The sequence below is a fragment of the Peromyscus maniculatus genome, chromosome 15 (genome assembly GCF_049852395.1).
Source record: "Peromyscus maniculatus bairdii isolate BWxNUB_F1_BW_parent chromosome 15, HU_Pman_BW_mat_3.1, whole genome shotgun sequence".
In the NCBI taxonomy this organism is placed as follows: domain Eukaryota; kingdom Metazoa; phylum Chordata; class Mammalia; order Rodentia; family Cricetidae; genus Peromyscus; species Peromyscus maniculatus.
Genome location: NC_134866.1, coordinates 4,792,013 through 4,863,775, shown reverse-complemented (window position 1 = coordinate 4,863,775; position 71,763 = coordinate 4,792,013). Strand labels below are relative to the sequence as shown.

At 48.3% G+C, this 71,763-nt stretch overlaps 1 protein-coding gene across 1 annotated transcript; it reads right to left on the bottom strand.

Annotated features, from left to right (window-relative positions):
- Positions 1-28,907: 28,907 nt before the first annotated feature.
- Ube2ql1 (ubiquitin conjugating enzyme E2 QL1) lies at positions 28,908-68,973 on the bottom strand. The gene is made up of 2 exons (XM_042261347.2): positions 67,723-68,973; positions 28,908-30,281 (listed from the first exon to the last, which is right to left on the bottom strand). The coding sequence occupies exons 1-2, from the start codon at positions 68,518-68,520 to the stop codon at positions 30,150-30,152; spliced, it is 930 nt and encodes a 309-aa protein (XP_042117281.2). The 5' UTR covers positions 68,521-68,973; the 3' UTR covers positions 28,908-30,149.
- Positions 68,974-71,763: the final 2,790 nt, after the last annotated feature.

Genomic DNA, 71,763 nt, shown 5'->3' with positions numbered 1-71,763 from the left:
GGATCTCTTCTTGGGTCTCAGGCATGGAGGTCAGAGAGAAGAAATTGAGCTTTGACTGCCCAGGGAGGATGAGGGAAGCATCAGATACCTAGTTATGTCCTAATAAAATGGGCCAGAGAAAACTGGTGTCCTTGGGGCCCAAATCCACAAGAGGCTGGAACGGTGGTGTGCCCCTTGGCCTGGCAGCGGGGAGGGAGGAGCCAGGGCCTGGTGCAGCTGCCATCTCCTGCAGGGAGTGGAAGGAGGGGAAAGAACAGGCCCAAGGCTTGCTGGTGGTGGCACTGAGTGCCAGGAATGAGGCTGAGGGCTCTGGCCCCTGAGTCCCCTAGGTTCTTTTGCTCTTTACCTCACTCTCGGGGGCTGCCAAGTGGTCCAGCAGACAGAGCCTTTCCATCAGCAGACGGCCCACCCTCGATGTGGGGAGCACGCTCTAATCTTCCCAGTGTTCTGGACAGAACAAAAAGAGAAAAAATGTGGAGGTCCTGTCTCTCTCTTAGAGCCTGGACACCCCTCTCATGCCCCAAGACACCAGGATGCCAGGCTCGATGGCTTCTGAGACTTGTTCCCAGGCTTGTTGGTTCTTCTTCTTCTTCCTGGTTCTACTGCTTTGGGTCTTGAACCAAACCACACTCCCAGCACCCCAAGGAATCCACCTTGCAGATGGCCTCTCCTAGCTCTTTAGCCTCCGTATAACACAAACCAATTCAATTAATAAACCCTCTCTCAACCAGCTATCTGGATATCTATGTGTGTGTCTAGTATCTATGTATGTAACTATGAATCCATATCTGTGTATCTGTATATTAATATAGCTATTTAAAATATGTATCTTCCTATATATCCACTCCATTGGTTCTCTCTCTGACCAATACAGACCCTGTTTCCAAATATCACACTAGGTTTTACAGCTTCAATATATGACTCACAGGGACATAAATATCCAGTTCAAAACAGGGGCCACTTGAGGGAAATCCGGGGCCTTGCAGCTCTAACCCTCTCTGTCCTTTCTTATAAATGATGCACTGCCTTTGGGAAGACTTAAGCACTGAACAAGCAAAGAACACCATGGACAGCAGAGAGCAGGTGCCCTGGGCCAGGAGTCTGCCAAGGACATTAGAATTTCTGGGCCTGAGATGGGACGACTCACTCTTGTCAGGCTTTGGTTACAGTGACGAGAAAAGTGACAGATAAAACAGAAACGAACAAGATAAAAACCCCAGAAGAAATATGAGCAAAGGCCGCAAAGAGGCAATTTACAGAAGAGAGAGACTTCAAGAGCTTGGAAGCCTTGGGAAGTTAAAAAATTACAGATTTTAAAGTAATTGCTTTACGCTCACCTGTGGTAATCTGAATGTCATTGGCCCCCATAAGCTCATTGGAAGTGGCACTGTTAGGAGGTGTGGCTTTGTTGGAGTAGGTGTGGCCTTCTTGGAGGAAGTGTGTCACTGTGGGGGTGGGCTTTGAGGTCTCACATGCTCTAGATATGCCAAGTATGTCAGACCACTTCCTGTTGCCTCTGGTTCAAGATGTAGGACTCTCAGCTACTTCTCCAGCACCATGTCTGCCTGCATGCTGCCATGTCCCATCATAATGATAATGGACTGAACCTGTGAACTGTAGGGTACCCAGTTAAATGTTTTCCTTTTTAAGAGTTGCCATGGTCATGGTGTTTCTTCATAGCAATAGAAACCTTAACTAAAACAACATCTAAACTCTTACATGACACCCATGGGACTTGCAAATACTTGAAGAGGGTGATGCCACTTGCTGAGGAATAGAAGTTCTCAGTCCCTAAGGTGAGGAATGTTAACTGCCTTCTTTCTTCCTAGCAAGTCATCCACATTGATGGAAATTCACTTCCTCTCACCAAGGCAGGCAAGTCCTCAGAATTCAGCTACCTGAGGACCTTACTCAGCTTGAGCTATACACTCCTTTTCCAGCAGTCTGCTTAGCAACCTGAGACCTCCACCTGCATGGGAAGAGAAGGGGCTACCTTTTCTATGGAGCCCAGATGAAACCATTATGAGTCATTGTTGTGGGATCATTTTCCTGTATGTTGTTAATATGTGTTGCTCTCATTGGTTGATAAATAAAGCTGCTTTGGCAAGGCAGGATAGAGCCAGGTGGGAAATTGAAGCAAAGATACAGGAGAAGAAGGGTGGAGCCTGGGAGAGGCCAGCCAGTCACTCAAGGAGCAAGATGCCAGCATCCTGGTAACATCATGGCCATGTGGCAATACATACATAAATAGAAATGGGTTAATTTAAGTTATAAGAGCTAGTTAGTAATAAGCCTGAGTTACTGGCCAAATGGTTTATAGTTAATATTAAGTCTTTGAGTGATTATTTTTAAAAGCAACTGTGGGACTGGGTGAGACAGAGAAACCCCCATTTACAAGTTATAGATTCTGAACACGGAGCTTCAGGATTTGGTGTTTCCCCTGATGAGTTTTGGTCTTGCTTTGGTCTCATCTTTTCTTGTTATGCCATCCATTCTGTGTTTGGAATGAGGATGTTTAATCTGTGTCACTTAAAAGTACTTAACTTGTTTTTTGATTGTACAGGTGCTCACGGTTAAGAGATTGCCTTTAGTCTCAGAAGAGACTTTAGACTTTGAAATGGTGCTGAAATATTAAAGTCGATGGGGACGTTTGAAGTTAGATGAAATGCCTTTTGCCTAATGAGATGTCCATGAACCTGTGTGTGTGGGGGGGGGGACAAGGGGTGAAAGGTATGGCTTAAAGTGACATGTTTAGGTATTACGTTGACAAGGGGTGGAGATACATGATTAATGCTGTCAGCCTGAAAGGATCTAGCGCCACTTAGAAGACAAAGCTCTGGGAACCTCCAAGAGGGCGTTTCACTTAGGTTAACAGAAGGTGGCACCATCCTCTGGGCTGGTGTCTCAGATTGAACAAAAAGGAGGAAGCGAGCCGAACACAAACATTCATCAGTGTTTGCTCCATCTTCGGATGCGGGTGATAGGCTTGCTCGAGTTCCTGCTACCACAGCTTCCCTTCCATGATGAAATGTGCTCTGAAACCACCCTTCTCTTACTTGATTTTGTTAGAGCAGTGGGATAAGTGATTAATGTACTAACTCTTTCTCTCCCTTCCCATTGTATGCCCTTCTGGTACCCCTACCTCCTGCTGACTGCTGAGTGGGTACCCTGGTTCTTGCCAGTCAAGGGCTGAAATTTGTTACTCCCCAGAACTCCTGTATCTGTGCTTGCTCAGGATGCTAGAGATGCCCCAACTTCTCAGCATGGCTGTCATGGTTTGCTGTCATCTAAGGCTGATGCAATCTCTCTGCTCCTGTCTATGGTCGCTTGCAGATCCAAATACTACTCCAAGGATGCCTGTGACATCTACATCCATCTGAGCACAAATCCCCTCATTCTTCCGCAACTGAGGCTGGGTCCTTTGAGTGTCCCCACTGTAAGTGAGGTGTGGGACTGTGAGATGACTCTATGAGTTAGGGCACTTGCTTCTAAGCCTGATCTGAGTTCCATCCTCAGGACTTCATGGCGGAAGAAGATGACTGACTCATGCAAGTTCTACTCTGGCCTCTACACATGCACTACAGAACACCGTGCACGCACGCACACACACACTGAATGTAATAATTTTTTTTACAAGAGTATATCTTCTGTCCCTGCAGGTTTTCTACACATGAGCAACTCTAGGGTCCAGGGATCCCCTAAGGTCTTAGCTAGCCTCTGTCCTCATGGCCTTCTCTGGAGTCAGGGTCTATCCTTCCTTCTTTCTGTGAGGATTGCTTTACTTGCTTGTGAGTCATGGATGGTGTATTTGCACACCTAGACAGTAGATGCCCTCTTCAGCCTCTGTTGGTGTTTTGAAGTAGAAGGGTTTTCAGAACTCTGCAGTTGCTGTCAATCAAGGATCTGGTCCTTGGAGCAGATGCCAGCAGGCTGGAGCACTGATCGCATGGGCATGATCACGGTGGATACCTGCCTGGGCTCGGTGGGCACGCCACTGCTGACCATCAGAGCTGCAGCTTCCATGAGTGACAGGAAGGGCCATGCAGCCAGCGTTTGTCCCGTCACCTTCAGGAGCTCGTGTACATGAGGTTCGGCTCAGCTGGCTTGTTGTGGCCTCCTGAATTTGGACCCTGAGTCTTCCTTCTTTTGCATGCCATATTGTCACTCTCTCTAAACACCGACTGTCTGAAATCCTCACAAGGAGCCCTTCTAGATATCACCCTGGCCACCAGCCAAGGCATGGTCTCATGTAATGTTTACCATATTCTAAGCACATAAGTTCCATCTACCCACCTCCACATCCAGGCTCATTCTGTCTCAAGAAAACAGAGAGCACTGTGAATGGAATAGGACTCTGAGTCCCATGGACACTTGAGGCTGAGCTCAGATGAGTGATCGATCTTTGGGATTTGGCTACAGTGCTTTTGAACTCACACTGGGTAGTGCTGTGGCCTAGTCTGTATCTCACAATCCTCCCACACGGACACCACGGGAGGTGGTGGTGAGTGGTATCCCAGGAACCAGGGTGCACTATGCCAGCCTCTGACCTACCATGGGATGCACCTGCCAATCACAGGAGAGGTTATTTTACCTTGACCTGTTGTTAGACAGCCACAGAGCTGTCTTTGGCACCCTATTGTACATGGTCAGAGTCAGGCTTCTTAGCTTGTTCTGGAGTTATGAGGCTTCCATTTCTGGGACTTACCTATTTTTGGAGATTGAGTCAATCTCTCCCCATTTCTCATTTTCTGCTACAGCTTCTCAGTTGCTCTGAATTTTGGGAAATTCTCAAGGGTGACTCTGAGCCAATTTGGGTGCTTTTTAGGAGTCCTCATCTCTGGGCATCTCTGCCATTAGTACACTCTTCTGGGAAGGTAAGAGGCATCATAAAGCTTAGGGAAGACTTCTGGGGATTAGGGGCATATACAGGCCTGGGGAGACTTTGGGGTTCACATTTGCTTGAGAAGGAAGCTCCGTTTCCAGTTCCCTATTCACCTCTGCTCGGCTACAGATGTAGCAGGTGGCTCTGTGTGTTGATAGGTCATAGCTCACCTCTCCTTGTGCTTCCCTGAGGTTATCTTTCCATACTTCTGGGCTGATGCCCGCCACTGCCTACCCCTGACTGGCCATGCTTCTGTCCCTCTGGCAGATGTCTCCCTTCTGAGTGCTTCTCAGCCCTGAGGTGCCCTTCCATACCTCCACACCTGCTAAGCCAACTCTGAAGCTGGGGAACGCTGATGATCGAAGCCGAGTCTCCCCTCCTGCTTTGCTCTCTACCCTCATCTGCCAGCTCTCTCCCTCATCGTGAGGTCTCTGCTCCCATCAGGCCAACCCAGCGCTGGGCATATAGGGGTTTTGTTTATTGTGTCTGCAGAGATCAGAAGGAGTTTGCACATTCACATAAGGCTCATTGCCTTCTCTATTACCTGTAGATTTGGGGGAACATCATCCTTCAGCCTCCTGATTCAGAGTGTTCTTGGGAACCATTGACCCTGAACTGCTGTTGTCAAAATCTTACCAATTTTTTTTTTAAACTGTCACCTATTTCCTGACTGCCCTGCTGGATGCCAGCAACTCATGATGATCCCAGGCACAGCCCGGACCAGAGAGCAGCTGGATGTTTGTGACTGTCTAGGCCTTTCAACAGGTGGTCCTAGGAACCCGAACATGGGTTTCACCTACTCACGCAGGGGCAGATATGTTGGTTTTCTGTAGCAACACATAGAACATGAACATGGTAGTATAGAGAAGCCCACGTTTTTCATCACATAGGGCTGGAGATCAGAATCCTGAGGTCTGGGGTGAACAGAGCCTTCCGCAGGCTCCAGGAACCCATCTGTTCTCTGCTGGTTCCGGCCCACATGCTGCCTGCATGATTGTTTCTGGCTTTTCGCTGTCTTCACATCTTCCTTGGTTCTACTCTCCATCTTCTTATGACCCTGAGATGATAATAAAACGGTACAGCATAAGACACTCTCTCAAAGTCCCAGATTTCACCAAACCCATAAACTTCCTTCACCAGCAAGGTGGGATGGCATCTAGTAGGACACCCTCAGGAACACCAGACAGGTATGTAAGTCTTCAGGCCTTCACGTTGACCGTCACACGTGACAACCACAGTGTACAGGTCTGGCCCACTCATTGCCACTGGTCTCAAGTAGAGTTGGTAAGATATCCTTTTGGATTGGTTCCCACCACTGAGTAATCTGGTCCCTGGTCCTCTGGAAGTGATACCTCTTCCTAAAATCCCTCATGGGTAAAGAGAGCCCCTGGCTGGCAGTCCCCAATTGGGTCCTGAGTCACTGGTGTGAGATCTCCAGCAGATTCCTCCATACCTCACATCTCACACTTGCGGGCCCCTCAGCCCATCCTGGAGGTGCATGCTTCATCCTTTAGTGAAGACCAGCCCTGGGGAAAGCAGGTCATTCCATCCCCCCAGTTCTTTATTCTCTGGAAGCACCAGCTCCTCGGGTATTTTAAGCCTCCCTGCCCCCGGGGCACTCGACCACCTCTCTCCTCTTCATTTCTGTTTCTCTTTGTCCCTTCACCCTTCTCTTTTTATGAAAAAAAATTACAGAGAATATGCTGCTCTCCCCCCTACTGGAGTAGGAAAAAAGAACCCACACAAATAAGAGGTTAGGGAGCTCTCAAGTGGGCAATTTGGGTCCATTTAGTATGAAGTCACTTGTTTCTGGGTCCACACAGCCCACTCCCTGCCAGGGCTTCTTTATTTCCGAGGTCCCTGCTGGGCCCCACGTGAAATGCAGATACAGACCGAGTGACCCCAAAGTGGGATCAAACATCTTTTATTGACGCATCCCCTATTTCAGCCCACTGCTCACAAGGACTAGAAAGAAAAGGAGCTTGGGAAAGACATAAAGAAACAAGAAAGGAAATAAATCGTGATCTGGGTCCTAGATGGATATTTTTACCCGGGTCTTGCTTGTGTGGTTAATGTGAGTTTTGTTTGCGGTTGAGAATCCTGGGTCTTCCGTTTGGGCCCAGGGCTGGAAGGCACCAGCCGGTTTGTCTGGCCGTGAAGCCTTGGCACCCAGTGACAAATCAAATGTCACCTCACCTGGATCCCCAAGCAGGGGTTCTCCAGCGGAAGTGCCGGGGATCTTCTGTCACAGGAGAGAATTGGCAATGCAGTGTTTGATTGTTTCACAGTTGACCCTGGTGTCTCTTTTGCCTTGGCCTGTAGGAAACCGACTAATTACCCTGGTCCATCAACAGCCCCAAGAATGCTTAGGCAGCCAGAGGCTGATGACCACAAGGGGGCGGTGTCTGGCTTCTCAGATCTGCCTCCTGGGTGACTGTTGGCAGCTTCCTCCAGGTCAATTGTCCCCATGCCTTTCTGCCTAAAGGCTTCAACAAGCCTTACTGAACCAGTCAATCACTCAAAAGATGCAGCAGAGCTGTGTGCCTGCTCGATTCCGGCAGGTAGGTGGGGAAGCAATGAACCCAGAGCTGCTCAGCCTCCGGCAAACCCTGTGTGTGTCTTGGGCAGTGGTGATTTGTGCGGGGAATCTTTTTCCTCCCAGACTTTCAGAGGGTCAGTGTGTAAGTCCCAGAGCCAGGGTGCAGCAACTGGGAGGCGTGGCCCTCCAAACACAGCACCACCCCTCAGGGTTTGGGTACATGTTCCTGTGATCATTTCCCTTATGAAGAACATTGATCTTTTTAAGCCCCAACTAGTTTTATTTTTTGTTCCTTTTCTTCCGATGTTGTAATTATAACAAGATGATGCTCCCAGCCAGGAGGGAACTGGACACACAATAGGCGGATGCGTCAGGGCTCAGGAGAATCTTCAGCACTGAGTGGCAGGCTTGAGGTCATCAGCCGGTGACTTGGCAAACATTTAATTACTTAGAGCAAACGAGATGGAGGAAAAACCAATCGACAGAGAAAAATGCGCTTTTGCAGCTGGGAACCAACTCCCCAAAGAGTCACCTGGTTTCCTAGAGAAATGCCGGATGTGTGTGGAGTGCCCCAGACCAACAGATGTCCTAGTGGTCCTGCTTGCTCTTCTTCCTCCCATCAACAAGGCATCCTGTTGCTGGGCTTCACTCTTGGGAAACTGACCGGCTAACACCTCCCAGCACTGCCATGTCTGAGGGCTGGCCATGGATGCTGTCAAAGGGGTTGCTTCTTATAACATGAATCTTAAAAGGTCTTATAAAAACCCCAGAGCCAGATGTTGGGGTGAACGCTGAAAGATCAGAGAAACAGAACAAGCCACAGGCAGCCTCACCTCGACAACTCCTCAGCCAATCCTGTTTCCATGAGTCCTCAGACTGAAAGCCTCTGAGTCCTCACCCCTGAGGGTCTCAGATTGAACTGCTGCTTAGTTCCTGTCTCCTCACGCCTTATATACCATTCTCCATCCAGGCATGTCACTTCCTGGGGTTAAAGATGTGTATGCTTTCCAAGCAAAGGCATGAGATCTCAAGTGCTGGGATTAAAGGCATGAGCCACCACATCTGGCTCTGTTCCCAGTGTGGCCTTGAACTCACAGATGAATCTCTGCCTCCCAAATGCTAGGATTAAAGGTGTGTGCTACCACTACCTGACCTCTATGTTTAATGCAGTGTCTGGCTTTGTCCTCGAATACCCAGATAAGTTATTAAGGTACAGAATATTTTGGGGTACACAATATATCACCACAGCCTCCAGCATCCTACCTCTCCGAGCACAGGCCTGTTTGGAGGATGGCGCCTGATGGGCTCTTGGAGTGCAGGTGAGAGAGAGGCTGGCTGGTGGAGCACTAAGAGTGGACAGTACTCTGGTGAAATGGTGATCTGCCCATCTCAGAGCGGGGAGGGGCTTTGCTCTGCAGGTGGAGACAGGATGCGGGCACAGGAGCAGATTTCCATGCTGACAGCAACGCCTGGCGTGGGCTGACGGACCCGGGAAGGTGGGAGGAGAAGCCGTGTGAAGACGCGGCAGGTGTGGAAGTGATGCAGCCACAAGTGTGTTCCACTTTCACTTCTGTTGTTGTGACAGACATCAACACAGGGAGGAAAACATTTGCCTTTAATTCCAAGTCACAGTCTACTGTTGCAGGAATCAAGCGAGGTCCTCAAGCAGCTGGCCACGTCACACCCTCCGCTGAGAGCAAAGAGGGAGCAAATGCACCCTCACCCGTTCTCAGCCTGCTTTCTCTCCTCTTACACTGTTCGGAACTCTGCTTAGGGAATGGTGCTGCCCACAGTGGGCCGAGTCCTCTACATCAGTTAGCAATCAAGACAGTCCCCCCACAGACTAACCTGATGGAGAGGATTCCCCTCAACACTGGGTGTCTACTTCTACTAATCCCCATCTCGTTTTCTGAGACAGGGTCTCTACTTAAACCTGGAGCTCACCCCTCTGATTGGACTGGCTGGCCAGCCAGCCCTCAGCATCCTCCTCGTCCCTCCTCCATTCCAGTGGTGGAGTTTCAGGTGCATTGGCACAGCTGGCCTTTTACGTGGTGCTGGGGATCCAAACGGGTGTCTTTATCCTATGGCAGCAGACACATTACCTACCATGCCACCTCCCCAGCCCTTAAGTGTCTGGGTTTTTGTTGTTGTTGTTGTTTGTTTTTGTTAAGAGGGGTAAGGGGCATGTGGAGGATTCAGTTCAGGTCTCATCTGTACTAGGCAGAGTTTGCCCTACTGATCCATGTTCCAAGCCAGTGTCTGTCATTGGCGTTCATTCAGTGGCATTCGTTCGTTAGGGCATCCTCAGCAAACGAGCACGACACCGAGGCCACAGCGGTAACTATGGCCAAAGGATGGGACAAGGACCCATATTTCCCCATTGCTGTCATTGCTTCTTGGTGAAGTGGGCCCCTTGGTGCCCTCTGAGGTTAGCACCTAGGCCTGCTATGGGAGCTGACATTATCCGACAAGATCCTGGTAGCAGTGCAGTAAGATTCAGATGGAATTCCTCCAGGACAGAAGAAATTCTCTTCCTTTTCCTTCTCCTCTTCTCCCTCCCCTTCCTTCCCTCTTCTCTCCCTTCTCACTGAGGCACTTTTCACCATGTAAGGACTACAGTCACACACTAATATGGTCTTCCTGGTTTAAAGTAATCAACATTTGTTCCCTGTATTCTCAATGCTAAAGTTGAGGGACCATCAGAGCCAGTCCCTCTGGATGCACCAAGGGAGCGGTGGTCATCGACGCCTCTTTACCAGCCTCCAGTGGCTCAGTCATCTTTGCAGTCCCGGGCTTGTGGACTCAACCTTTCAATGTCTGCTGACTTGCTCTTGGAAAGACACCAGCCACTAGACTGTGGATCCAGCATACACTGAGCATGATCTCATCTCAAATTACTTAATGTGTCTGTAACAGTGAATCAGATATTAATTTACATGTTGTGAGAGTTAGGACTTGAATATGTCTCCCCAGGGACCACTATTTAGCCTATATAGATTTCCCACATATACACATGTACAACCTACATATCACACATGTAATTATGCATGCTATGTTATACATATGAATTTCCTTCATGTTCTAAGATTGCATCTACCTTTTATCTGCATCCCATGTATGTATTAGCATGGATATTTTCATATTCTAAGATGTTATGACCAGAACCAGCAGACTCTATTTCTGCTCCCAGCTTTACAGTGAGGACCATTGTAGTGTGAATTCTAATCAGTCTTCACAGTAAAAACCTGGAGTCAGATATCAGGGTGAAAGCTGAAAGATCAGAGAAGCAGAGCAGCAGCCACTACAGTTCTTACGTCTACCAAATCCTCAGACCCAAATGGAGCTGAGCTCCTGTCTCCTCCCGCCTTATATTTCTCTCTCTGCCCAGCCATGTCACTTCCTGTCTCCACCTCCCTAGTGCTGGGATTAAAGGCATGAGCCACCACTGTCTGGCTCTGTTTCTGTTTTAGACTGAATCAGTCTCGTGTAGTCCAGGGTGGTCTTGAACTCCTGATATTCCTGCTTCCCCCTCCCAAGTGCTGGGATTAAAGGTATGCGCCACCACTGCCTGGCCTCTATGGTCAACTAGTGGCTGGCTCCGTCCTCTGATCTCCAGGCAAGCTTTATTTGTCAGAACACAAACAAAATATCCCCACAGACCGGAGTCTGAATTTAACTTCCTATGTTGTAAATACTTCCGAACCCTGGGCTCCTGGGATTTACTCCCCTTGTCCCCTTTCCCCAGAAGTCATCAGATTCGGCTTCTTTGAAAGCCCGTATGGGTCTGACCGGGTCCTCTGCTTATATGTTGTGGTTGAGTAGCTTGGTGTTCTTGTGGTCCCCAAACAATGGGAGTGGGGGTGTCTCTGACTCTTTTGCCTGCTTTTGGGACCCTTTTCCTCCTACTGGGGGGATGTGACTGCTCTTCTTTTTTCTTTTCTTTATTTTTTTGTTTTGTTGAAACAGGGTTTCTCTGTGTAGCTTTGGAGCCTTTCCTGGAACTCACTCTGTAGCCCAGGCTGGCCTCAAACTTACAGAGATCTGCCTGCCTCTGCCTCCCAAGTGCTGGGATTAAAGGTGTGCGCCACCATCTCCTGGCCTGACTACTCTTATTGTAACGTGTTACACCGTGTTTGGTTGATATCTCTGAGAGACCTGCTCTTTTCTGAAGGTAAATGGCAAGAGTGGATCTGGGGGAGAGGGGGGTAGAGGTGGGACTGAGAATAGAGGAGGGAAGGGAAATTGTTGTGGTCAGGATGTAATATATGAGAGAAAAATAAATAAAAAATAATGTGAAAAACAAACAAAAAACAAAAAAGAAATTGAAAGCCTCTCTGATGCAGAATTGAAATGAATGTAAGTTAGCTGGGAGTAGAGACCTTAGCCGAGAGCAGATGAAATAATCAATAATAATGACCAGGTCCATTCCCAGCGACCTTTGAGGCTCTTCCAAGTGCTTTTATTTAATATCAACGCTTTCTTTGTTTCCTGTGATAGAATAAACTTTGACAAACCCAGTCTCTATTCCTGACATCTGGATGTGGAGATGTCTGGTTCGTGGATGCCAAAATGTCCAGGGCTGCGGAGACAAGTGGCAGAGGACACAGGACCCCCAGCAGGTGAGTTCCGAGGTCCCCAGAAGACTCTCTGTCACAGAAGAGGGGGAAGAGGGACAGGAAGTCTGTGCTGTGTTGGAAAGCCATGCTTTCTGGAAAAGCTGAAGTGCGGGAGCTAAAGCCAAAAGGAAGGTTCTGGAATGGGAACGAGCCAGAGGAACAACATACAGGGACACACATTATGAAAATACCACAACGAACCCGCTGCTCTGTCTGCCAACTGGAAATACTATCGAAAAACATGGGAGCCACGTGTGCCCCTGTGTATGGCATTGGATTCGGCCAAAGCAAGAACTGCTAGTGGCCGATTGCTCATGCCATTTGAAAGGGAGGATGGCTTTGGAAAGTTTTAGCTCAACCTGTCCCCTCAAGTTAGATTCAAACCTGGCTTTGTATTGACACAATGTAACGTTTTAGTGACAAGGGAAAGTAATTGACCACGTTTAAGTAAAATCAGATTAGGAAAATCAATTACACTTAGCGTCCTTTCCTGTAAGGCTGTGTGCTCCTGTGGCCACATCTCCCCCCGCTGCGCTGTGTGCAGAACTGAGAAACGGTGGGTCGTAGCAAACACAGGGAAAGAAAACAAAAACAAACGCTTATCATGGGAATGTCCACACACGGTGCTTAGAATACTTGAGTTAGACACTCAAAATTACAGGAAGCAATAATCCGAAAAGCCATTTATAAGTGACCAGAAACAGGTTTTCAAAGTTATTCTTTATGGGAGGCAGCAAGGTGGAGGGCCAGCCTGGGTTGCAGTCAGGCCTTGGGAGATGCGCACTGAGGCTTGTCTCAAGACCAGACAATGTTTCAGAGCTGTCCAGGTTGCCTCCCTGTGACTTCCGCCCAGGCTGTTGCTGCACATTACATGTATAACCTGTTCCCCAAACAAAGAGCCAGACACTTTAGCTGCGCTTGGTGAACAGTTTCTGCGTAGAACCTGCCTCAGTCCTTCTATTTTTCCTGCTATTCATAAGACATGGTCGTGTACTCTGACGGGGAAGCAGACTTTTTTTACACAGTGCATCGGGACACTCAAGGAAGCGTCTAGAACATTTATCTGATACCATTTTGCTACACCAAAATGACACGACTCACTTGACATTGCTGTGGGGATCCAGAGTCCATCCTTTTGCCTTAAGAAAACAACGTCCCTGGACACACACGGAGTTGCCGGCTACCACCTGCCACTTCTCAGATACAATGCGGCTGGCTTGACTCTGGCCTGTATGGTAGTGCATGCTCAGCTTCTGCCCACCCCTCCACTCACTAGGGATCACTGTCAGTGCCTGCAGATCTGTGTCTCTGATGCCTCAGATAAGGACTGAAACTCGGAGGGAAGCGCAGCCTGATTCCGACAGCCTCCACAGGCACCCCTTGGCTGCACCAAGTCCATTTCACTGTAAAGTCATGGAGTCACGTACCAGGCAACGAGCTCCTGCTTCGCACCGAGTGCAGTCGTCAAGAATAGAAGCTCACACCAAGTTTTCAGTTTGGAAAGCGTGAGCCTGAGTGTCAGGGGCTCCATCCCCCAGCACCTGTGCAGAGCGGTAACAAGAAACTGCAGACTGTGTGACTCCTCAGTGCATGCCCAGCAGGTCCTAAAACCACGCTTCTAGAGCTTAACAGAAAAGAAAAAAAGCTCATTACTAGGAAACAAAACAAAACAAAACAAATCAAAACCCAGCCTACTAAGAATTTTGTCAAGGATTGAGAAACCCTTCCGTTAAGGAGTTTAAAATAAAACCTGACTTGACTTATATACTAACGTAAAAATGAGCTGAAGTGCCTTTTAAATAAGTCATGCTTAAGATATTTTAGAACTGCCCTATCCAGAGTTGCTGCTCCCTAGCTCTTCGAGGCAGGGTCTCTGTAACTCAGGGCTCTTACAGGTTATGTCTTGTGCCGAGTACACTATTTTAGTTATGTTGAGAAACCATACCAAGCTCTTTAGAAAACATGTCTGCACATCTTTACAATGAGAGTGCAGTTGGAAGAAAAAACCACCACCACAACAACAAACCAAAAACCTCCCACCTCACACGGATGTGCGATTAGATTCGGTTCAGTTATATTTCATCGATTTGTAGGGAGCAGACCCAGGCATGCTTCAGAGTTTCCATTTAGCAAATCACAAGGAAGTCAAAGCCTGGAAAACCCGAGGGCATGACACAGCAGAAAGCCGCCCTGAAGCCTCTCAGAGGCTGACACAGCAGAAAGGCGCCCCTCACATCTCAGAGGCTGACACACAGGGAAACCCAAAGAAATCCCAACTACTGCCAGGCACAGAACACCAGAGGCACAGCAGATGTTCCAGGCAGAGACATTTCATTTATTGATTTCAAAGGCTTGCTTTCCAAAAATCATTATTTTCCCCAGGAGGGTGGGGTAGTTTTATACACTCATACACCTGCCATTTCCGGGGGACAAACACGTCCTTCGTCTGCATTTTAGGGTTGCATGCATTTTGTCTTCTGAGGACCGCAGGATATGTTTGAAAAGAGTAATCACTAAAATGTCAGGGTGAATTATGGGGCTGGTTTAAAAGTTCACAGGGACCCATGACATTTAGACAGCATCCCATTCTGCCATTGTCATGATGGCAACTCCAGTCACATAGTGTCAAACCAAGCAGCAAGATTAGGGCAGCTCTGATCTCAGCCAATCTCATGTCACCACCAGCCATTGCCCAAGATCTAGTGACACAGAGTGGCTGCACGTCTACCAAGCAGGGCCATCCCACCTCTGCAGGGGGAGTGCCAAAGGGCTCTCCCTCTCACTGTGCATGCCCCAGAGACCCAGAGACATTATGCTTGACCCCTGTCCTAGGTAGAGTGACTATGGGTGTGATGAAACGCCATGACCAAAAAGCAAGTTGGGGAGCAAAGGGTTGATTCAGCTTTATGCTTCTGTATCACTGTTCATCACTGAAGGACATCCGTACAGGAACTCAAACAGGGCAGGAACCTGGAGGCCAGATGATGCTGAGGCTGTGAAAGAGTGCTGCTTACTGGCTTGGTCCCTATGGCTTTGTTATGGAACCCAAGACCACCAGCCCAGGGATGGCATCACCCACGATGGACATGGCCCTCCTCCATCATTTGCTAATTAAGAAAATGCCCTACAGGCTTACCTGCAGCCAGATTTTTTATTAACTTTTTTATTTTACATACCAACCAGTTTACCCTCCCTCCTCCCCTCTGGTTCCTTCCCCCACCTCTTTTCTTAACCCCTCCACCCACTCCTCAGAAAGGGGCAGGCCTCCCATGGGAGTTAACAAAGCACAGGATATCAAGTTGAGGCAGGACCAAGTTCCTCTCCCCTGCATCAAGGCTGAGTGAGGCATCCCACCAAAGAGATTAGGTTCCAAAAAATCAGCTCATGCACTAAGGACAGATACTGGTCCCACTGCTAGGGGCCCCACAAACAGACCAAGCTATATATCTGTCACCTTATGCAGAGGGTCTGGGTCGTTCCCATGCAGGCTCCCTACCTGTAGGTCTAGAGTCCATGAGCTCCCATGAGCTCCCATGAGTTCAGGTCAGCTGTCTCTATAGGTTTCCCTCTCATGATCTTGACCCTCCCCTTGCATATATAATCCCTCCTCCATCTCTTCAACTGGACTCCCAGAGTTCAGCCCAGTGCTTGGCTGTAGATTTCTGCATCTGCTTCCATCAGTTACTGGACGAAGGCTCTATAATGACAATTAGGGTAGTCACCAATTTGATTATAGGAGATGGCCACTTCAGGCATCCTCTCCACTATTGCTGGACATCTTAGCTGAGGTCTTCCTTGTGGATTCCTGAGAGTTTCCCTGGCACCAGGTTTCTCCCTAACCCCGTAATGGCCCCTCTATCAAGATATCTCTTTCATTGCTCTCCCTCTCCAGCCGTCTCTCAACTCAGCCATCCCAATCCCTCATGTTCCCACCCCCCTCCCCTCCCCTTTAGCCCTCCCTAAATTATGAATATATGGCTATTATGAATAATGCTGCTATGAACATACTTGAGCAAGTGTCCTTGTGGTATGATTGAGCATCTTTTTGGTATATACCTAAGAAAAGTATTGCTGGGTTTTGAGGTAGATTCATTCCCCAGTTTACCCAGAAGATCTCATCTATTTCCCCTTCCTAGGGCCATCCATGCATCCCTCTTAGGGTCCTCCTTGTTACCTAGCTTCTCTGGGGCTGTGTATTGTAGCTGGGTTATCATTTGCTTTACATCTACTATTCACTTTGAGTGAGTATATACCATGTTTGTCTTTCTGAGTTTGGGTTACCCCACTCATGATGATATTTTCTAGTTCCATCCATTTGCCTGCAAATTTCATAATGTCATTGTCATTTACTGCTGAGTAGTACTCCATTGTGTATATGTACCACATTTTCTTTATCCATTGCTTGGTTGAGGGACATCTAGGTTGTTTCCAGGTTCTGGCTATTATGAATAATGCTGCTATGAACATACTTGAGCAAGTGTCCTTGTGGTATGATTGAGCATCTTTTTGGTATATACCTAAGAAAAGTATTGCTGGGTTTTGAGGTAGATTCATTCCCAATTTTCTGAGAAACCACCACATTGACTTCCAAAGTGGCTGTACAAGTTTGTACTCACACCAACAGTGGAGGAGTGTCCCCCTTGCTCCACACCCTCTCCAACATAGACTGTCATCAGTGATTTTGATTGTAGTCATTCTGACAGTTCTAAGATGGTATCCCAGACACGTTGTTTTGATTTGCATTTCCCTGATGACTAAGGATGTTGAGCAGTTCCTTAAATGTTTTTCAGTTATTTGAGATTCTTCTGTTGAGAATTCTCTGTTTAGCCCTGTAGCCCATTTTTTAATTGGATTATTTGATATTTTGATGTCTAGTTTTTTGAATTCTTTATATATTTTGGAGATTAGCCCTCTATCAGATGTGGGGTTGGTAAAGATCTTTTCCCATTCTGTACTGCTGTCTTTTTGCCCTATTTACTGTGTCTTTTGCCTTACAGATGCTTTTCAGTTTTGGGAAGTCCCAACAATTTATTAATTGTTGCTCTCAGTGTCTGTGATTCTGGTGTTATATTTAGGAAGTGGTCTCTTATGCCAATGTTCAAGGCTACTTCCTACTTTTTCTTCTGTCAGGTTCAGTATAATTGGATTTATGTTGAGATCTTTGATCCACTTGAACTTGAGTTTTGTGCATGGCAATAGATATGGATTTATTTGCATTCTTCTACTTGAGAACATCCAGTCATACCAGCACTATTTGGAGATGCTTTCTTTTTTCTACTGTACAATTTTTGCTTCTTTGTCAAAAATCAGGTGTTCATAGGTATATGGATTAATGTCAGGGTCTTCAACTCAATTCCATTGGTCCACATGTCTGTTTTTATACAAATACTAAGCTGTTTCTATTACTATAGTTCTATAGAAGAGCTTGAAATCAGGGTTGGTGATGCCTCTGGAAGTTCCTTTATTGTACAGGATTGTTTCAGCTATCCTGTTTTGTTGTTGTTGTTGTTCCATATGATGTTGAGCATTGTTCTTTTAAGGTTTTGTGAAGAATCATGTTGGAATTTTGATGGGGATTGCATTGAATCTGTAGATCTGCAGCCAGGTCTTACAGAGACTTTTTTTTAAATTGAGGCTCCCTCCTCTCAGGTGACTTCAGCTTGTGTCAAGTTGACATAAAACTCTCCAGCACAACTCCTCAGTCTATTTTGCTTTTATCTAGTGTTCTACAGTCTTGACTACACTCTTGCTTCCTCATGGATCTGCACTCTCTTTGAGAACTCCAATTTCATCTCTTTGGCCAGCATACTTAGCTCCCCTGTTTGCTGAAGAAGTAAGCTAACCTTACTCATTACTTCCCCAAGTGTCAACACTTTCTGGCTTTTCTCGTTCATTGGCTACATGCTGTGGGTTCCATGGGTCCTAGGGTTTAATGATACTCAACACCGTGAGAACCACAGACTGCAAAACATAGTGAGGCAGAACCTAACAAAACATAATAAAAAACAAATAAAAACAAACAAACAAACAAACAAACAAACAAACAAACAAATAAATAAATAAATGCAGGACTGCAATTACAAAGCCCCACACTGCAGCTTCCAAGAGCTGCAGTAGTGGAAACTCTACCCATGCACCCACCACTTTAACATGGAGCACATTACCCCAGATGTTTCCCGACACCATGGAAGACTGGTGGCTGCATTGATCTAATGTTAGGAGAAAATATGTGCCCATGTATGCCCATGTGTGTCCATGTGTGTCCGTGTGAGCTGTCTAGTGGTCTCCGAGAAGAAGCACCGCTCAGGGGCAGAAAGCCACAGCAGGATGACCTCGGTTTTGACTCAGTCGATTTTGGCCAAGCCCCTAGCTGCCTGGCCTTGACTCTTCGTCTGTAGAGTGCGTCAAAGAGAGGCAATGATTGAACTTACACAGCTGAGACACAAGTTCCACTTTCTCACCGAGCTAGTCCCACTAACATTCCTCATGCCGTCAGAAGGGCTCTGCTGGAACACCGACGCGCCATTTCTACACACAGGGCAGCTTCCCATGCCACGCTTGACCGTGGGGCGGGGCTGTGTCCTGCTGTGGGTGTGCCGAGCACATGTCGGGCTGTAAAAGCCAAAGATGGCGCTGAGAGGAAGTGAGCTGGGTGCAGCTTGTTTACCAAAAATTGTGGTTGGTTTTTGGGATCAGGAGAGATGATATAGGTGCATGGCCTCCTTGTGATCCTCATGCTGAGCTATGCCCAGAGAGGCTCCTGGACACGTGACCTTCGTTGTGATTGGTAGAAGGTGCTTTATAAAGGGTGTGCTGATGCTTAATAAAGGAGTGCCTGCTTGACACGGCTCCTCACTGTGTCTGACTGTCTCCGGGTACCGGGAGGCTGGGTGATGGACCAGTGGCGCACTACCCCTCCTCAGTCAAGGTCTGCTGCGGGCGGTGGGCCTAATTCTTCGGTGGGGTCAAGGGAACCCCACATCCTTCCTCTGAGATGAGGCCTATGAACAAAGTCTTTGAAGACGAGAAGAGCAGGGAGCTGTCAGCACCCGCTGTGGGGACAGTGGGGATGCGGACCACAGCCTTGATGGGAATGGGCACAGCCTCTTCCCTATCTACTGGAGACCTTCTCTCTTTCACCCAGCCAAGGACAAACCTCACTTGCTCAACTAAAGTCTCCCGCTAAGGAAGTGCCTCGCTTTCACAGATAGCTAGAACTTGAGTGATGTGATTTGTGCTGGCTTCACCTGTTCCTAGGAGTTACCCTCATGGCTGTCTCTCAAACTCCCACTTGTGTGTGTGAGAGAACACTGATGCCATAGAGAGGCGGTGTGGCTGGCTGATTTAATGCATGGGACTGGGTATAAATTCAGGGATGGAATTACAGGATAGTTTTGTTTTCATTACTGTGCTTCTAATCACATTCTGTTTACGGCCTATTACTGCACTTTAACTTGCCAAAGCTGTGAGATGAAGCTGTCGAGTCACACACTAGTCTTTGGTCTCAAAGTGCTTTCCTTCCAACCTTCGCGTCAATGTGACATGTGTCTAATTAAGAGACTGCATTTGAGGAAACCCAGGTTCAAGCAGGTGAATGGACCCAATTGTATGACTATATGGGGTTTTTTCCTCTGGCAACCCAGGATCTTTTTCACTGGTTTAGACTTGTTTCTCTAAAAGCAATGAGGTGCAATTTTCAGTAGATGGCAGAAACATGGGGACTGAAAAGTTAGGAGCTAAACCTTGGATCATAAAATGATGAACTTTCATGAATGACTCTTGCAGGAGTATTGTGTGAATAGCCAGGGTGGTGGGTACAGTGACAGAGGTCTCATGCAGGGCTTTCTAAGATGCCAGTGACTCTTCATCTTCTGCAGAGTTATCTGGCGGACCCTGTGGGTGCCAGCGTGGGGTCCACAGGCTGTGGTGGGTATCCAGGACGCTCTGCGGGGGAGGGGTTTCGCACTGTGAGGAAGCTCAACTGTTTGTCTTTTGGTTCTTGTGGCTCTGTGACCTCTGGCTTGATTTGATGTCCAACTGGGTGGGGGAGATGGTGGGATAGGAGTGTCTTTGCCCACTGTCCAGTCACCTTCTTTTTGCCCGAAGGGGGATGAATTTGTTAGCTTTGTGGAAGTGACATTCCAGGAACTGGCTGGGCCTGGAGTGAGCTTCCTTCTCACGCTGGGCTCCATAACAGGCATGGCCTTAAGAGGGACTCAGTGAGGCCCAAGAAGGACACAACAGTCGTGGCCAGCATGTAGTGGACATGGCGCATCTACACTGCCCTGCCATGGCACAGATATGGGGAAGGTGGCTTCTGGTTGATAGAGTCATAGCAATACTTGAATTTTAAATGATCTCCTACTGCTTTTAAAATTAGAAACTTTACCCATTTCAGTCTTGTTAAAAATTTTCACTAAAAGCTTCTTTTGTTGTGTATGATATTATACACTTATGTGGAGTCTGGATGGATGTTTGGTATCTGTCCTTGATTGCTGTTCACCTTATTGTTTTGTGACAGTGTCTCTCAGTGAACCCAGAGTCCAATGATTAATCAGCTACACTGGCTGGTTGATGAGCTTTGGGGATCTGCCTGTTTTAACCCCACTTCCTCCTAGGCCATAGTTATAGGCACATGCTACTGTGCATGGCTTTTAACATGGGCTCCGAGGGTCTGAATGCAGGTCTTCAAGCTTGCACAGCAGGCGCCCCACTCACTGAACCATCTCCCTACCTGGAAATGGCATTTAAAAAAGCAAATAATTGATTGATGCCATAGATTTATACAAAAATGACACTAAGGCCATGTAAAATAAATTAAACTTCAGGTGCCAGAAAAAGTAAAGTTGAGTGTGATGCTTTCCAACATGGCGGCTGGAAGTCACAGGGCCATTGGGGTGATGCCAAGTCTCCTGGCTGCACTTCTGAAATAGCCCACCCTGGAACAAGGAAGGGACAGGTCTTCATTCAGTCAATAAACAAAACTCAGTGACCCAGCTTTACATGCCCATCTTTTTCTCCTGAAAACACTGGTTGGAAGAGGAGCTTGTCTAGAGATTGTCTCCCTTGGTATCAGAGGAACAGTTTGTTTCCTGAGTCTTCAAGATCCACAGCTGAAGAAACATTGTAACAACCGACAGGCACAGGAGAAGCCCACAGCTTACTGCCACCCAGTTTCTACTAATCATGGCTGCTTTGGAGGAACTTGAATAGGCAAGCTACTCTTAATATCTTGTCCTTTTAGCTCAGCAGCTGCTTCATGTATGTGGGGAGAGTAAGAAAGGGGTAAGAAGGCTGGATGTAGCTGAGTTGGTAGAGTGCTTGCCTAGTGTGCCCAAGCCCCGCCTCTGAACACACTGGGTAAGGGACACATGTCTGTAATTCTAGCACTTGGGAGTTGGAGGCATGAAGATTAGGAGTTCAAGGCTAGTCTCACCTATAAATCAAGACTGAGGCCAGCAAGAATATATGAGACCCTGTCTCAAGAGAAAAAGTGGGATTGGGCCAAGAGGTGACTGACTCTTCCATTGAGAGAGTCCTGCCTCTAGGATCTAGGCCTGGGGGCACAACCTGTGCCCAGGAACCCCCACCCATTATTGTCCCAGTTGCTGGCCATCAGAGAAGACCCCTGCAGACAGGCTTCCCCATCAATACCCCATCAGACCCTGCAATCTACAAAAATTACTCCCTACCACAAACCCACCCATCCCCCTGCAGCCTCAGTGGCTTCCTGAGACACAGAATCTGCCAGTTCTGGCTGGACAAAGGGTGGCCCCCTGAGACACAGACACAGCAAGCACAGATTGGACCAAGAGCAGCTTGCTCAGACACAGGGACCTCTTGCACCTATTGGAGGAAGAGATGGGTAGATGCCAGTGAGAAAATACATCAGCATAACGAGCAATATGGTACCACAAGAACCTAGCAGTTCTACAACAGCAAGATCTGAATGTCACAATGTAGAAGATGCAGAAGAAAGCAACCTTAAAAATAGCTTTATGAAGATGATAGAGACTTTTAAAGAGAAAATGAAAAATCCCCTTAAAGAAATTGAGGAAAAGACAAACTAAAAATTGGAAGAAATCAATAAATCCCTTAAAGAAAGTCAAGAAAACCCAAGAAAAAGCAATTAAACATGTAAAGGAAACAGTTCAAGACCTGAAAATTGAAATAGAAGCAATGAAGAAGACACAAACCAAGGCAATGCTGGAAACAGAAAATCTGAGCAAACAAACAGGACTACAGATGCAAGCATGACCAACAGAATACAAGGGATGGAAGAGAGAATCTCTGGCATGGAGGATACGGTAGAGGAAATAGATTCATCTGTCAGTCAAAGAAAACACCAAAGTCAAAAAAGTCATAACACAAAACATCCAGGAAATCTGAGACAACATGAAAAGGCAAAACTTAGGAATAATAAGGATAGAAGAAGGAGAAGAATATCAACTCAAAGGCACAGAAAATATATTCAACAAAATCATAGAAGAAAACATTCCCAATTTAAAGAAGGAAATACCTATGAAGATACAAAAAACTTATAGAACACCAAATAGACTAGACCCCCCCCCAAAGTCCCATTGCCACATAATAATTAAACCACTAAACATACAGAATAAAGAAAGAATATTATTAAGAGCAGTAAAGGAAAAAGGCCAAGTGTCTTTTAAGGCAGACCCATCAGAATAACACCTGACTTCTCAATGGAGACTCTAGAAGGACCTGGACAGACATAATGCAGACACTAAGAGACCACGGATGCCCCAGACTACTATACCCACCAAAATTTTCAATCACCATGGATGGAGTGCACAAGACAAAACCAGATTTAAACAATACCTATCCACAAACCCAGCCCTACAGAAAGCACTAGAAGGAAAACTCCAACCTAAGGAAGTTAGATGCACCCATGAAAACAAAGGCAATAGATAACCTCACAGCAGTAAATCCCAAAGAAGGGAAATACAAATGCCTACTACCACCAAAAGATAATAGGAATCAGCAATTACTGGTCATTAATATCCCTTAATATCAATGGATTCAATTTGTTTATGAAAAGATACAGGCTAACAGAATGGGTACAAAAACAGGACCCATCCTTCTGCTGCATACAAGAAACACACCTCAACTACAAAGACAGACACTACCTCAGAGTAAAAGGCTGGGAAAAGACTTTCCAATCAAATGGACTTAAGAAGCAAATTGGAGTATCTATCCTGATATCTAATAAAATAGACTTCAAACTAAAATCAATCGAAAGAGATCGGGAAGGACATTATATATTCATCACAAGAAAAATCCACCAAGATGAAATCTCAGTTCTGAATATTTAGGCCCCAAATACAAGGGCACCAACATATGTAAAAGAAACAATACTAAAGCTTAAATCACACATCAAACCCCACACAATAGTAGTAGGAGACTTCAACACTCCAGTGTCATCAATGGACAGATCTGCCAGCCAGAAACTTAACAGAGAAATAAGGGATCTAACAGATGTTATGACTGAAATGGACTTAATAGATATCTACAAAATATTCCACCCTAACACAAAAGGGTATACCTTCTTCTCAGCACCCCATGGAACCTTCTCTAAAATCGACCACATACTCGGCCACAAAGCAAATCTCAACAGATACAAAAAATTGGAATAACTTCCTGTATTTTATTGGACCACCATGGCTTAAAGTTAGATTTCAACAACAATAAAAATTACAGAAAGCCTACAATCTCATGGAAACTGAATAATGCTCAACTGAATCACCAATAAGTCAAGGAAGAAATAAAGAAAGAAATTAAAGACTTTCTAGAATTTAATGAAAACGAATATACAACATACCCAAACTTATGGGACACTATGAAAGCAGTGCTAAGAGGAAAAGTCATAGCACTAAATGCCCACATAAAGAAGTTGGAGAAATCTCACACTAGCCACTTAACAGCACATCTAAAAGCTCTAGAACAAGAAGAAAAAAACTCAACCAGGAGGAATAGATGGCAGGAAATAATCAGATTGAGGGCTGAAATCAATAAAATAGAAACAGTGAGAATAATAATACAAAGAATCAATGAAACAAAGAGTTGGTTCTTTGAGAAAATCAACAAGATAGACAAGCCCTTATCCAGATTAACCAACAGGCAGAGAGAGAGCATCCAAGTTAACAAAATCAGAAATGAAAAGGGAGACATAACAACAGACAATGAGGAAATTCAGAGAATCATCAGGTCATACTTCAGAAATCTGTACTCCACAAAATTGGAAAATCAAAAAGAAATGGGTGATTTTCTGCATAGGTATCACATAACAAAATTAAGTCAAGACAAGATAAACGATTTAAATAGACTTATAACACCTAAGGAAATAGAATCAGTCATTAAAAGTCTCCCAACAAAATAAAGCCCAGGACCAGATGGTTTCAGTGCAGAATTTTACCAGAGTTTCAAAGAAGAGCTAATACCAATACTCTTCAAATGGTTCCACACAATAGAAACAGAAGGAACATTGCCAAACACTTTCTATGAGGTTATAGTTACCCTGATACCCCAACCACACAAACATGCAACAAAGAAAGGGAATTATAGACCAATCTCCCTCACAAACATTGATGCAAAAATACTCAATAAAATACTGGCAAACTGAATTCAAGCACACATCAAAAAATTATCCACCATGACCAAGTAGGATTCATTCCAGTGATGCAAGGATGGTTCAACATATGAAAATCTGTCAATGTAATACGCTATATAAACAAACTGAAAGGAAAAAAAAACCCACATGGGCCGGGCGGTGGTGGCTCACGCCTTTAATCCAAGCACTCGGGAGGCAGAGCCAGGCGGATCTTTGTGAGTTCGAGGCCAGCCTGGTCTACAGAGCGAGATCCAGGAAAGGTGCAAAGCTACACAGAGAAACCCTGTCTTGAAAAACCAAAAAAAAAAAAAAATAATAATAATAATAATAAAAAAACCCAAAAAACCCACATGATCATCTCATTAGATGCTAAAAAAGCTTTTGACAAAATCCAACACCTCTTCATGATAAATGTCTTGGAGGGATCAGGAATACAGGGAACACACCTAAACATAATAAAGGAATTTACAGCAAGCCGACAGCCAACATCAAATTAAATGGAGAGAAACTCAAAGTGATTCCAAAACAAGACAAGGCTGTCCAATCTCCCCATATTCATTCAATATAGTACTCAAAATCATAGCTAGAGCAATAGGAAAACAAAAGGAGATCAAGGGGATACAAATTGGAAATGAAGAAGTCAAACTTTCACCATTTGCAGATGATATGATAGTATATATAAGTGACCCCAAAAATTCTACCAGGGAACTCCTAAAGCTAATAAACACCTTCAGTAATGTGGCAGGATATAGGACTAACTAAAAATAAAATCAGTAGCTCTCCCATATACAAATGATAAAAGGGTTGAGAAAGAAATCAGAGAAACATCACCCTTTATAATAGCTACAAATAATATAAAATATCTTTGGGGGTAACTCTAACTAAACAAGTGAAAGACCTGTATAACAAGAATTTTAAGTCTCTGAAGAAAGAAATTGAAGAAGATATCAGAAAATGGAAAGATCTCCCATGCTCATGGATAGGTAGGATTAACATAATAAAAGTGACAATCTTACCAAAAGCAATATACAGATTCAATGCAATCCCCATCAAAATCCCAACACAATTCTTCACAGACCTAGAAAGAAAAACACTCAACTTCATATGGAAAAAAAAAAAACCAGGATAGTCAAAACAATCCTGTACAATAAAGCAACCTCCGGAGTCATCACAATCCCTGATCTCAAACTCTACTATAGAGCTATAGTAATAGAAACAGCTTGGTATTGGCGTAAAAACCAACATGTGGACCAATGAAATCGAATGGAAGACCCTGACATTAATCCACACACCTATGAACACCTTATTTTTGACAAAGAAGCCGAAACTGTACAATGGGAAATAAACAAAGTATCTTTAACAAATGGTGCTAGGATAACTGGATGTCAACATGTAGAAGATTGTAAATAAGCCCATATCTATCACCATGCACAAAACTCAAGACCAAGTGGATCAAAGATCTCAACATAAATCCAGTTACACTGAACCTGAAGAAGAGAAAGCAGGAAGTAGACTTGAATCCATTGGCCCAGGAGACCACTTGCTAAATATAATGCCAGTAGCACAGACACTGAGAGCAACAATTAATAAATGGGATCTACTGAAACTGAGAAGCTTCTGTAAGGCAAAGGGCACAGTCAATAAGACAAAACAACAGCCTACAGAATGCGAAAATATCTTCACCAACCCCACATCTGATAGAGGGCTGATATCCAGAATATATAAAGAACTCAAGAAATTAGACATCAAAATACTGAACAATCCAATTAAGAAATGAGCTACAGAGCTAAACAGAATTCTCAATAGGAGAATCTCAAATGACTGAAAGACATTTAAGGAACTGCTCAACATCCTTAGTCATCAGAAAAATGCAAATCAAAATTACTCTGGATACCATCTTACACCTGTCAGAATGGCTAAGATTAAAAAATGCTAATGACAGCTTATGTTGGAGAGGATGTGGAGTAAGGGGAACACTCTTCCACTGTTGGTGGGAGTGCAAACTTGTACAGCCACTTTGGAAATCAGTATGGCAGTTTCTCAGAAAATTGAGGATCAATCTACCTCAAGACCCAACTATACCACTCTTCGGCATATACCCAAGGAATACTCAATCATACCACAAGGACACATGCTCAAGTATGTTCATAGCAGCATTATTCATAATAGCCAGAACCTGGAAACAACCTAGATGCCCCTCAACCAAACAATGGATAAAGAAAATGTGGTACATATACATAATGGAGTACTATTCAGCAGTGAAAAACAATGACATCATGAAATTTGCAGGCAAATGGGTGGAACTAGAAAATATCCTCCTGAATGAGGTAACCCAGACTCAGAAAGACAAACATGGTATTTACTTACTCATAAGTGAACACTAGATGTAAAGCAAAGGATAGCCAAGACTATAACCCACAGCTCCAGAGAAGCTAGCTAAAAAGGAGGACCCTAAGAGGGACACATGGATTGCCCTGGGAATGGAAATAGATGAGATCTCCACGAGCAAACTGGGGATGAAGGGTGGGCAATGGAGGATAGGGTATGGGGGATGAGAACATAAAGGAATGGGATGGTCAAGCTGAAACAGGGATGGAGTGGAAAGTAATGAAAGAGATACCACGATAGAAGGAGACATCATGGGGATGGGGAGAAACCGGGTGCTAGGGAAGTTTTCCAGAATCCACAAGGATGACCCCAGGTTAGACTACTAGCAATAGTGGAGAGGGTGCCTGAACTGGCTTACCCCAGTAATCAAATCAGTGAATACCTTAACTGTCATCATAAAGCCTTCATCCAGTAACTGATGGAAGCAGATGCAGAGATCCACAGCCAAGCTCCAGGCCGAGCTCCAGGAGTCCAGTCAAAGAGAGAGAAGAGGGATTCTATGAGCAAGGGGCATCAAGATCATGATGGGGAAACCTACAGAGACAACCAAACCAAACTAGTGGGAACTCATGAACTTTAGACTAGCAGCTGTGGAGTTTCCATGGGATTAAACTAGGCCCTCTGCATAAGCGAGACAGTTGTGCAGCTTGGTCTGCTTAAGGGGCCCCCTGGCAGTAGGATCAGAGTCCATCCCTGTTACATGAGCTGGCTTTTTGGAGCCCATTACCTGTGGTGGGACACCTTGCCCAGTCTTGAGGCAGGGAAGGGGCTTGGTCCTACCTCTACTGGATGTACCAGGCTCTGCTGACTCCACATGGGAGACCTTACCTTCTTGGGGTGGGGGAGTTGGAGGAGGAAGTCTGGAGGGGCGGGAGGAGGGAAGAGAGGGGGAATCTGTGATTGGTATATAAAATGAAGAAAACATTCCTTAATTTAAAAAAAAGAAAAAGTGATAAGAAGCAAAGTGACTATACTGGGTATATTTGGTTGGCTCCCAGGCACACCGGGAAGAGCCAGTCTCTGGCCTTTGAGATGAGTTTTTCTGGGTCTCTAAGCACATTTGAGCAATGAGAAGCCCACATTGTCCAAGTAGCCAAGAAGCTGGCTCTCCCTTCACAGTTGGAAAACCAAAGTGGCACCATTTGAGCATGGCCAGTCCTGCAGCCATGCTTTCTGGTAGGTTCCAGTTGGCTCCCTGGAACCATTTGAGTCAACCAGGTGTTTGCAAGACCGGCTTCGTACGGTATGCTTCCATCCTGCAAATGTTGCCCTGACATGTGTTTTGGGATTGGAAGTGTGTGAAATAATAATAATAATGATAATGATAATGATAATGATAATAATAATAATAATAATAATAATACTTTAAATGCAGATGACAAACTTCCAGTGGGGCTGGAGAGCTGGCTCAGTGGTTAAGAGCACTGACTGCTCTTCCAGAGGACCTGAGCTTGATTCTCAGCACCCACCTGGTGGCTCATCACAGTCTGTGAGTCAAGTTCCAGGGGACTGGATGCCCTCTAGCGGTTTCTGAAGGCACCAGGCATGCATGTGGTGCAGACATACATACAGGCAAAACATCTATATACATTAAAAAAGGCAGACAGACAGACAGACAGACAGAGAAAGGAAGGAAGGGGGAAGGGAGGGAGGGAGGGAGGGAGAAGGGGAGGGAGAAGGGGAGGGAGGAAGAAAGGAAGGGAGAAAGGGAGGAAGGAAGGGAGGGAGGAAGGGAGGGGAGGGAGGAAGGAAGGGGGGAGGGGAGGGAGGAAGGAAGGGGGGAGGGGAGGGAGGAAGGAAGACTGGCTTCCAGTAGAAGGCTAGCTCACAATAATTGATCCTGGAGGCCAGGTGTCAGGTATGCATGATTTTATTTAAAATGTGTCCAATAAGATTTTCCACTTGGAATGAACATTTTACCTTTTTCCGCATGTTATCATAAACATTATCTCCTCATTTCACGGAGTTCCTTAGAAAGGTCTAGGTAATTTAACAGAAGAGCAAAATGAAAGTGTGGTGAGATTAAATAACAGGAAGTTTACACCGCAGTGAGGGTGCTCTCGCCTCAACCTCAGGGACACACAAGTGACTGGTGGGTGAAGTAACAGACCGGGTCATGCAAGTCCTCCGTGTGTCACTTGGTGTCCTTTGGCAGCTCTGGTGTCTCCTGTCACTAGCACGGAAGACAAAGTGAGTCCGATGACCTCAGCGAACGGGCAATTGTCTTTTGGTGGCTGAGAGGAGACGGACACAGACGCACTGCGGGTGGAGCATTCCCTAATGTCTGAAGAGAATGTTCCCTCTGGCCCGTCTGCGGCTCTGAGCCCCAGGGGCCTGCACCTTAGGTCCTGAAACCCCCCCCTGGCGACCGCAGCACCCCCCGCCTCTCATCCAATGGCACTGGTTGACCTGTGAACAGCAGCACAGCACAAGATAAGCAAGGGAGCACATTTTAATCAGGTGGGCAGTTGTAGTTTTAAGTCAGCACTAGAACCCGGCAATGTTAAGGTTTGTGTTTTCATGAGCCAAAGGTCATAGCATGAATGAGGTCTAAATGTCATCACAGCGGACCACAGGCCACAGAAAGAAAGATATGTCTTCAAGTTATGTCGACCTGCCAGGAAGAGAAAGAGAGAACAGAGCACAGCGCAACAGGGGCCGGCGGGGGCCCGGTGGTGCGCGGTGCTCCAGACTTGGGAACAAGGCCTTGCACATGGAAATGAAGTGGGCGGGGCATTGAGATTCCCGCCCGCGGCTCCGGGCTGCAGTCTTGGAAAGAAGCTAAGGGCAATGGGACAGGTGGGCGGGCGGAGGGGCCGGGGTGGGGCAGGGGGGCTGGGAAACATCATCATCTCGACATGTGTTCTAAAGTGACTTAGAGACGACGGTCATTTATTATGGAAACACAATCCTGAACAGTTCGCTCTTTCTCTCCGTAAACACACCAGTTCATAAATAACTTAAGCGTGTCCTTTGAATTCGGGACACAGTTCTGGCTGGAGTAGAAAAGGGTAGAAGATGCGCAGCGGTGGTGGGAGGAGATGGCAGGGTGGAGTGTGGACGGGCCTGCTCAAGCGTCGCGGGTGCGTGCGGGCATCAGCCGTCGGACACGGGCGGGGTGACCCAGCCGTACTTCTCGTGCGTCTTCACCAGACTCTTAAAGGTTGCTTCCGCTTCCTTGCGGCTGAAGGACTTTTTTGACTTGCCGGCTTTTCTGCAGATCCGACCCTGTGTGAGAAGGAAAGGGACACCAGGTTAGAGGCTCAGCAGTGGACCTGTCTCCCGATCCGTTTGTTGAAGGTACATACGGTGGTGGGCATTTCTGATGTCAGAGCAGAGGCCATGTGTTGACCCCCAGCAAGGACGACGGGGCACTCTCACGGAACAGATGGGGGGCTACAGCTTTCTTTGATAGAGAGCGCAAGGGAGAGCCAGAGACTGTAAACCTTTTGGGGGTGCAGACACTTCCCCCCCCCCCAAACCATAGCCTCAGCTTTATCCAAACTGGTTCAGTCTGTGAGGCTGGAAGGCAGCCTCCCTGCAATCCTGAAACACAGTTGAAGGATCCCGTAGGAGAAGAGCATCATTTCAGATGGAAGCCTTCTCACTGGACCGCTTCAAGTGTAACTTCCGGGTTTTCTTTGACAGCCATGGAAATAAATACATTTATATATAGATGAGTATATTATGTGTTCACAATGCAATTAAAAACTAAAATTTTAAAACCAAGCTTGGAAGCAATTACTGAATTCCTGTCATTTCAAGCATTATATAGCTTGGGAGGCAGGTGGGGGTCAGAGGTCAGAACCATCTCCTCAAAAAGACTGTGTGTGTTCTGAAGGACTGAAGACCGGGTCATACAGTGGACCAGATAACCTGTTCCACCTTAAGGTGGCTGAGAAGACTCAGAGAAGAAGCTGGGTGTGTCCAACCATTTGATAGATGACAACATGTTCTCATCTACAAAGTTTACTCTTTGAAAACTACAAAACTGAGTAACAAAAAGGATGCAAAAATGTCTCACAATGTTTTCAGTAAGTTTATGCTTTCATGTTGGGTCAAATTCACAGCCACATGCAGCCTGAAGGCAGAGGGGTGGACATGCCTGCTAGGCCATGAGAAATGAGGAAAGAGGAGCCTGTGGTTTGTCACCAGAAGTTGGGATGGCAGTGGGTCCTTCCTGGATAGCCTGCTGTGGCTCTTAGTCATCTAGGCTCTTAAGTGACTGCTCACCTGAGTTGTCGCCTTTGGCCTTGTGGACATGCTCACTCCTAACCAGGGTCAAGCTTTCCTGGGGTTTAGTTTTCTCTTTGAGCAACCGTGCACATGTTATACACAGATGGGGCCCAAACACCCCCAAAGACACAACTGCCTTCCATCAGCCGGCCACCTGCCTCCAGTTGCCCACGACTTCTTGGCAATGGAACAGGTTCTGTGTATTCCTGGGGTGCTACACTGATGTCACAGTGTGACTGTGTGCATGTACTGGGCCCTGAACTGGAGTCAGGTCTCCAAACTACACCACAGCCCTGCTTCACCACCCATGCACTGAGGTGGCCTCCGCCCAGGCTGTGGGGCCAGAGGCGGGAAGCGTGCTGCAACCCTAGCTCTCTCTGATAAGCCAAGTGAGAGGCGCTGGACTGGCCAGGGGTGCAGGCCCTGGAAACCCGAGGATGGAAGAGCAGCTTGCACGTGTGAATTCAGAGCTTGCACTTGTAGTCCGATGGGACCTTCCTAGTCACAAGGCAGAAATCCAGGCAGGGGTGTTCTCCCTGTCCAGTGGCCCCATTCCCAATGGCACTCTGGCTTACTGCTGTCTCCCTGCTCTCCAGGACACCTGACACCCTTTATAAAGGCTTCCAGTCGGACCAAGTGAGCTTTCAAAGAGAGAAAGAGGACCTGAGGGGAGGGGAGGGGAGGGAGCAGCTGCCTGATGACTGTAACGATGTCCCTAAGTCTCGCCAGGGTATGAGCTCCATGCTTAATTATATACTTTGACACTTTCATGAAGGGTGGTTATACCCTATAACAAGGGGCCACCAAGATCTAGAACTTGCACAGCCGTGGCTGCGGTCTAAGTCCGAAGCTTTGGCATCAGACATGGGGGGAAGTGTTTCTGCAGGAAAGTTGGTTCATACATCCACCGGGGCGGACAATTTGAGATAATGTGGGTATTTTAACCATCTCTTTTATTCCTTTGTATGGTACTGATGACTGATGATCTGACTGAGAATTCTGAATAAAAGGACCCAGACAAACAGGCCTGCAGCAATTTTGGAATATTCAGTGGCTTTGTCACGAACATAAACTTGGCCTATTCTTTGTGAAAGTCCCAACTATTACAAGACACAACCAACCAACCCCCAGTGGAACAAGTGGTCCTTTGTTGCTTTTCTCTCTTCCCGGGAGGATCATGAACACAGAAGAGTCCAGTGCGAAGTCAATTTGACGGCCGGAGAGAGGCTGCCAGAAGCCTGCTGCTCAGGGCCTGCTTCCCACTAAGCTGCCAGCGAGAGGCTCCCAGCCCTGCCGTGAGCACACACACACACACACACACACACACACACACACACACACACACACACACACACGGCCTGCCCGCTTCAGATTGCTGGCCACCTCAGTATCACACAGGTCAACATTAGATTCCGAAAGCAGCATTTCTTTTCCCGGTTCTGCCGGTGGCTGAGTGGTTTTCACTGGTGTGGCCTGCAGTGCCACAAGACAGGGAGAGGAGACCCCCCTCTCCCACACGTCCTGTGGCCACGGCTGAGTCTGTAAGGGAGTCTCCAGATTGCATAAGCCGAGTGAGTGGTAAGACTCAGCCCTGAATGTGGTTGGCAACATCCCAGGAACGGGGGTCCCAGACTGAGTGAGAGGAGGAAGCCAGCCGGGCATCCAGCACTCAACTTTCCCAGCTTCTTCACAGAGTGCAGGATGGGATGCTACCTCACACTCCCGCTGGCGTGACGACTTCCCCGTGGTGGTAGACTGTACCCTGGATCTGCCAGCCCAGACAATCCCGCCTTTCCTTAAGTTCCGTTCGCCAGGACTTACTTTGGTAGCGGCGACAAGAACAGTTAACCAAGCGCTTGTTACAGATTCACCGAGACAAGAAAAGGAACAGGAAACACGGAGAACTGTGAAGGAGATACAATAAAGGACTGTCTGTCTTATCCTCAGAGCATCCATCTTCCCAGTCTGTTTCCATATAACAGATATTTCTCTTGAATAACTCTCATTTCTTGTCAACTATCTTTACTTGCATTTCACAAGAGAAGACGTGGATGAGACGCTCTTCGCCCTTCACTAGGAGAGCTTGGTGACATCCTCCAGAGTCTATGACAACATTCATGGTGTTCTTCCTCTCTCCGGAGCTACAGGTTGTTAAGGTGGTGCCAGGGAAACACAGTGTTGGCCTCCTCAGTCTTTAGGGGCTCAGCTGGACAGTGATGAAAAATGAGAACACAGGAGCCAGACCTGCACCCGAGAAACAAAACCACTAGGTGTGCCTTTGGTTTGATCTTGCTTTGCTGGAGGCTTAAAAAAAATACAGATGTGAGCGGGGCGGCGGCAGTGGCGCACGCCTTTAATCCCAGCACTCGGGAGGTAGAGCCAGGCTGATCTCTGTGAGTTCCAGGCCAGCCTGGTCTACAGAGCAAGATCCAAGACAGGCACCAAAAACTACACAGAGAAACCCTGTCTCAAAAAAAAAAAAAAAAAAAGTGTGTGTGTGTGTGTGTGTGTGTGTGTGTGTGTGTGTGTGTGTGTGTGTGTGCACGTGCCTGTGCAGAAGCCAGAGGTCAAATTTGGGTGTCATTTCTCAGGCACCTCCCACCTCACATTTTGATATATGATTTCTCACTTTATCTGGAACTCGCTGATGAGGCTGAGCTGGCTGTGAGTCCCAGCCATCTTCCCATCTTTGCTTCCCCAGTACTAGGATTATAAGCATGCCCCACCATGCTTTTTCTACATGGCTTCTGGATGTCAGGCTCAGGGTCTTAGGCTCACACAGCTGACACTTTACCTACCAGGCTCTGGCTTTGGGAGGTGGGAGGGCAGCCATGCGATTAAACACGAAGACATTCCCATGCAGCCAACAGGCGAATAGGTGAATCCAAAGACAGGTTCTCTAACTCTGCACAGTTTCTGCTGTGCCCACCTACACATTGACCCTCAGTTGCCAGGGTTACCCTCAGTGGCCTTGTGGCCTCATTCATTCAGTGTGTTGGGCACTGGGTTAAAGAAGACGAAGTGATGCCACCTGTAGGAGCTTTGGGACCATCATCTGGACACGATGAGGGTGGAAGTGTGTTGTGGCTTCCTTGGTGCTGCGGCACTGGGGCTGGGTGAACCTGCTGTGAGTTATTCCGTACAGAGTAGGTATAAGCATCATCCTGGCCTCATCCCACTAGATGCTCCGTATGACAGTGTTCTTGACCAGACAATGTCAGATGTCCTGGAAGAACTTTCACTACCAACTGATATCTGGCTTAGGGACAAGCAAAGGGGCCTGGGCCCATCCTTACTGTTCAGCAGATACATGCAGCCATGTTTCTGGACTGGGAGCAGTGCTGGCTGCCGGACTGAGTCAGATGCTAAATGTCTTCCAGCCCAGCTTAGGAAAAGGAGAAAGGAAGGAGAGAGCACCGAGAAAAGGTGTGGGGCTGGAGGGATGGCTCAGCCGTTCAAGGCTAGACTCATAACCAAAAACATAGGAGAAAAGGTGTGACGATCGATGCCTGTGTCCCCAGAGATTTTTGTTGGTGGTACTGGAATTAGTTTTGAAATGCAGCCCTAAGTAAAGGCTTAAAATAGACCGCTGTACTCTGGGAGCCACGGGCAGATGCTCTGTGGGCTTACATATGGAATTTTTAGGCTGCGTGGTACACGCACGCAGGCACGCACACATGTGTGTATGCTTACGCATACGTACACACGCCGAGTGGGGGAGGAGTAGAATCAGCCGATTTGCTGGTAAGTCCTTATCCCAGCCCTCCCTCCACACGTGCACGCCAGGGCAAGTCACCAGCTCTCAGTCTTGTTGTCTGTAAAAGAATCATCACGTCGTATCAGAAGACACCGGGTTTCCAAAAAGACTCAAGTGCAAAGCGGTGGACGGGTCATTACTGTCAAGTCACCGTGCCGTCCACGTCCTTTAAGACCACGTCGTCAGTTTGCCTCCTTTCGAAACAGTCACAGAAACTCTGTCTTTTAAAGTGGAGATTATGACTCAGGTTATTTGTTATAAAACTGCCTTCATGCAGACCGGATGCATCGTCGTGTTATCTAATTTCTCGGACTTTTCGTGTCCATTGTAACTGTTGGACGTGAACATCTCAGTTCTGTATTGCTCACTCCCATAGGTTTTTATCTATAAATAACCCTGTTTGGTATTTGTGCTCCCTTTGTCTGTGGGTTTTGAGTGTACATTAATGTTTCCAGATTCCTCCTGTAGAATTTCCGGGCTCCTGAGCATTTTTTTCTGAGCCCTAATTCCAGAGCTGAGCCTTCCTTTCAAAGCCTTTAGGAGTGTAATTGCTGGTTTCTGGCATCCAGGAGCCATGTGCTGCAGCACAGCTTCCAAGCCTGGGTAGCTCTTCCCCAGGCTTCCTCTCTGTCACACGACTCCCTGGGGAGACGCATAACCCTCACCGGCTCCTGGCTTGAAGGAAAACGGGACACCAGGCGCTTGGAAACTTGAAAGGAGGCCCACGGGGGCGGGGGGGGCGGGGGGGAGGGCCGGGGGGGCGGGGGGGCTGACTTTCTCTTAAGGTTGGAAATTCAAAGCAAATACTCAGCAAAATCCATTTGTAAGTTTACAAAGGGGGCAGGTAGGACACAACACAGATAAGACTGCGTCAAAGAAACCAGCTGCTCAGTCACAGCAAAGGACACTTAAACCATAGGAAAGAGACCTTTCTGGATGGGGTAAACCGAGGCATCAGATGGAAGGGCTTGGAGCACATGCAGCTGTTAGCATGACCTGAGTATGTGTGCATGCATGTGTGAGTGCATGTATGTCACTCATATACATGAGTATCTGTAATGCACACTTGTGTGCGTGTGCGTGTGCGTGCGTGCGTGCGTGCGTGCGTGCGTGTGTGTGTGTGTGTGTGTGTGTGTGTGTGTGTGTGTCAATGTGCACAGGCACATAGCTTGTCATAGGTGAGTCTGTGCAAGTGGAACACCGTAGTGGTGGCTTCCAAACTGTGGGGACAAATAAGTTCCCTGAAGGGATATGACCACTGCCTAGAGCCCAGCAGTGACCTCAAGGCCAGCTTCTTGCTGAACTGGGGGAGCCCCAGGCTGCATGGATCAGTCTGGAGGTCAGTCAGTTCTGCATCTAGGCCCAGGCTTAGTCACCCTTTGCAACTGCAATCAACACTGAGGGTCAGGAGGACAGAGACCGAGGGGCCTGAGATGGTGGGGGCATGCCCTTGGTGCAAATGTGCTGCTTTGGAATGCCAGTGTGGGTTGTCTGAAGTGAAAATCCCGGATTGCTGGCTTCCCTCACGTCTCTGGAAGACGGTCTCAGACCCACAGTTACTAGTGAACAGCTGCTGCCTGGCTGTTTTCACATAGGCCACTTCATCAGATCCTCAGGACTCGTATGGAGCCAGATATTCTATTCCTTGATTTCTAAAGGTTACAGAAGAGCCTGATCTGCTGAGATTGGAGGCCCTGTACCCTAGAAGACCTTGACAAGACCCAGGGAAGAGCATCATGGTCAGGGCCTCTGGAGGGGCCCAGGACACATCATGGAGGAGGGCTTCTTGGAAAGGCTGGAGGAAGATTTACTGAGCATGATGGGGACCCAGAGCATTCCAGTGACCCCGTCACTGGTGATTCCTGTCAGCCCATCTGCTCAGTTCCAATCCCCAGCACCTGGGCTTCAGGTTTCTGTGTTCTCAGATGGGATTTCATCAAAAGGTTTCTGCCAAGTGTGGCTCAGGATTCCTTTCATAGACACCCTGTAACAGATTCACTTAAACCCCTCTCTGGTGTGGATGCTCCAGACGATTTGAAATCTGAAGCAGTTGATATCCAAAGCATTTTGGGTAAGAATAGTAATATATTTTCAGAGGATGTAACTCTGCACACTAAAAGGGGGCAGTGGGTAGACAGTGACCTCCCTCCATGTCCCAGTAGCATCTAGTCCCAGTGGGGTGCAGTGTGTCAGGCCCGGAAGAGCACAAGGTTAGACAGAACACTGGGTCAGGCTGTCTTTGGCATGCCTGTCCGGGGAGGTGCTTCACTGGACTTGGGGCTTAGGTCAGCTTAGCTACGGTCACTCAAGAAGGAGGGTGACAGCCTGGCAGAGGCAACATTGTGTCAGTCCAAGCAGACATATGTGGGCAGGACTTGGGGGAGGGATCAGTGAGGCCAGGATACCAGAGCAGTGTAAGGGGAAAGCAGGTTTCCAGGACTGGGTGCTAAGTCTGTGCTGGCTGGGTTTGGGATGCACATCAATCAGAACTCCAGGCTGAAGGGGTAGGCATGGCTGGCTTGGCTCTCACACCAAGGAATGTAAACAGTTTTTGTGAAGAGGGTGCACAGGACAGATGGGAGGGAGGGGAGGAGCCTGCCTCCACTCTCTCGTGGACCATAAGCCTCTCAGAAGTCCCCCTCGCCTGGCCCTGTGATCTCCTTGTCCTGTGTGTCAATAACCACTATAGGGATGAACTTCTGTGGTCCATGGAGAGAGCAAGTGAGGACACACACGTGGTCCCAAATCACCCACAGCGCCAGCTCTTAAGGAGCCTTAAATGAGTGACAGTGTTTGGATGTGAAATGTCCCCTACAAGCCCATGCATTTGGACACTTGTCCCCAGATTGGGGTGCTGTTTCAAGAGCTGGAGGAAGCAGATGGTTGGGGGCAAGCCCTAAGGCTGTTCTGGACCAAGGTCTGCTTCTGCTGAGATGCTTCCTCCTCCACGGAGCCGCTCTGCCTGTCTTTCCCACCATGATGGACTTCATCACCTCCGTCCGAGAGCCAGAATCAATCCTTACACCCCAAGTGGCTTCTGGTGTCAGGCATCTGATCACAGCGATGAGAAAAGTTCAACCAATGCAGACGGCTACTTGAGAACTCTCCTACTTTTATGTTTTAGTAGTTGCTGCATTTGGGAAGAAATATGTTTCTTTAACAGAAAGAGCAGCTTATCCATAAAGGAGCCCTAAGCGGGCAGTCCAAAAGTCCCCAAGAACCGGTCAAGTAACTGTCGTCTGAAGAGTCTCCAGTGGCTGCTAGAGACATTGGGAAGGCAAATGCATGGGGCTTCCTACTCCTCAGTTGGCAAGCCTGGTGGAGGGAGCCTCCAGCTGAAATAGTAAGTTTAGGAAATAATGAATAAATGAGTGAATGAATGCAATGGGCAGATTAAGATCCCCGTGATGGGAAGATAATAGATCATTTTTGTAAGAATCTGACTGTTCGGTGCAAGGCAGGAGAAGATCTCAATGCAAGCCCCTCCACTCAAGAGGAAATGTTTCCTCACAGAGAAACCTTACAGAACAACAGATTGTTTAACCCAGTCCCAAATATTTCCCCAATTCTTAAGCCGTTTATGGATTCAGGTACACTCTTAATTTTGTGAAACCTCTTGGAAGGAGAAAGTATCGTTGGTTTTGTGTACATTTTGATGGTGTTCACTGAGAGGCTTTTAAAGTGAAGGCACTTTAATTAACAATGCCATAAAAATCCCCCAGCCGCCGGCAATGCCAAAGGCATACTTCACAGAGTCTCAGAAACACAGAACATCATTTTCCTCTCCAGCCTAAAGAAAGTTCTAGCAATTGTTGAGTCTGCATCGAAACAGATGGTATTTTGTTGGAAGAATCAAGCACAGAAAAAGCAACATTTCTGCTAAAAATGTGCGTGATATCAGATGATCATTTCAAAGTTGCTGTTTTGAGACTCACTAGCACACTTTTGCTTGAGCATTCAGGTCCTCGGGGTGGGGTCCAGTAGAGTTTATCCTACCACAGTGGAGAGACAGTAAGACTTGAGGGAAGGGAGACATGACCCGCCGTGTGACAGACACTGTTCTCAGGCTGGGGCAGTCCTCCCATGAGATAGGCCAGGACACCCTAGCAGTTGGGCCCAGTGACCTTCTATACACGTGACGTAACCGAGACACAGAAAGATCAGTGAGGCGCTTAAAGTCACAAAACTCGGAACACCCCAGCCAGATTCTCACAAAGGAGTCTTTGGCTGTGAAGTTAGGGTGACCCATAGAACAGAGGACAAGCAAGGCAGAGACCCCCATCCCCCACAAATTTCCTGTCTTGGCTTCTCCGTGACTCCTTCCCCAGGGAGCTCTCTCCTGCTATTGATAACCCCCCTTTGAGTCTAGAACTCCAAGCCTGTGCCTCATTATCGCCACTATGCATAAACCTCCAGTTTGCCACGGCGATCGCCCAGCCTTGACTGACACTTCTGGCCTTCCCCGTCTTCCCAGAGATTCGATCTGTTCATGGTACTGTTCACGTTACCTCTTCTAGCTTCCTTCCTGTTGCTGAGATAAAACACTGTTCAAAAGCAGCCTAGGGGAGGAAATGGTTGATTTGGCTCACACTTCCAGTCATGCTCCATCACTGAGGGGAGTCAGGGCATGAACCCAAGCAAGAACTTGAAGCAGAAACCACGAGGAGGAACACTGCTGGCTGGCTTGTTCTCGGGCTCATGCATCGCCAGCTCTTTTATAGGGGCCAGGACCGCTTGCCCAGGAAATGATGATGCCACAGTGGGCAGTACTTTGCTGCATCGATTCACAGTCAAGATGTGTCTCCACAGACCATCCTGGTAGAGGTACTTCCTCAATGGAGACTTTTCAGGTGACTCCAGGCTGCACTGAGTTGGTAGATAACACTGTACGAGGGCAGTCCTCTTCCAAGATAAGGAGTAATTGGCACTGTTCTGAATCATTATTTCTGTGCTGTGCTAGGAATTGAACCTAGGGCCCCATACATGCTGGGCAAGCACTCTACATTGGTAGAGCTGCATGTATCGCAATCTAGCCCCCAAGCTCAAATGAAGGAAGGAATGACCCTGACTGATCTTCCTGCCTCCACCTCCCTAGTGCTGGGACTGCAGGCATGCACCGCCACACATTTGGCTTATGGATTCTGGAGGGGAGAACCCGGGTCTTGTGTGTGACAGACAAGCACTCTGCCAGCTGAGCGAGATCCCCAGCCCTCTTCATTTCTTTTAGATACTGCTTTACATGGGCCAACCTGGGATACACAGCCAACCCTGTGTCTTTTCTTTTATAGTTCTCGATTCTGTATGGGCAGTTATGAAAATATCCTTATACGCCCACCTCATTTTCATGGGTAGGCCTACAGACTATGCTATCCATGTTATCACTGCTCTCAGCAACAATTCTGGTCCCCTAGTCAAAGATGACTCTGTCTGATGGCAACTTTCAAGGAACAACAATGCTTTCCCAGCCAATTTGGCCTCTCGCTTCAGATCCTGGCCCGCTTTCTGCAGGTTTTACGTCTCCATTCTCCATCTCCTTGGGCCACATTAAGAAAATAGAATCAAGCGTCCATCCACCAGCACCGCAGAGGTCTGTATCCATTTGTTCTTACTCCTCTTCTCCTGTTGGGGTTGGGGACAACTTTGCTCATTCCAGCCTGGGGCCACCCACCCACCCACGGCAAGCCCACCACGTCATGGATGTCTCCATCTGTTCTTGCAGTCCTTGTCCCACCCAGGGGTTTTCCTAGGGCGTCACATAAAAGTAGATGGACCCACGGCTAGCCACACTGTGGAAGAGGATACACCGTCTCTGTCTCCAGGGAGGACACATCCCCTAGGGATATACACAGCTGAGCAGATGGTTTCCAGAGAGACACATGTGATCAAAGTTACTCACCCTTCCCACTTCCTGCCTTCTGCCCTTTCCCTACAGAAAGCTGGACACTGACAAGGCTCACTCTTCCCCACGCAGGACTATGCTTGTCTGTGACCCCCAGACTCTTCCCCCTTTCAGCTGCCGTTGACTTGATCACTCTCTACCATCAAGCTATTGGAACATTTCTTTATTTCACAGCTCCTGCTAATTGGTTCCCTCAGCACAGACAATAGATAGGCAATGCCTTTGAAGAGAAACCCCTCCCAAACAAGGGGGACCAAGATGGTACTAGAGAGTGTGACAGCAGAGAGTGCCAGGGGATTGGTGTGCACTAAGAGAGGGTGACCACGCTCTGATGTCTGCTCCTGCTCGCAGAATGCCGTGATTTGGAGGAAAATTGTTCTAGAAAAAAAAATGCACTAAGAAGGAGAACGGGATTTCTCAGGCAGCAGGGCAGCCTGGAATTCACTCCGCAGATGGTTTTTAACCTTGAGGCGCGGGTCTGCCTTTGCACTTGCTGTGACATTTCACGGCTGTGGTCTGTTCTGTCAGCAACAGGACTTGTAACGACAGAGAAAGTCCACATTGCATATCACAGCACCCGCGTTTGCAGATGGGGAAAGAGTTGTGGCATTAAACAAATAAAACTCACTTGAGATATGTTTTCTGGAAAATTCAAATGAGAAAATGTTATGATTTGGGCACACACCACATAAAATACACACTACTCTTTTAGAATAACTTGTTCTTGGCATACAAACACAGCAACGGGACTGTATGGACATTTATTTCATGTATTTTTACCAAACGTGTCCCTGAGGACAGGAAGTTGAATTTCAACCATTACACATATCCACACACTTGTTGGGCAGAAGCCCACCAGGTGTTGTGGCACAGTTTGCAGGGACAGAGCATGGTGTCCCAGGTGTGGCTTTTTTCAGACAGCATCAGGTGAAGACTGAACTCATGTTGTGGGGAAGGGTTGAGCCTCGGGGAAGAACAGTGAATGTTGGGAGTCTCTACAGAGCCTCCCATGCTCTGTCAACAGTCCACTTAGTTTACCACTGTGTTTAGGGACATGACATTTACAGCTTCAGTCTCCACCATTTATCCAAATGCCACTTCCACTCCATCCAGACACGTCACCAGGTCACTCTCCTTGTCTCAGAGTGGACATCTTTTAAGATCCAAATGATCGACTTTCTTCCCAATGTGTCTCCTTTTAACGCCTCATGGTAAAAGAAGCTACAGCAACTTTCATGGAGCTGTTTCTCTAAAGTCTGCAATGTCACCCTGACGCCTGGTGGAGTACTCCATCTTCTGGGCAAGAGTGCATGCCCGGTGCAGCCAAAGCTATGCTGGGGGAGGGACACAGGGCGGCTTCCGTAGGCATTCCCTTCTGTCCCTCACAATGACAACAAGCTGCTACAGGTCTACTTTAGCATGAAGGGCTGGGCTTCAGGACGACTGTGGAGGATTTTTGCCACAGCTGAATTCACAGTGGCCTTGCAGTGTCTGTGTCTACATCAGCAGGACCCAGAGGAGATCATGGCCAGGGCTGAGCTCAGGTGGTGGTGTTTTAGTGAGTCTAAGTAGGTATGTGAAGGTGCACAGTCTGAGGCAACATTGTGGTTATTACTGCCTCTCTGGAGGGATGTGGGTGGCTGAGTGGGTGTGGGCATGAGAGGTGGATCCACCTTGATGCCCTTGATGCCCCAGAAGAGCCTAAATTGTCAAAGATCTAGAAACTTCAGTATCAACGCTGGCCACTGCTCTAAGGGCTTAGATGTGTGGCTACCTTGGGTAGACTCTGGTGGGGGTGGGGTTTGTAATTCTTGGAGTTGGCGGGGATCACTGGTTTACTTATTGATAGCCAGGAGGGCAGTGTCTAACAAGGACAGGTGAGGTGAGGATCACAAAGGCCAACTATGTTTTCCTGCTGAGAGAACTGTCATTAGCAAGTGGGTTGAAGGCCCCTAAAGGGACAGCAGAGTGTTGTCACAAACATGCTGTGGCTCACAGGTACTTCTGTCCCCTGCGGCCCTTTCTCCCAAACAAGCTGAGCTCAGGAGCACACTTGTCCAAGGCCTCTGCCCTTGGCCTTGAACCTCATGCCTAGACTACACTGGTCACCAGCCCATTTCCCTAATGAGCAAGCACAGGGGAGTCCTATCTGAGGCAGCAAGAATTCAGCCTCTCTGTGACCCAGAGGGCAAGCTCCAAACCCCTTCTTAAAACCGATGCCTCCCCCCCTGTGGAAAATTGGACCTTTAGGCCCTGAGAAACTTTTAATGACCAAACTCCCTACAAGAAGAAGCCGTAAGCATTGGATACGTTTGCCCCCAGAGCACCCTCTGGATTGTTTTGTGCAGTGTCTGCTAATGAGGCGCTAATGAGGTGGCAGGCTGTAGGTGAGAGCAAGCATCCACTCCTCAGGCAGGAGTGAAGACTCCCCTCCCTGCTAGGACTCAGGCTGCAAGGAGGAGGGGGAGCCCCCCCCCCTGAGTCCCGATCCCAGGGATCCCAGCTGCTTCAGCAGACTGCTCACCACCCTGATTCCAAAGGCCCCCAAGGGCTCATTTCGAGTCATTTAAGTGGGTGTGATGCGCTTAGCACGAGTCATCCCAATACAGAATCACTCTATTGCCAAAAGCCTGCTCCATGGCAGGCCTGGCTGCGAAATCCAGCAGCCACCAGCAGAGGCTAAGTCCTGGAGGCCCGTGCATCTTCCTGTGGGGATCCTCGGTGCTTCTAGGTTATTCTGCCTGCTCTCCCCATGCCTTCCGGGCACGCATGTCCTGTACGGCTGTGGATTCCTGGCCCTAGCCGGCAATGACCGGAATATTCTATTTTATAGCCAGAGCATGAAGCTCCCTCCATCCCACCCCAGCCTCCTCCAGTCACTCCTCCACCGCCACCACCCACGTCGCCTTCCTACCCCTCACTGTGGACTAACATGGTGTCTTGTGCAATTCAGAGCCTGGAGTACAAAGAAAATACCAGTCACACAGTGTGCTGCGACCAGCTGGAGGAGAAGAAATGACTTGAGGGCTGCGCTATGTCTTTCAAAGCTCTTTCTAATCTGCTGGCAGCGTCATCCAGGTGCCTCCAAGCAACCGGGGCTGGCTCCAGAGTAAATGAGACCCAGCACTTTTTCATGTTGCCAATGAAACAGGGCAGAGCTAGGGCCCGAAACGGCTTAGTGAGTGTTGCCGAAACAAGTCGGAGACCTCAGTCTAAAACATCGTGTTCTATGATCATAAAATAGATTTAAGACTGCAATCAAGCGAAGAAGCTGATTCTAAATTCCAGTTTCTAGCCTTTCTCTCTCTCTCTCTCTCTCTCTCTCTCTCTCTCTCTCTCTCTCTCTCTCCTTTTTTTTGGGGGGGGGGGTTTCTCTGTGTAGTTTTGGTGCCTGTCCTGGATCTCGCTCTGTAGACCAGGCTGGCCTCAAACTCACAGAGATCTACCTGGCTCTGCCTCCCAAGTGCTGCTAGGATTAAAGGTGTGTGCCACTACTGCCTGGCTCTAGTCTCTTTTGAAAAGCTTAGAAAACAGAGGAATTGATTTTTTTCTCTGTCCTAATAAAACAGAAAAGGCATTCTCCATAAATAACTGAGATGGCTGCTAGTATTTCCAAGTCATTTCTGGGGTTATGCTCTGACTGTTCCTTAATTTGTATGAATATGTGGCAATATAGCCTTTGCTTTTTGAGCAAGAATTACATTAGTAAAAAGAATCCCCCCTGATTTTATGAGCATCCCTGGAAACCTTTGAACAATACCTACTGTATACTCTGGCATGGTTTTGGAAAGCTTGTGCCAGACCCTGCTCTGAGCATGTGCATAAACTTCCCAGTCTTCATCCAGGTGAGAATTCCACAGTCTCTCCTGGTGAGAGGAAACTGAGGCACCATGTAAGGAGCATGAAGTCACACAGCCAGCTGTAGACTGTGCAACGCTGGGTTGTAGAGTTTATGACTGCGTTCACTTCTCACTCCAAGTGACCACATCTGCACTCATTGCTCGGGTACTGAGTTCCACAAGCCCTGCACAGCTCTCTATGTCCTGCATCAGGTGAGTGCTCAGGCAAGTTCATGGAGCGACACACGACTGTTGTAGAATTCTCCCCCTATAACAGGGAGTGCAGCCCTTATACCATGGCTGGAAGGTTGGCGTACACAGCGCCACTTCTCAATGTGACCCACATGGTGTTTCACACGTGATAGCTGGGCTAATTTTAATTGAGTTGTACTTTTGCATATGAATGATTGGAGACTTCGGGTCAGAAAATTTCTCTGTGGTAGAGGGGCAGCACCATAAATCTTTCTCTAGTTCCGGAATCAGGGCTGGACTGCATAATGCTTGAACATTTACCAGAAATGTCAGCCCCTCACGGACTCCTGGAATCCTTCAATGCCGCTTCAATAAGCCAGGACAAGCAGCCTCACTGGGCTACAGAATAGCCAGCTCTCACCACACCACACACGTCACCATCACTGTTGCCATCCCAAGAGCCCAGGCTCCGCGCCGGCCAGGTAACCAACATGGCCTCACCAATTATTGTTATGTTGGCCTCATGTACTCTTAGATCTCACACGCATGCCATTTTAGCCCCACAGAGTTGGACCTCCAACCACACTCAAGTTCTGATCACGGAGTCTCTGTGAATATCCTTCACAAGGTAAGCAATTTCAGAACACTTAGGGTTTCACAGTAGACATCTACCGATGTTGCTGAAAGTGGGCAGTGCGGTGGCTGTTTGCCGGTGACACCATGGAGGAGCTATTGTGGAGAGGGTTAGGGGACGTCCAAAGGAGTTAAGGAGAAAGCCACCAAAACTCCCCTTTTCCTCACAATGGGAAAGTTCATCCAGGTGTATTTTGTACACTGGCAGAATAAGTTAATTCCCCTCTGTTCTGTTATTGTGGTTCTGACTTTGGATTGCTTTATGATTTAAAGGCTCACAAACACCAGCTTTATCCAGTCTTTGAAATGACCCAGTCAGTTTCCCTCTGGCTTTGTTTCACTTGTGCTTGCGTTATCGAGGGGTTTTCTTATCACCGAGACACAATACTAGACTAACTTTGCTATTTAATGATGGCAGAATTGAGTATGCAGAAGTGGTAAGGGCCGGGCTACTTTTGAAGAATGTGATATGATAAGGAACATTGGCACCCCCCAAACTGCTGTGTGATTCTTATATTTCTATCTCCTTGACAACTGGACTGGCTGCATGGGCCCTTCCCACAGGGAATGCAAGCCAAGCAATGTGAGTCCCTTGTGGGTACAGCTAGGAAGGGATGCGGACCCGATGCCCACACACTTCGGGTCAGGGTGGGGACCTGATGCAGGAGCTGTACCCGCATAGACTTGGCTCTGAAGTGTAGGTCATTGGTCAGGCCTGTTCACCTCTTGGGACCAGAGTTTTCTGCCATGAGTAAAGTTCTTGGCAAATAATCGAAATTTTTTCATTAGCTACAAAAAAGCTTGGACAAGAAAGTCATTCACTGTGTGCAGAGAAGTGAGGCTGATCTTTGCCCACATGATGGAGAGAGACTCCAGGTGAAGGGAAATCGAAGGCCGTTGGTGAAGACAGAGTGCATTCTGTGAGAGCTTGGAGAGAAGTGCTCTACACGCAGCATTTACCACCAAAGATGGATATATGCAACTACTTCCCACACAGAGTTTGATTCTCCATTAAAACACTAGAGGAGGAGAACAGAGAAAATGTAGGAAATACTGGAAACATCTAAAACCCACAGGGAAAAGATCTAGAAAGGAAGGAATTCTAAGAAACTGGTAACAAAACTCATGCAACCAGGAAACTTAATGCACAGATGCCAAGTCTCACTAGCATAAGGAAATGTAAGTTTAAAAATGAGCCATGTTTTACCAGTGAGAGTAGAGAGTTCAGTGTTTAAGGGTGTGCGTGAAGAGGTCACGGGCTCGTTCATGATAACTTCTCCTGAGGCAATTTGCTGATATGCATCCAATCAGTAAGCAGCCGGACCCCACCCTTTGATGCAGGACCCCGCCTGTGAGGCTTTGTTTATGGGAATGGAAGCACAGGAAGAAATCTGAAGTGTAGTCTATGCACTATGCACACTGTTGAGGGCGGGGAAGGGTACAGGCTGTCTACTCAGTCATCCAAGGCACTTCTCTTCTTTCAGTGGGGTGTGCTGGGGCTAGCAGTCTTTAAAGAGGTGACAGACCAGAAAGAAGGCTGGTGGATATAGGCAGAAAGACATGTGAGCTCCAGACCTCTGTGCAGGAGTGGCCCTGGGTTTCTGTGTAAGTGTGTGTGGGTCACATGTGTACAGCTGGCCTCTGCATAGACCCCATATAAAAATCTGGATGCTCTCTAGTCAGAGAGCTATAGGTGTTAGACAACCAACACGCCACCACAATCGCGCACACTGTCATCCTGTCCGGGATCTTCGTGGCCCTTTCAGGAGGAGACAAACCTTTAACAGTGACAGAAAGGACCATAGCTTAATACTGACCACCACACCAAACTAGAGTGGACTTGTTGGCACCCAGACAGCTGTGGGCAAGTGGAGGGGCAGAGATGACTTGTGGGGAGGACATGCCTTCTGAGGGGTCATCCATAAAATGCTTTGTTCTGTCTTCTGGGTACTTCTGCGTCTTTGGAGAGAGAAATCCTGTGTTCATTGCTAGTTCACCCAATGAACCAGAATGGCAGCACAGCCTTTTACCACAGCTCCCTCAAAGTCAGCACTCTTGTTTTTTTGGCAAGGTCTCACTCCAGCTTTATCATAAGCATCACTGGAGGATGGAATTGGGGAACCATCTATTTCTCCATTCAACAGTTGCCGTCCTTAGGGCAGATGACCAAAGTCAGCAGCAATAGACAAAATCCATTTATGCCATTGGTCATTTAATTGCCTTTTAGGGTTAAGTACATTAAAAGGAAGAAAAATAATTAAAGATCATTTTAATTGTTGTATTGCAAACATTGGGGATATCTCCCTGAAGTTAAGATGTAAATAGCTATATGCATTCTATTTGAATAAAAATTTATATAAGTATTTTTAAATATCCATTTTAACTTTATAAATATCCCAGATTCATACATACATATGCCTATATTCACACACACTTGCATACATATATGTATGGATGCACATACAGAGAATCAAGCCTTAGCTACCCCTGATTCTTGCGGGGGAAGGCCTCCCAGGGATATCAACCAAACATGACATATTAAGTTGCAATAAGAATAGGCACATCCCATCATATTAAGACTGGATGAGGTAACTCAGTAGGAGGAAAAGGGTCCCATACGTAGGCAAAAAAGTCAGCGACCATCTGTGCTCCCATTGTTAGGAGTCCCAAAAGAACAGCAAGCTATACAACCATATCATATATGCAAAGGGCCTAGGTCAGACCCTATAGGGTCCATGATTGTTGCTTCAGTCTCTGTGAGCCCCTTTAGGCCCCACTTAGTTGATTTTGTGGACCATTTTCTTGTGGTGTCCTTGACCCCTCTGGCTCCTACAATCCTTCCTTGCCCTCTTCTGCAGGGTTCCCCAAGCTCCGCCTATGTTTAAGCCTTAACTGTCTTGACAGGCTATGTATGACTCAGCAGGTTTATGGAGACTCTCCTGAACATCTGGGACTGGCCAGCCTTGGCAGCCAAGTGTGGAAACATGCCTAGGACCATCTAAGCAGTCGAGCAGCTGGACCCGGGAGATGCAGCCAGGCCTCTGGCAGCTTTACTACTCTCTGTGGACTTCAGTGCATAAAACCAAGCCTACCTTATCCTTGGAGAATTCAAATGAGAAGAACACAGATGAAAGTGTGACTGGAGGCACTGACTCTATCAGTTTCTGCTGGGAGCCAAAAGGGTGATGATAGTCTGTTCTTGGGCCTTGGTGGCAGACTGGCTCTGATGTTTGGGGATATTCTAAGGAACAGATGCAAGGTGCACACTAATAAACAAGATATTCTATGCTCTGGAATAATCTTTCTGTATACTGTGAATATGTATTGCTCTTATTGGTTAATAAAAAGCTGACAGGCCAGTAGCCAGGCAGGAAGTGTAGGTGGGACAGCCAGACACAGAGGATTCTGGGAAGAAGAAGGGCAGAGTCAGAGGAGTCGCCAGCCAGATGCAGAGGGGACAGAAGATAAACACGTCATGCTAATAAAGGTATCACCACATGGCAGAGCATAAATAAGGAATATGGGTTAACTTAAAATGTAAGAGCTAGTCAGTAATAAGCCCAAGCTATTGGCCATGCATTTGTGATTAATATAAGCCTCTGTGTGGTTACTTGGAATTGGCCGGTGGGAAAGAAATGGCCACCCACAGTTCTCCCTGCCATGCCTTGCAGGGGTCTGGGGTCTCACTCAGGGTTGTTCAGTGTTTGCCTCAACCAGACTGTTAAAACTACCAATTCTGAATTGTTCTCCGATGTGACTATAACCAGGCGAGAAAAATCCTATCATTCAAAGAAGAAAAATCAGAGAGGAGTAGAGAGATCTTCAAACATGACTATATTTCACACTGAACATGCTGCCTGGCTCAGGACAGGGAGCAATTCATTCACTTCTCCAGTGTCCATCTGCTGATTTCCAGGCAGACAGCAGAACAACACTTCAAAGGCTACCAGTCACAAACAAAACCCCACAGAGCCAATTTGCATCCACAAAAACACCCTGACCGGTAAAACGTGATGCTGAGAGAAGAGCAGAAACTTCAGATTGCATGCTCATGATGCTGGGAGTTGAGGCTGCTCTGTCCTTGCTGTCAACCGCAGAATGTCCTTGCATGGAGTGTGGCTTTGTTGCTAAAAATGTCCACTTTCCGACACCGCAATTACCAGGCACTCAGCACCCTCCAGCTTTCTCTAATGATTCATAATCTCGCTGTTCCCCAAGGGCACCTGCGCTGCTTCATTTGGTGACATCCACTGAGTGTCCTCGAGGTGCAAGGTCTGGGCTTGTCCAAGGAGTCCCACCATCCTGCCAGTCTTCCCCGCCCCCAGGGTGGATATTTTCACGGATTTCTCCACATTTGACGAATGAGAATGGAACCCAAACACAGATGGCTGAGCAACAGTGCTTTCACAGACATATTGCAATGACTTGTGGGTATCACACAGACGTGTTGTGTTAAGGGCTTGTTTTCTCCTGGGAGCGGGGACATGTGGCTTGGCTATTCAAGGAAGCTGCAAGGGGATGCTCTGGGGATGTAAGGAAAGCGCTCACTTAACGGGAGCCTGGAAGGAGAGAAGGGAGGAGGCTTCATGGAGAATGGGGCAATGAGGTAGCCTGGGTGGATGAGAGGAACACAGCAGGGAGCTTTGACTTCAGGATGCTGAGAGCAGATTGTGACCTATTCATATGCACTTAGCAACAAGCCAAACACTGCCCATCACAGGTCACTGGGTCCTAAAGAAGGCTGGAGGTAGACGCTCGCTTGCTCTGATTTTTTGAAGGAGGAAACAGGAAGGTGAAGATTCACTAAGACCTAACCCCAAGCCAACTGTGTGTGTTGTCTGAAACCGGGTCTCCGGAAACATTATCCAGGTAGGCAAGCCAAAGAGGGCGTGCTGGCATGGAGCCTGTCCTAATGTGGCGCAGAGATCCCCAGGGAGCAGAAGGTGCTAACCAAACTTGAGAAACACAGGAACCTGGCACAAGTGACATGATGACAACCTCCCCTCCTGACTTCCTGATATGAAATTACAGTGTTTACTCTTACAGAGAGACACCAGCTCATGATTGCCAGATACTCCCCTCAGTTCCGAAATTTGGAGAGTCTACAAAATAAAAACTGGTAGTTACATTTAAGAAGTGTCCCGATTCTTGTGAGGAGGCTTCAAAGGTCCTACATAAGGGTGATATTCGTTATCCCTCCAAGCTCTAGCTTCTCTCTGGGCAGCAGGACATTGGCCCTTAAGAGTCCTGAATGCTCATCTCTGAAGGGTTAGAACACCTGGAGGGAAAAAGATCTGCCCCCTGAGTCAGAGTGGATCCATTCTCAAAAAGGCCATTACTGTGTTTGGCTTGGCACTGGGGTTCCCTGGGACAGTTGCGGTATAAACGATAAAGTCTCTAGGGCCAAGGGCGCCTCTCCTGCCATGCCTTCCAGAGTCCAGTCTTCTGCTGCCAGCTTTGGGCAGCTCAGACCCAGGAGTTATCTTGTCCTCTTGGTGACTGCCATGTGTTGTCCAGTTCCTTCTCTAGCTGGCCAAGGAGTGAGCGAGTACCCTCCATCACGTCAGCGAAGCAGTCACTGCTGATGAGGCCTTGGGACATTAAACAGACAAGCGGAGGAACACCCAGGAGGTGTCCATGGTAGGCTGAAGGAAGTGACATGTATTGCTTCTCAGTTCTCTTCTGTCTAGAGACAGCATCTCATCACCTTGTATTTGGAATTTTGTCCAAGGAGGGATTTGTCATTCATATGCAAAACTCAATTTATGGCACAAAGTAAGAATCTTCATAGAGTAAGGAGATGGTGCTAAACCCGTCTCAGCTTGTACAAATCCCTGGGCTCTTGGTTTGCATGTGACCTTGCTCACTAGGCCTACTTTTTCTAACTTTTCTTAGTGTGAGACTTATGGCATTTGTTTTTAAAAGCCCTAAGAATATTCTAGAATGAAACTCTGCTATAAAATCCTATCACAAATCTGCACCACTGTACTACGAACCAGAAGTGTGTGTGTGTATGTGTGTGTGTGTGTGTGTGTGTGTGTGTGTGTGTCACCTGTCACATGCCCTCCCCCCACGTCTGTTCTGAGCACACATTATGAACCCCTATATCTACTCACGTGACTCATTTCCTTCCTGTACTTTCTGCTCCCCAAACTCATAATCCTCCCCTACATACATGCCACGTTTAAGATGTGGTGTGCAAAAGTTAGGTATAAAGGATTTACTCACTCGATTCAAAGTAAAACCTTCTTGAATATTCTGCAATGTTTTCTAAAACATTATTCATGTCTGAATGTCGTGACTTATTGATTCAAAAGAACAGCAGGAGACAGAAAAATAAAAGAAACCGAAGGGAGGTGAAGAAAATTAGGAGTGGATACAAAATTAAGACTGTACCAATTTTCATTAACTGTGTAGAAAGAATGGCATGCAGAGGAAAGGTCAAATACAGACATACGCTTCTGGGGACAAGACGGTTTATGTGTCTTCTTTGTACCATTCCACCAGGCTTGGCTTTCAGGGCCAGTTGATTCCAGTGTGTTATCTATTTTGAGACCCCATTTGGACAAAACAGTCTTTCACAGTATATTTCACAGCTGGAAATGTCAGTCATGTCCCCGCAGCAGTGACTTTAACATTTCCCTTAGCATTGCTGGGAATCCTAACTTCATGGTGAAGTATGGGCATTCCCATCAGATTCAGATCCACGGTCCCACAAACTGTGGAGGGACTTGTTCTGCCCTGGGTGCAGCCGAGTGAGGGTTGGGTGGTCTTATAATTCCTGAATCCTCTGATGGGCTCACTTATTCAGTCTGCAGGCTGGGCAGACATTTTTCTAATTAGAGGTCTGTCTGTCTTGGACCTTTGGCAAATCCTATATGAAGATGTTCCAACAAGAGACCATATGGAGGAGAAAAGATGCCCTTGAGATTTATGCTTATAGAAAGGAGAGTGAGCCAGGGTTCCTGGTGATCATTCAGAGTCGGGTATATCATGGTTCATTCGTGTTACCCTTAGGAGCCCATGAAATCTGTGAACTTGTCTTGCTTCACAAGATTGCCGGCTCTTTGTTTGTTCTACCAAAATCCCATCCATAAACTGTCAGATGCTCTGTTTATTCTAAAGCTGAATACAAATCAGAGGCTTGGTCTTCAGCACCTCAATAATAGACCCCAGCACCTGGGGGTCAAGCGCCCACTCCTTTCCCAACACCTCTTGAGGATGGCTTGTTAGGCATCCTTCATGTAATTCCTCCCACGTCTGGGCTAGCATGGCAGCAGGCAGGTATGGGGCTGGAGCAACAGCGAAGACCTTCTATCTTACCCCCAAGTTGGAGGGCGGGCACACACACACACACACACACACACACAGAGAGAGAGAGAGAGAGAGAGAGAAAGAGAGAGAGAGAGAGAGAGAGAGAGAGAGAGAGAGAGAGACTACAAACTAAGGACCAAACATTCAAATATATGAGCCTATGGGGGCCATTCTCATTCAAACCGCTACAGCAATAAGCAGTTCATTCTGAAAGCTTTGCATTTCTTCTGATCACGGAGATGGCAAGGGCCATTCAACAGTCCTGAGAAGGTCACTTCACAGCCACCCTTGCTTATGGCCATCAAGCTACTGGCTCCCACCAGGGACACAGAACACCACCACTGACTAAAAGCTACTGCAGAACCTGCTGGGTTTGCCCTTCCAACCAAGTGTGGATCCCTAGGACTGGAGAGGGCTCTGGCTGATTTTCAGGGACATTGGATGATGCTGGGAAAGCCCAGGATGATGATGCTAAGACTTGAGCATGTTCTCATAGCTGCAGAAATGAGTGGGGCAAAGCTGGAAATGGAAGACTCTCAAGATTTCATGTAGGATAGGATGACTGAAAGCTCTCAGGTGAGATTAGATTCAGTGAAAGAGATACTAAACACGAATAAACGTGAAAAATCAACACAAAGAAGCAGTCTGAGCTGCTGGGCAGAACTCTTTCTATTCGCTGACCATGATGCTCAGAACCATGTCATGCCTACATCAGTAGTTATGGCAACACACCCAGGCCTCAGATTGGTTAAGTTATCCCTGTAGACTCCACTATGGAAGAATGAAATCCTTCCCTGGAGCTAGTCTAGAGGCCAGCAAACCCCAGCCATCCTTCTGTCTCTGCAGCCTGCCCTTTCTCCTTCCCCTGCCCACTGACACTACAGCATAAGTGTCCATGCCTGGCTTTTGACTTGGGTACTTGAACCTGAATTCAGGTTCATGCTTGTTCAATGAGCCCGCTCAGTCACGAGACCATCTCCCATAGAACGGGATTCTTAGGAGACCAGAGTTGAGCAGAGTTACATAGCTGAAAACTCCCAACTTCCAATAAAAAGCAAAGTTTAGTTACTACAGTACAAGGGACAGAAGCTGGGCTATATCTAGAGCACCGCCTGCCTCAGCTGCCGGGCTTGGGTAGGTCACTGTCAGAAGTCAGTGTCTGATGATGTGAAATGCTTTGATGAGGGGTGAGATGAAGCCCACAAAGGCCATGGCAAGGGCTCATCCTGAGAGAAAACAAAAGGGGGTTACCTTGTGCTTCTTCGGATTGAGTTGGGGCTTAGTGCTGGAAATTTGAGGCAACTGTATGTCAGTGTGGGCAGGAGACACGAATACAATAGCAGCTCACTCTGCACAGTGGGCGTTTCCTGCAAACTCATGGCTGGACCGGTGGCTATAATTTTATTGTATTTTAGAAAGTTCCAGTCCTTCAAAGAAGGGTCGCCTACTCATCACATCCTCTCTAGGAATCACCGTGTTCATCATTTCCCCAGTGTGGGGTTCCCCTGTGTGGTGGGGTGAGTGCTTTTCATCTTTAGGGGAGGCACCGTAAGCCCTCAAGTGTGGTCAGAAAGAACAATGAGATTGGAACCTGAGTCTACCTCTAGATCCAGGATTTTATCTCAACCCCACCCAACAGTAACAAGGCAGAACCAAGACATGTAGGGTTGTATCCCTCTTTCCCAAAGGTTCTGCTATGAGCTGTAGAGTAAGCTTTAAGAGCATTCCTAAGACTGCCATCACCTCAAAGCAGATGCCACCTGAGGCTTTTCACCTGCCCTAAGAGCTCCCAGGGTCTGTGACCCAAGTGCTCCCAGGGTCTGTGACCCAAGTGCTCCCAGGGGCTGTGACTCTGAATGGGAAAGTCTCTTTCTCTTCACTGACTTGCTATGAACTAAATCACAATAACAACACCATGACTTTGCCATGAGTAGTAATCCCTGCACTTGTCAGGCTGAGGCAGGAGGATTGCCATGAGCTTCATGTCAGCCTAGGTTGACATGTGTAGTGAGTTCCAGGCTAGCTTGGGCTGAGAGTGAGACCCTGACCCAAACAATAGAAGAAACAAAAAAGAAATTCCACATTTGAAAACAGTCACATCGGAGCTGTCCACATTTGTAAACATCGCAGAGGCTCATGGCTGTCGGTTGCAGGGACTTCTGGCTGTGCTCTTGGTCCTCATAGTGTGTTAGCAGAGTGTCATTTAACCTGATAGCCAAGCTCATCATATTACAAATGTAGTAACTGTAGCCAACCATGACAGTTTTTAATGCATTTTATTTTGTGCTTCTAAAGGCATTATTCTGTGGAGGTGACCTTGCAGGGCCACATGCTTGGGGGAGAGGCTCCAGGAATCTCTATTTCTCCTTGCCTGATCCTCAGGAACAACCATAAGACCTCCATCACTCCTGTTAATAAAAAGGCAGATGCCAGGATCCTTTTAAAACAAAATTACTAATAAAATCATCACCCTAATTCAATTCAGTAGAGTTCAAGCTCACTTTTTATTGGGTTAGTCTTATTTATGAATTAAGATAATGTCCTTAAAGTTTTATGTAATTTTATGGGTTGATACAGAAAAAAAAAAGTTCTTATCCAAGTTCTCTCAGATTGTCATGCTTTATAACACCCATCATAGAGTCAGTCAAAGGACACTGAGCACAGAGCTGGGTCTAGGAACCCTTAGTGTCCTGCTTGCCTGCCTGTATGTGCAATGCAGGTGCTGTCCCTGGAGAACATGGCCGTGCTACTGTAGGTGAGAAAGCTCCTTTTTGCCCTCTCTCTTCCCCAGGCCAACCTAGAAGGAAAGGAACAAAGACAAAAAGAAGGGGTGGCCGACACTCACTCCATGACAAGTCCTCAGACACTGCAGGCATGACCTCAGGAAGAGCTTCCGACCCTGAGAGGCTGAGAAGGTCGAGGAGCTGGTTTCACCCTTGCCTTGCAACCCTGAGCACTTGAGTTGGAGCCTTGGCCCCCAGCAAGAGACAGGCAGTACCCTGGGCCTCATTTGCCAGACACTCTAGCCTATTTGGTGACTCTTTGGTGTGTTCCAGGTGGTGAAGAGAGACTGATTTTGTTTTGTTTTGTTTGAACAGTGGAGGATGAAACCTGAGATTGGTCCTCTGTCTCTCCTCCTGTTAGGAGATGGGGTGTGCCTTAATGTCTAATGCATGCCCCCCACAAAACAAACAAAAAAAAAAACAATAACAAAACGATGATTCATATACTATCCTGCATATCTTCCAAGGAAGGGGAAATAGAATATAAGTGTTATGAAGAGATATTCTGATGACTCTTAAAAAAACTATGTCTTATAGTCTTGTAGTGCCCAGCCACCTACAATTCATTACATTTGTGACAAACTCCATTCTTGGTAGGTTTCTCCTATAGTATCTCTATGTCCCCTGGCCAGGAAGGCACATTGCATCCGGTGTGCCATTAACCTCCAAGGGTCCCTGCACAAATGGATGCTGGCAGCAATCGGTATGGTTTTGATACGATCACATCCAAATCCCAGCTAACTTTTCCTGTGAAGTCACATCGCCCTGCTCCTGACTCTCAGGAGTCACAGTGGCCGTGGGAAGTGTGGCCGTGGGAAGTGTGGCAGCCCAGTTTTAACAGTCATGTCCCCACCAGGTCCAAACACCACCCCCCAAAGCTGTTATTTACCACTGCCAGGATAAAGGAAAATCTGTAACTCCATATTCTGAATTTTGGAGAAGTCTGATTTTCAAGATTAAAAACAGAAAATACCCTTAATGGCATTTATCTGGAGATTTTCTCTGCAATTCCTGATGGGCGGAGCACATTTTAACTTGAGGTGTGATCTTATCAATATAGAGATAGCATTTCCTTATTTCCCTCATCAAAAACTCTAACAATTTTTCGGGGGTGAGGGGAAATGCTTGCCAAATATTGTGACAGGGAATTGGTATTTATTTTACAGAAATTATATTTAAAGTAGTAATTTCTTCAATCTTACTGATTTTGCCAATGTGATAATTATCTCTAAAAAGCACTTCATTCTTGAGTTATTTTCAGAATCTTTAAAATTCCTTTCTCTTTTGTATAGAGAAGAAATAAAATGGTGATAATTATCTTTCTCTTACAGTTTCAAAGGACTAAAGCATGCTTATGGTTCTCACAATGGACTCAACAAGCTTCTGTGGAGTTTGGGCTTTGCTGGTACTTCAGAGCCATGGCCTAAATTTGATGGACACACGGACCCTCCCCTGGTTCAGTCCTGAGAGCTGAGACCATGTGGGCACTCAGAGTGTGGAGGCCATCATGCCATCCACAGTCACCCATGGTGAACAGGTGGGCATTGTTTGGCACTTGGGTGGTGGCCGCTCACTAGGTAGATGCTGGAATGGATGGTTCTGGTCCTGGAGCATCTGACGGTGCCTCAGCCCAGTCCCTTTCTCTCTCTTTGCTTCTGGCACATGAGTCCTCCCCCGAACGTGCTCTGTTTCCTCCTCTGTGAAGTGAGAATCAAAACAGCACCACCTCACAGGCTGCTGCCAGGATTTAATGAAATGATCCGTGGAAGCGTGTGCAAGCAGCTGGCTCACAGGAAGGGGGGGCAATTAGAGGGACCCCACTCTCCCCGGGGTAATTGTGCAGGCGTTAGGCATTGTCAAAGCACCGTTAAACACCCTCAAAACACTGTTATGTGGATGAGAAGTCTTTACTGTAAGCACTCCTCCTAATATTTATCCTTTAAATCAACTAAACTGTGGGGACAGTTTCACTCCCCAACTGACAGCTGTGAGGCACTTATCTTGTGCCCCAGATGCAGATGCCTGAAGCCAAGGATTATCAGCCAAGCAGCCAGCTGGACTGTGCTCATACCAGCACTGGCTGCTTTGAACACTCCACGATGCCTTGAGGAAGCTGCACAGCAGTCACAGCTGCTTGCTGCCAAAGACGGCTTCCAAACAGCTTGCACCAGACCTCTTGTTACCGCAAGCCATGGGGGGCTCTAGATGAGCCTGCCCATCCATTTTTGCTTAGGTGAGAGGGGAAGCACTTCCCCCGTGGCCCAGCAGGAGGCTGGTCGCTGGTACAAACGGTCACTGATTTGCATGAGAGACCACAGTGACTGGTGTAAAGTCATCTTTCATTTGCATCCAGGACGGTGATCATCAGTAGGTGCCCTTACTGAATTCCCTTTCTAGCTATGCATGCAGGCAGCTTCCTCATTCTTGGAGTCAGGGAGGAGCAGTGCTCGGGTGTTGCAACGTCTAGACAAGGAGAGGCATTTATCAGCAGCCTCCCTGGCCTACATTTGGTCTTTATGGTCACTCCAGTGGGCTGAGCTGGTAACCGGAAGAAAGGAAAGGGGCAGCAGTGCTGGCCACAGCAGTGGTGGTCGTGAGAAAACAGCTGACACATCTGAGTGATTTTTTCTGGGGGCGGGAATATGGGGGGCAGAAAGAGCAGAGGCCTTCGGAGAGGTGAAGATGAGACCTGGCTTCTGGAAGAATTCCGTGAAGCTGTCCAAGGACCAAAGCTCTCAGGCACCTGAGGACTTTGAGCTGCAATACTAGTCACTGTCAAGGACTGAGCGTCCCGATACCCTAGATCTGGGAGCTGTGACACTTGTCACCATAACACCGAGGGCCTCAGCATCTGACACCAGGAAGCTCCCTCAGCTGCTGCTTGCCACTGTCTGCTGCTAGAGGCTGGGGCTCACGATGCCTGCCGGTCCCAGGAACCTGGGAGTTAAAGTGGGAGAGCCTCTAATTTGAGAGGTGAGAGCCACCAAGTCTCTAGGTTCTAAAGCTTGGAGCAATAGACCCTCAGCTCTCAGGGACTGGGGCTGGAAGCCTCTGGACCCTCAGGATTGCCAATGCTGAGTTTCTTTTTGCCTACCCACAATCCTCCTTCACTGACAGCAGAAACACCTGATGCATATTCGTATTCTTAGGTTATACTGCAGAAAGGGAAGTGAAGAGTGTGGGACATCTGCTCAAACAGATGGACACCGTGAAGAGGAAACAAAAATACGATTGTCAACCCACAGCACCTAGTGGGACACGCAGGACAGGAGTGTTTTGCCATCGGTGCAGATGGGTTCAGAGGAGGAAGCCTCTGCTGTAACTGGAGGAGCCGGGGCATGTTGGCAGAGTTCTGAAGGATGGACAGGGGCTCTTTCCAGTGATTAAGGCCAGAAGGCATTCCAGCAGGAAGGGCTGGTGGGACCCCAGTGGGGGCCATGGAGAATGAAAGATTGCCACTGTGGTGAGCAGTACTGGCGGACTATGGCTGTGTTCTAGAAGGTTCATAATGCATAGTCTGAACAAAAGAGGCCTGCATTTTCAGACGCCATGCAAGTGGTGGGGGAGGGTGGAAGCTATAGGTCGATTGGAGGCTGGGAGAGCACATGAGGATCCCTCCTCTGTGACTGTGTCTTCTGAACACAGCGGCCTTGCTGCTTGGGGGAAGGGCACACCTCACTAGCTCCTTCCCTGTCCTCACAGCCACACCCATCCTCACTTGCCAGCCTTTCCTTCTGGATGGTCCCAAATCTGCTTCCCTAGCCTGGTATCCTTGGTGGCCCTGCTCACAGGATTTCCTCTGAGTCTCATGGGGTTAGCAAGCCATGAGGAGGGCCTAGGACAGTGCACAGAGTAGAGAAAAGATGTCACAGGAATGTCAAGACTGATGTCACTACAAATCATGATAGACCCTCAGCAAGTGGATGCTGACTGACTGATGTGGTGGGAAGGAGGGAATAGTTAATCAATGAAACCTTGGCCAACTCACCAGGTGGTAATGAGGGAACAGCAGGCCATCTGAGCCACTGTACCCACTTGCAGAAAGCATGGCCCCTGCTGGAAGCACTGCTGCTGCTGCAGTGAGTTCTTGGTTGGTTGTTGGAAACATCCATCTTTCTGTCTTTTAGCAACAAAACACACCGGAAGAACAGGCAAGCTCCCCGGTCAAGGCTTGGCTTCCTTAAGCTGGATGCTATCTTTGAAAACGTCACTTAGAGCAAGTGGAGACTCTTCACATCCAAGTCCCTGGTACACATCCAGGCCCTGGTCCATTGCCAGGGCTGTGGACATTCTATGAATATGCATGTCCTCAAAAAAATTACAAAAAAATAAAAATAAAATAAAAGCAAACACTGCCACAAATGGGCTGTGCACTATTCTGACTGAGGGTGGGCTCTCGGAGGCAGGTCCTCCACAGGCTTCTTCAGCCATAGAACCTAGAAGCCCCAGGCCTTCATGTGCTCATTCCTGAGACTGCTCTAACTAATGGGTTTATGCACAGATGGTGTCCTCCTCCCTGGCCCCAGCTCTGCCCAGCTGGACCTGGGGATGCTGAGTGGACTGACCTGAGCCACTGTCTCTCTCCAGCCTTCTCCTCCTTGGGCTGTGTAAATGGTCGGAGGGAAGGAAAGACTTGCTTTCACAGTGGCCACAGAGAGGCTTTACCTGCGGCCTCTGCCAGGGTCTGAAGCTAGACCATGACGTCAGGCTCTGAGGGCTGGGCCTTAGCACTGGGAGAGTTAAATCATCAGGTACATAATGTATCCCTACATGTGAGACCCACTGGCAGAGAGCAAAGGACAGCCATGTGATTACCTCCCCTCTCTTTCCTTATTAACCAAGCAGCAAAATCCACAATGGGGATAGTTGAAATGTGGCACAGAGGATCCGTATAAGTGGCTCATTTATTCTATTATTTATTACTGTTATCATTATTAATTACTTTATTATTTTCACATGAGCGCCACTATGGCTGGCTCCTTATCTGTCCCTAACCAACATGGTTGGGGTTCTAGGGTGGCTGTTCTACCTCTAAACTTGGATCCAGAAGAATCATTCCTGGGTATAAAGAAGAGACGAAGAGGAGACGCTGGAGTCTTAGGGCTGTGCTACTGTCACAATTTCAGCTTACCCCATCGGTTAAATCACAAAGGTGAGCAAGCACACGCAGGCATCCTGCTCTAGCGAACTCCGACTTCCTGGACTCGCAAGGCAGGAGAGTCAGTAGCTCCTATTATTAACTATGCTAGGTACTGGGGGCGGGAGCTCTCAACGGAGCACTGGGGTTGGTGTGGGGCTATTTTTAGGATGCAGAGTCCTGTCTGTGTCCTCCTGCCTGCCCTACTTGATAGGAGAACAAGTAGCTATTTTTTTCTCCAAATAGTCAGGCGTATCGATACTTCTAGCTGCAGAGTCATCATCATTGGTAATTATCTCTGCCCCTTCCATGCAGCATAGGACAAAATGACTCACAAGAATAAGAACCCTTGTCTCTTGGGGGTGAATCAGACATACAAGCTACCCCAACCCTAGCTGACACTATTTGGGGTATAGGCTCCCTGGCTTCCCTTGGAGTGCACTGGCATTTCTTGGCTCGGCACTGCAGGCAATATTCACCATCCTGTGCCTTCCCAGCATGACTTCTCTCATGTTTTACAAGCCAGTGGCAGGCTCTTTGGAACCGATATGTTGAACTAGTTAATAAATCTCTATTTGAGTTGGTTATGGGTATGTCTCCCTCACCCCAGTATAAATGTTGAACCTACAGCCCTCGGAACCTGGGAACATGACCTTATCTACAGATAGGGTCTTTTAGAGGTTACCAGCTTAAGATGAGGTCCTCAAGACAGGCCCAGATCACTAGGACTACATCACCATAAGAAGCCAGACAGAAGCACACATGAAGGAAGAACAATGTGAAGGGGACCAAGGGGGAAGATGCCATCTACAAGCCAAGGACAGAGGCCTCAGGAGAAGTGGACTCTATCTATCGCACCTTGGTTTTTGATGTCTAGCTTTCAGAGCTGTGGGAGAATGAAGGTCTGTCATGGGAGCCACCAGGCCACGGGTCCTCCAGGAGACAGCTCTTGCAAATGAACAAAGCTCTGGACACACAGTGTCTGTTACAGCAGGTTAGAAGGCACAGGTTTGAGGAGCTCAGTGGCTGATGGCCCGTGTCAGTCTTCATGACGGTGTGTATTCGTGCAGTCACAAATGAACGCTGTTGCTTGGTCTGCTGCTCTGGAGTGGGGTCTAAGGAAGGGGTGTCTGAAGAGGGGCCTTACTTCTGACTGTGTGTGCACCTGAACCTATACTCTCTGCCACAGGGCCACACATGTTCCAGGACAGCTGTCACTTGATTGATGGTGCCATTCTTGAGTGTGAATATTGCAGATAACAGCATGCTATTACAATGTCAAAAGGTTGGACAGAATGGAAACTCACAACTGGTCAAAAGGTAGAGATTAAGTAACTGTCGAGGGCTCAGCTATGAATGGGACGTCTGTGTCCCCCTTCCTACCAACAAGGAAGGAGGTCCCCACCCTCAGAGACCATCAAAGAGGGTCTCTCTCTCTCTCTCTGTCTCTCTGTCTCTCTCTGTCTCTGTCTGTCTGTCTGTCTCTCTCTCTCTCTCTCTCTCTCTCTCTCTCTGTGTGTGTGTGTGTGTATGTGTGTGTGTCTGTGTGAAGAGCCAGAGGTCAGGGAAGACTGGATCAAAGCAGTGTCTTTTCAACATGACAGGGCTCCTGATCTCATAAACTCGCAGCAGCTTTGGTTGTCTTTGCAAGACCTGTATCAGATCTGGCCAGTAAACAGTCCAGCAACGGGGGTGGGGGTGGGGGTTTCGTGAGCTCCCACATCTAGCTGAGAAGCTATTGGCCGCTGATGGCTTCTGCGGGAGGGAGAGTCTCTGGTAAGTCATCCCGCACCACTGATGGGCTCCCGTCCCTGAGTATGAGTGACATAAATTAGACAGCAGGTTATACCAGGTTGGGAGAGATGGGAGTGTGGTGATACTTTGTGCATGATTTAACAAATGAAGCTTGCTGAAAGATCAGGGAAGCAGAGTAGCCAGACACTAGAAAGACTTCTTACCTCTACAGAATCCTCAGCCTGAAAGACTGAGCTCCTTTCTCCTCCTGCCTTAGACTCCTTTCTCTGCCCAGCCATATCACTTCCTGTCTCAACTTTCCTAGTGTTGGGATTAAAGGCATGTGTGCCTCCTGAGTACTGAGAGCAAAGGCATGAGATCCCAAGTGCTGGGATTAAAGGTGTGTATCACCACTGTCTGGCCTCTATGGCTAACTAGTGGCTGGCTCTGCCCTCTGATCTTCAGGCAAGCTTTATTTGTTAGAGCATACACAAAATATCACCACAGGGCGTGGATCTGGAAGGAGTCAGGGAGAGAAGTGAGGGGTGAATGTGATCCAAATACATTGTGTGCATGTATAAAATTCTCAAAAAGTTAATAGAATGTCACACATATTTTTAAGAAGGTTGCACAGGCATGGGTGGCTGCAGACTGCAAGCTCTGAAGTGACTCCTGGGCTGTCCCACCTTCCTGGACTACATTTGAGTCCGCTGGGATGCACAGCCCTCACTCTGGCGTCACTCAGACAAGCGATGATTCCTGCTGGGTTCCCTCATCAATAAAATCTTAGACATGTGGCACTCTCTGAGTTGCTGACCAGCTTTTGTCCAGACACTAAGACTCAAGGATGGTTTGGTCCGGAGGACCTGAGAACCTTTTGCAGGGAGCTGGCTACCGCTGCTTCTCCGTGGGTGACAGTGATGACCAGGTAGGTGGCAATTAATGGATGGCCACCTGGAGGCAGCAAAGGTACCCGGCTGGCCAAGCATGAATTGCTGCCCTTTCTCACACCTTTGACTCAGGAGTCTGGCCTCTCATGAGACGTTATGACGAGAGTGGTGAGTTAAGTCATCCTGACTTTCAAGGAGCTGTGGTTTCCACACCTGTATGGTAGTCATGGGAAGAATCCACCCCGGGGAAAGTTTGGTGGCTGCTGTGTTGAGCTTGGCTAGACTGTGGCATTGAAAACAGGAAACGTTAGCTGCTGCTGTCACTGCCGTTTGTAATGCAGATACTCAGTTCTGAAGGGACAGGAGAAGGGAGAGGAACTGCCATTCAGGGGCCATCTGGTTCTCTGACGACAGAGCTAATTAATTAAGATGGGGACACTCAGGAGGTGTGCAAGTGTCTGAAGAGAACCCCGAGTTAGGGCATAATCAAGTGCCTGTTATCTGCAGCAGTGGGAGGGCTGTCTGGCACTCATGCAGCCTTCAAATGTGCCCTTGGAGACAGACGCTCCTGAGCTGGGAGGCACTCAGGCTCTCCTCTTCCGTCTTGCACCCAGACGGCCTAGGCTTGCAGGTTCTGTTCTCTGCGATCTTAGAACATGGAGTTTCACTGCTTGTGGCGCCTGCTAGTGTGAGCTCTATGCTGGCATTGCAGCTTCTTTCAGCTTCAGGACAAAACTCTGAAAGCTTTTCAATGCCAACGGCATCACAGTGGAGCGACGCATTGTGTGCATTGTGTTTGTAAGGTTCTGTGCATGACCGAAGGCAAATGCTACGCTAAAAGCTTTTATCATTTGCACTGGATTATTTCAAAGGCCCAGAAATTGTTCACCCAACTGTAGAGAACTACACATTACCCAAAACCTCTCTTGGTGAGTGTGAAAGGTCACACCTGTCACCCCAACATTTAGGAGGTTGATAAAAGAGTTCCAGTATCATCTTAAAAAACAGAATGTCCCTGTTTAGAATCCCTTGATTTAGCCATAAACAGGTAAGAGGATTATGTCTCTTTATACACAGAATATAGCACATAAGAGATAAATGTATCCATTTAATTCAGAACAATCCACAATGCAATGTGAAAGCCACTTTGGAAACACAAGACACACATTCAGCCCAGGCAACGTCTCACGAAGTTCCTGAATTCTTCACACAGAGGACAAACCTGAGCTTTCGACTTTGTGAACAGCACTATTAACCAGATACTTTTGAATGTTACGCGTTAAACACTTAAAGCTGTCTTGAGGTTTCTCTGAAGACCCTGGAAGGGTGTTCCCTCAATTCAGAAGTTTAAGTGAGTGTTTTCCTCTATGAAAAAGACAAACAAGGTTTTTCTAACTGCAGCTTAAGGAAAAAAACCAAAAACAAACAAACAAACAAACAAACAAAAAAACCCCAAAACAAAACAACAACAAAAAACCTAAAAGAAGAATGCAAACAGACAGGGACCGCCACTAGAGTGTAACAGCGCCTTAAGTGATTATAGGTGAGTAGTAGTCCTGCTTCCTTTGAATAGCTTATCAGGTGCTTGCATGGGTTCAAAGTACATGACCTCTAACTATGGAGATAGTTTGGTAGCGAGCACATGTGCAGTGAACAGCCCTTCCTTGGTCATGGATCTGCAAAGGGATGAAGGCACCGCAGCCCTTAGGTTACCAGAGATGCTGCTGCCGCCGCCCTGCCGTACCCAGGCCCTTGAAACTTTAATGACTGCTCATCTCTTCAACTCTTTCATTGCATTTGAATATTTCATGTGTGCCACGTATCACCCTCTTTTGGAAAACTGTATGTTGAAACCAGGGGACAGGAAATACAGAGGAAGTAAACGGCTGTTTAAAAAAGTACCAAGTCTTGACCATCGTTTAAAAAGTGCCATGTCTCATCAGATGATCCAATGCAACCTGCTAGGTGAAAGGAACAGGGTCTAATTGCTTATCAAATTAGGGAAGGACGTGCTGTTAACTCTGTTTTCCATGAGTAATGCGCTCAGCTGCAGTGACTCTCCGTTTCTTTTATAAGGAAATGGAACACAAACACCAAGACTTGGACGGAGAAGGACACCAAGGGAGCTGTTGTTCCCAGCACTAAGTGAGAATTGTCAAACTATTTATCAAGACATTTCTCTTTACCAGTCCCACTTCCTCATTCAAAATCATTATTTTTTCGAATCTCAGAACGCAGGCTGGGGCCTTAAATCCCTCCCAAGTCCATAATGCCACAGATTTGAGTCTATGGGGCAAATGACATTCCTCTTCTCTGACCCTCCAGATCATCTTCCTCAAGAAGTGATTGAGAAGCAAATGACCATGGCATTTCTGAGGACCATCTTCCCAGTGCATTCCTGTAAGCCTCACTGGGAAACAGAGCTAGCTCCCCGCCCCCCCCCCCCCGCCCCCCCCCCCAGTGGCATGCACTCAATCACATGCACGCTGTGTTCCGGCCAGTGTCTCACTATGAAGGAAACTGGTGGTCAAAGCCTTGGCCTACTCTGTTACAGCCTTGCTCTGGAGCCCTTGTGCCCAGTCTACTCCTACCGGAAATGGGACTCCAGGAAAAGGCGGACTGGTAGGATGGCTCAGGATGCAGTGACCTTTTTGCTGGCATTGGGATACCTTTTTTTCTTCTTCTTTTAAATCCCAGGCATTCAGCCTTGAGGGAAATGGGCAGAACAAGCTCCATTTGATTCGTGTGTTTGGTTAGTGTGTGTACCTGCAGTAAAAGGGGCGGCCACAGGCACTGGGGAAGAAATGATCGTTCCTGATGAGCTGGCTGTGCAAAGACCACGTGGAGGCCATTGGGGGGTCTTTTAAAGAAAAGAAGAATTCTCTGTAAATAGTGAAGATGTCCATGCCAGATAGAAATGTGCTTTGACAAAACAATGTTGGGAATGCCCACCGTAGATTTGAGTGTGGCCAAGAACAGAGAACAGGAGAAAACCACCATGGCCCTTCTCTGTGGCTGGGTGGGAGGTTTTGTATCTTAGAAAACTCATTGGTATCCTGTAAGTTTGGGGGCTGTGTCTCTGTAAAGTAGCCCCGTGGTGCCATAGGTGAGAAGGCTCAGGTGACCTGCTTAGCATTCCTTTCTGTGCTTGGTCGAATCTTTAGCGTTGAAACCCATGGGGGCGCGGGGGTGGGGGTGGGCACAGGTAAAGAAAGAGAAGAAACAGAGTCTGAAAGAGACCAAGGCCCAGCCTGTACTCCAGAGGCGTTCTCCAAGGGGCAAGTACCAGGCTGAGATGGTCAGGGCAGCTTTCCCTGAATGGAGTCCCGGCCTGCTAACACTAGGAAAGACTCAATCACTCTTCTGCCTGGAGAGAGCCTTCCAGAGGGACCTTTGCCTTTACAAGGGTGGCTGCTGGGAGGGAGGAGAAGGGGAGAGAGCTGCACAGCAGGCAGCTGGCCTGGTCTGTACAGAGTCCACCTGGGAGGTTTGAAGAAACCTCTGTGTGTGTGTGTGTGTGTGTGTGTGTGTGTGTGTGTGTGTGTGTGTGTGTGTGCTCATGAACGTGTGTGCGAGTGCGGGTATATGTGTGCTTTTATGTATGTGCGTGTATATGTGTGCTTGTTTGTGTGTGTGTGTGCGCGCGCGCGTGCGCGCCCCCTCCCGCGCGTGGGCGCGCGCGCGCATGTGCCTGTGTATGATGTGCTGGGCTGGATAGTTACATTCTAAGCTTCAGGAAAAGTTCGTACCTTCGTGGTAATCATGCTGACCAGAGACCAGTTAAACAGGCAGTGGAGAGGAGGGGAAACTGAGAAGGGCAGGAGAGTATGAGAAACTCATGGTGGAAAACGGGAAAAGGGATTTGTGGGAAAGGAAGGAGGAGGGAAGAAAGACCATCCCCGGGGAAAGAGGAAGAGAGAGTGAAGTGTAGCCTGCAGCGAAGAAGTAGAGAAAAGCAGGGAGGATCTTGGAGCAAGACCGTGAGCAGAAAGCAGAAAGCAGGGGAACCGACAAGCCAGAGAGCCCCGCGGTTCTAGTAGGACCAGCGCTGGAAACCAGAGGGCTGCGACGCAGAAACAGACGGGAAGAAATCCCTTAGGGAAAAGAAGCAGAGGCCGCCGGACGAAGTGTCCCCAGGCAACGAGCTGATCAGAGCTCACTTGCTCCTAGAGGGGTCAGACATCACTTCCTATCTCTGGCCTGCCCTCGAACCCCCACCCACTCCAACCCCCGGCCCCTGGCTCCACAGCCTTACCTGGCCCTTGACCAGGCTGGCAGCGAACTGGCGCATGACAGCCTCCACGGTGTAGGCGCTGGACCAGCCGCGCGGCGTGAGCAGCTCCATGCAGATGGCGCCGCCGTCCAGCACGTAGCCGTTCTCCAGTCGTGGGCTGAGCACCCGCATGAAGGGCGGCGAGAAGGGGAAGTTATCGGGGAAGGTGAGGTTGAGCAGGATGAACTCCGTGTTGGTCTCCTTCATGTCCTGCCACAGCACCGAGTCCTTGTCCACCTGGTGCAGCTTCACGTTCCAGTCGAAGAGGCTCTCGTTCACCAGCTCCACCGAGATGAAGCGGTCGCTGAGGCGCGCGATGTCCTGCAGCTCCTTCATGAGCCGCCGGCTGCGCACCTGTGTGCAGTGCTGCTGGCGAGCCGCGGGCACCAGGCTACCGCCCGCCGCCGCCGCGGCCACCGCGGGGCCCGGCCCCGCCCTGGCGCCCGCCGCCCGCTCCCGGGGCCCCCCGGCGCCCGGCGCCCCCGCCGCCCCCGCGGCCGGCTGCGGCTGCTTGTCGCGGGCGGCCAGCTCCGCCGCGCGCTTGCTCTTGCCCTTGCCGGGCCCCGGGCTAGCGTCGCCCGCGCCCCCGGGGTGCTGCTGCTGCTGCTGCTGCTGCTGCTGTTGCTGCTTGTGGCCGCCGCTCTTGCCGCCGCCTTTGCCGCGCAGCGACGCGCTCTGTTGGCCGCCGCCTCCGCCACGGTGGTTGTGGTGGTGCTTAGGGTCCTCCGTGTCCCGGTTGTGCAGGCGAATGAGCCCGATTTTACGGAGCAGCGTGGCCATTTTAGGCTCGGTTCTGGCGGGGGTCTCTCCGGGGCTCCTGATCCCGGAGCCGGATAGCTGGGAGGCGCGGGGCTTGGGGCGGCGGCAGGCGACCGCTCAGCGGGGCGCGGCGAGGGCCACCCCAGGAGTCGGTGGCCGTGGCGCAGCGGAGCTGGTAGCACCGGCGCTCGCTGGCCGCTGTGTCGCCGCTGTCATATGACGGGTCTGCTCCGGCGAGGGCTCCCGGCCGCCCGGGGAGGGGAGGCGTGGAGACGCGGCGCCGCTGATGTCCCCGGCCGGTCCCAGGGCGCAGTCCCCGGACCCCGGTGTCCGTGGTCCTTTGTGCGCGGCCGCAGACCGCCTGGCCCGGAGTCCGAGAGCAGCACCAGGGTGCGCAGAGCGGCCCGCGGCGCCCCGGAGGCAGCGAGTCGGCCGCGGAGTCGCGCCGTGCGCTTGCCGGGCCGTGCGGCGCTGGCGGCTACCGCGGGGCCCGGGCCACTGCCGCTCTCGTCGCCGCCGCCGCTGCGGCTGCTGACATTGCAGAGGCGGCTGCTCCGTCTGAGCCGAGCGCGGCGCGGAGGGGGCGGCACTGCCGGCCGGGAGGGGGGGGGGGCGCGGGGCGGAGCCGCGGGTTTGACTGCGCCGTGCCACCCCCGCCGCCGGGTTCCTGCGGCGACACACGCGCGGCCGCTGGGGGGAGACAGCGGTGCGCGCTCGCACCGTTGGCTCTGGGCTGCGTGCGAGCTGAGGAGAGCCTGAGAAGGGTTGGCCTGAGCGCGCTAATAGGGTCTGAGAATCACTCTATTCTTCTGTCCCCAATTCTGGATGCTGTGTCTGGGGTCCCGGTCTCATATCCCATTCATCCTCCTTAGGACAACATACAGGGGAAAGGTGGAAATCTACCTCTTTATTAATCCTACCAATCAGACGGACGAGCCCAATGTTTCTACGCAACAGTTCTGGGCGGGTGGGAGCGGAGGCCGGCCGGCTGGAGGGACACTTACTTAAGGACAGATCAAAGAATCAGACCCAAGAGCGGGGTGAGAGGCCAGAACAGATGCAAACCTAAAGCACAGCCTCCAGGTCACGACTTAGTAAAAGCAAACCTTTAGCCAACCCACCCAGACCTTAGTGGGCCGCTCCCCTCCTGCGTGCTTGGCAGCAGACTCTCCGCTTTCCGTGGTCAGGCTGTGCGCAGTGGCGGCTTCCCAAAATGCTGCGGGGAAGCACATCAAATGTCTTCTCTGGCGCTGACCGGTGCCGAGGGCGGGAAAGGACCTTCTGAGCAGCACCTCCCCGGCCCCCAGCGCTGTGCCCCTCCGTGAGGGACCGTCCCAATGTTCGCATAAGGGAGGGATCCGCCTTCCACCTGCAGATTCCCAGCCCTCCCTGTCTTTTCTTCCTTTAGCCTCCGGAAACTCACATTTAAAATCGGGTGAAAATTCCAACTAAAAGATATTTCAGATGAGTTCCAACTGTGAAGCTTCCGGTGTGCTGCGTGTGTGGCCCCCACTGCAAAGGTAAAACACAGTCCCTCAAGTACAGACACTATCCCGATGCCACCCTAACTGACGTCAGGTTCTGTTGACACTGCCGGTTTGTGGGTGCCGAGGCGCGGGAGCCGCTCAGTTCTCGTTCCTTCTGGACGCCAGCAAGTCGCCTTTCTGCTTCTGACATCTTTTACCAAATTCTGAATTTTCACCATGGAAAATAACTGGTGAGGTCACTGTGAAGGCACAGAGCGGAAGGGGTTGGGGATTCAGATTTGGGGATAGATGTGTAATGGGGGGGGGGGAGGCAGCCTACCTGGTAGAGAGGATCAGAAGGTTCGTGCTCACCCGGCTTTGCACGAGGAGAGGGGGGTTCCCCAGAGGCCGTGGTGTTTTTTTGTTGTTGTTTGTTTGTTTTGTTTTTTGTTTTGGCTTTCACCAGGACCCACACAGTGTTTTGGACTAAGAACAACTCAGACTATATTGGTGAACTCAGAGCGAAGCTGACCCAGCGTCTGTTTGTCCAAGTCTCCTGATTGTTTTGTTTACGACTTTATACCATTCTCTTATTTTTATCTTTTGCATCACCACGACCGTAGTCGTCGTCGTTGTTGTCATCGTCGTCATCATCATCATCAACACTAAGGAAGGGCAAGAGGATAGAAGTATCTGCCTGCAACTTCGTAGGAGTTCCTTTAAGCATGCAAGCTTCATAAACAGGTGAAAAGCAGACTCTGAAAGAGGCTGGTCAGGCGTTGGCATCAGCTACTTTTCTCATTGTTCTGACAAAATGCCTGGCAAAGGCAACTTAGGGATTGCATGCGGGCCAGTTTTGTGTCAACTTGACACACACTAGAGTCATCAGAAAGGGGGGAGCCTCAATTGTGAAAAATGTCTCTGTAAGATATGGTTACAGCAATTTCTAGTGCATTTTCTTAGTGATTGATAGGGAAAGGTCCAGCCCATGGTGAGTGGGGCCATCCCTGGGCTGGTGGTCCTGGGTTCTATAAGAAAGCAGGCTGAGTCAGTCATGATGAGTAAGCCAATAAGCAGCACCCCTCCATGGCCTCTGCATTGGCTCCTGTCTCCAGTTGCCTGCCCTGCGTAAATCCCTGTCCCCATTGCGTTTTGATAATGAATTGTTATATGGAAGTGTGAATGGAAGAAACCATTTCCTCCCTAACTTGCTTTTGGTCATGGTGTTTGATCACAGTAATAGTCATCTCCAACTAAGACAGAAGGGAAAGTTTGTTTTAGCCCATACTTTGAGGGCATAGTCAATCCCGGTGGGGAAGGCACGGGGTGGGAGCCAGAGGCAGGTGGTCACATGGCATCCTCAGTCAGGAAGTAGAGATGGATGCTGACATTCAGCTTGCTTTCTTCTGTCTCCCATATTTATTCAGCCAGGGGCCCAGGTTAATGACATGGTGCCACCCACATTCAGAGTAGGTCTTCCTTGCTCAGGGAAGCCTTTCTGGAAATGCCCTTATCGACATGTACCAGAAGTATGTTTCCATGGTGATTTTAAATCACACCAAGCTGATAATCAATATTAATTATCACTCAGTCTATGCCTTATGATTTAACTTCTGTGGAAGCTCTCCCAAGTTCTCTAAGGCACATTTTATTGGCAAAGAAACCGAGTTCTAAAGAGACCCAGCTGCTGGCTCCACACTGCCATATGCTAAGAGAGATGCTCTAGCAGGAACCCATATCCTGGTGACTGTCTACCACCAGGCCCCCAGGTCCCGAGGCCCCCAAGTCCCCAGGCTCT

What these genes read in the sequence shown, in the direction of transcription:
- Ube2ql1 (XM_042261347.2), bottom strand. Translation starts at nt 68,520, where the DNA reads ATGGCCACGCTGCTCCGTAAAATCGGGCTCATTCGCCTGCACAACCGG. An exon ending in CCAGCCTGGTCAAGGGCCAG is followed by an intron (nt 30,282 to 67,722) that starts GTAAGGCTGTGG and finishes CTTCTCACACAG; the next exon opens with GGTCGGATCTGCAGAAAAGC.